General features: G+C 44.5%; 1 protein-coding gene across 1 annotated transcript; it reads right to left on the bottom strand.

The window, feature by feature from the left end:
* Window positions 1-52093: 52093 nt before the first annotated feature.
* On the bottom strand, window positions 52094-65861 carry LOC137511046 (ectoderm-neural cortex protein 1-like). The gene is made up of 4 exons (XM_068233949.1): window positions 65793-65861; window positions 65102-65196; window positions 59522-61334; window positions 52094-54401 (listed from the first exon to the last, which is right to left on the bottom strand). The coding sequence occupies exon 3, from the start codon at window positions 61294-61296 to the stop codon at window positions 59530-59532; it is 1767 nt and encodes a 588-aa protein (XP_068090050.1). The 5' UTR covers window positions 61297-61334; window positions 65102-65196; window positions 65793-65861; the 3' UTR covers window positions 52094-54401; window positions 59522-59529.
* Between the last annotated feature and the right edge of the window lie 6228 nt (window positions 65862-72089).

Here is a 72089-nt window from a genome sequence, read left to right as displayed (position 1 = left end):
GATTTACCTGCCAGATCGATTTCCAGCATGTCCGATCTGAGGATCGATCGTCTTTTTGAGCAATTTTCTGATCGATTTCCACAGAAGCGAACAGAAATCAATCAGAAAATCGCTCAAAAAAGTTCGATCCTCAGATTGGACATGCTGGAAATAATCGATCTGGCAAGTAAATCTGCCCAAAAATTGTATGGTGTGGATCCAGCATAAGGTTTGCCGAGGCAAGAGATGAACCAGTAATGTAGCTCAAATTCACCAAGCATGGAGATATGGACAGCAACCCCTAACTTGACAATGAGCGTAAATAAAAACTGCAAGTGGCGGGGGCTCAATTAAGGTCTTAGGGCTTGTTCACACTATGGGCTTGATTCACTAAACCGTGATAACTCATAACATTAGCTGAGCGTTTAGGGAAATCGCTAGCGTTTTGAAGTATCAGACACAGAGATATGCAATCGTTCAAACACAATACAGTGATAACAGAGGCACTGGAGTACTACTCTGTTTGTGTCTAATGTGACTCGCAATTATAGTGGACACTAGGCACAGCTCTGGGTGGGTGCCTGTGGGCTGTGGAGTGTCACAAAAAAAAAAAACAGCAGAAGGATTGAGTAGCCCTCAGAAGGGCTGTTTGGGGTGCTGTAGCAGTTAGTCAGTCAGCGAGGAACAAAATAAACAGGCCTAACTAACGCTTTCCCTATCTCAGCAATGTGTCTCTCCCTTCCCTTCACTATTGCAGCCGAAGACAGACTGGAACATGGCCAGCGCGAGTGCAATTTTATAGGGGGCAAGGGGGTCCGTGAGGGAGTGCAGGATAATTGGCTGCCATGTGCCTGCTCACTGTGATGTAAGGGGTCAAAGTTTTGCCCAATGATGATGTATGGGGGGCGGGTCAAATATCGCCGGCAAGCACGAATACCTGATCTTCGCCGTAAAAAGCTTGCTGGAGAACTGTTTGGGCCATCTCTGCTTAGTGGCAAATTGGACTAATATATTTGTCCAGCGGTGTTGCGGCAGGTGCATGCATGTAGTGGTTGGGTATACGCTCGTTCCCGCCGCTATTACAAGGGATTGATTGCGGAAGGGGAACAAATGTTCCCCCGAGGTAAGCGATCCCCTGTGAATGAATCAACATGCCACAATCAGGAGTCATGTTGATTCATAAAAGCAGAACGTCACAAAATGTAAAAAAAAAAAATGATCGAGTACTTACTGATAACTAGCAGGAGAGTGTTTAGCTCCACCTAGTAGCCAAAAAGTGAAGTAAAGTAAAAATAAATAAATACTTATACATTTAATAAAGTTTTATCAACCCCCCCCCCCCCCCCACACACACACACACACACACACACACACACACACACACACTCTCCCCCGTAGCTACAAAAAAAAACTTTAAAAATAATAATAATAACACTTAAAAATAATATATATAAATAGTCACCATGGGGACTGAACTTTTTTAAATATGTATTTTGTGAAAGTATATTACTTTTATATTTTGCCTATATGGGCTTGTAATTAGTGATGGACGCAAAACTGAAAAAAAATGCAATAACCCGGGACAAATGGCCAAATAAAATGTGTGGGTTTTATGCACAGAAGATCGTTTTATTTTAAAACTATAATGGCCGAAAACTGAGAAATAATGGTTTTTTCCCCCATTTTTTTTCTTATTATTACCATTAAAATGCATTTAGAATAAAATAACTCTTAGCAAAATGTACCACCCAAAGAAAGCCTAATTGGTGGCAAAAAAAAAATAAAAAAAAAGATAAACATCTTTTTTCTGTGATAAGTAGTAATAAAGTTATTGGTGAATGAATGGAAAATTGACGGTAAAAATTGCTTCTGTCCTAGAGGTGAAAACACCTGCGGGCTGAAGTGATTAAAGTGCTTAGCTCCAGTCCATGTGTTCAGTTCAATGAGTACCTGTGAACAATATGTAAACACACATAAAAGTGTGATCCAAATGTAAATGAAATGCTATTCAAAGGCAAACTAAATTTCTATTCAAAAAAAGGGATGAGCAAAAAATTTGCCCTGTATTTCAACTTGCATCCATCAAGAAAAAGAAAAGTGCAGAAGATAACGAGAATCTGGCAGTCAGTTAACTGACAGCTGATACATTAACAGAGTTGCCAGTTAAAGGATAACTGAATTAAGAGGGATATGGAGGCTGCCATACCAGTTGCCTGGCTGTCCTGCTGCTTTCTCTGGCTGCAGTAGTGTCTGAATCACACACCTGAAACAAGCATGCAGCTAATCTAGGCACACCTTAGTCAGAAACATCTGTTCTGAATGCTTCTTCTGGGTCTATAGCTAAGGCCTGGTGCACACCAAAACCGCTAGCGGATCTGCTAGAGGTTTTTGGAGCAGATTTTAGAGCGATTCTAGGCATGTTTAGAAAGGTTTTCTAAACATGCCTAGCGTTTTTTGGAGCGTTTATGTGTAGCAGAAACGCTTAATGCAAACCGCAAAAGGATCCACGTTTGCGGTTTGCTAAAAATCGCAAACCGCTGGTGTGCACCATCCCATGGAAATACATTAGCCAAGCGTTTTCACAGGCCGATGCGGTTTGGAAAACGCTACAAAAACCGCTCAGTGTGCACCAGGCCCAAGAGTTTTTGTTAGAGGCAGATGATCAGCAGCACAGCAAGGAATTTTGCATTGTTTGAAGGGAAATAAATATGGCAGCCTCCAAATTCCTCTTACTTTAGGTGTCCCTTAACTGATTTGGGTTTCTGATTTGCCTGACCCCTGTACAATTCTGTTTTTAAGCCAATAAACTATTGCATACGGGTATTTTTCCCCTCTATATTTTCTTAATGTAAATAAATGCAATCCCCAAACTAGCACTGTAGCTACATCACCACCAGGTGGCGCCTCAGCTGTTTGAATTCTTGGAAACCACACAGCGCTGCTCAGTATATTTAATAAAGTCAAGAGTACAGAGCAAAGAAGTGAATCCAATATAAAGGCAAAATAGCTTATAACATAAAGCTGGTTAGCAATTGAAGCCGGAGGACATTTTCCAAGGGAAAAAATGCTGCAAATAATTTTTTAATTCAGAATCTGTCCCAGTAAATAAGCGAAACCTGCCCACTATATAATTATGTATACTAAGTCTAAATCTACACTTTACTAACACATTGGTGCCCGATGGTCAGAGACAGGGCCGGATTTGTACTTTTTACCGACCAAGGCCAACTATCACCAGACCCGGTCCGTTCGCAGCCACTCTGCATTAGAGTTTGCAGATAGCAATGGGTCTGGCTGCATCTGTGCCTCATGTGCAGTGTGTTTACTGGTGGAGCTGGAGGAGCAGAGGACTCGTCTTGGAGCCACAAGACAGTGCAGGCTGCAGCCAGAGCCGGCCTTAGGTTTCACTGCGCCCTGAGCGAAACCACATTTTGTTCCTCCCCCCTTACCATTCATCCTTTTTGCGCACACACACAGGCCCTTATGCAATTCACCTTTTCTTTTTTTGAGTTATCTCCTAGGAGATAATTTTCATCTTCGCTTTAAAATAACTTTTCAGCATTTTATAATTGAAAAAGTACATCAAAGTTGGAGAAAAAATGCTATCAAGATCCCCCTTTTTAGTGTATATAGTGAGATCCCCATTTTAGTATATAAAGGTAGATCCCCACCCTTAAGTGTATATAGGCAGATCCTATCCCCCCATTTAATGAATATAGGCAGATACCATACCCCCATTTAGTGTATATAGGCAGATCCCCCTTTAGTGCATATAGTCAGATCCCTTTTAGTGTACTGTATATAGGCAGATCCCCCCTTTAGTATATATAGGCAGATCCACCTTTAGTGTATATAAGCAGATCCCCTTTAGTGCATATAGTCAGATCCCTTTTACTGTACTGTATATAGGCAGATCCCCCCTTTAGTATATATAGGCAGATCCACCTTTAGTGTATATAAGCAGATCCCCTTTAGTGCATATAGTCAGATCCCTTTTACTGTATTGTATATAGGCAGATCCCCCCTTTAGTATTTAGGCAGATCCACCTTTAGTGTATATAAGCAGATTCCCTTTAGTGCATATAGTCAGATCCCTTTTAGTGTATATAGGCAGATCCCCCCCCCCACCCCCACCCTTTAGTGTATATAGGCAGATCCTATCCCCCCATTTAGTGAATATAGGCAGATCCCCCTTTAGTGCATATAGTCATATCCCCTTTAGTGTATATAGGCAGATCCCCCTTTAGTGCATATAGTCATATCCCCTTTAGTGTATATAGGCAGATCCCCCTTTAGTGTATGTAGGCAGATCCCCCTTTTTGTGTATATAGGCTAGGCATATAAATAGTCTATATAGTCAGATCACCCTTTAGTGTATATAGGCAGTTCCTGCCTCCGTTAGTGTATATAGGCATATTCCCCCCTATCCTTTAGTGTATATAGGCATATTCCCCCCTATCCGTTAGTGTATATAGGCATACCCCCCCCTATCCTTTAGTGTATATAGGCAGATCCCTCTTTAGTGTATATAAAGGCACCTTGACTGCCTCCCCCCTCCCCCCTTTCCCCAACCAGGAGGCAGTAGCGGAACATTACTTTTCTTCTTGACTTGTCCACTGTGTAGCTGGGGACAAAAAATGGCCAGGACTCAGGAGTGACAAGTCTCTGATTTGAGGCAGAGCAGCTCCAGAGCAGCCTGCATCCCTGGAGTAGCCTGCATCCCTCATTGAAGCAGGCTGAGCCATCTAATCAGACATCGCCTCTGAGCGAGGGGCGGCACTACTGGTAGGCATGGCTCACACATGCTCCACAAGAGGCAGCAGCAGGTTCCTGGAGTCTTCGCCCCCATCACCCTTAGCGGGTACTGAGGGGGTAGAGGTGGAGCTACTTGCAGCAGCCACCAATGGACTCGGAGCCCGCAGCCAGGTGGAAATGCGGCCAGGGCCAGTCCAGAGTAGATGAATGCTGAGATGGATTAAGATATAAGGGAGCCTTAGGTAAGGTACTAGGTTTCGTGGCCCCTTGTGGTCTTTTCGGTAAGCTGAAGTGGAGAGAGGTCAGAGAAGGTGGCTTGTGGGCCGCTTGACACCCACTAGGCCCCAAGCACTTGTGCACTTGCACCCCCTGGAAGCCAGCGCCCTGAGCGACCGATCCAGTTGCTCAGGTCAAAGGCCGGCCATGGCTGCAGCGGGCGGCATGATTGATAGCTCCCTGTGTGCTCCTTGTCTGCCTCCACTTTACTGCCTCCCCACTCAGCCACCCCTAAACAAGGCTGAATTTCTGGTGCCCTAGGTCATGGCCTATGTGGCCTTGCCAGAAATCCAGCCCTGGTCAGATACAGGCCAGAGAGTGTGAAGGGCAGCAGAGTGGGGGCTGAAAGATCGGTGGGTTGGCTAAAAATACTGACGATGATTAGATGGAGGGAGGTAAAAAGTCTGGGTGGATTAAACCAGCTACACTATAATTTTTTGTTTGTTTGTTTGTTTGTATGTGAATATTACATTTTAGATTTGATAAAATAATTAAAAATAACATAAGTATTACGTAGTGACGTCCAATTAATCGATTTCTGTTTTTGTCTTTTTGTTTGTTTGTTTTTTAATCAATCAAACATTGAAGCATTCAGGCTGTTAGAGTGTAAATGAAGCACAGCAGTGGAGGACTGGTCCAAACTAAGTTGGGTTATATGATTGATGGCTGCATAGGTTTGTAGTTAATCGAGCAGTAGGATGATAGTGATGGTGACATTCTGAACAATTAGGCTTTGTTCACATCTAAAATTGCGATTTCGATTTTTTGCACGTTTTCTTTTTCTCCTCCTGGCACTTAGCTGCATGCTGTGATTTTGTATAAAGCGCTTTTCTAAGCGCTTTTGCAGAGCGATTTGTTTTTTCACTTCCTGACTCAAGTCAAGAAGTGAACTCTTTCTCCCGGGAAAGAATAAATACAACATATTTATTCTTAAAAGCGCTGGGGAAATCGCTATACAAATTGCTTTTTCAAGCGCTTTGCGATTTCCCTATACCTTCCATTGAGCAAAAAACCCTCAGAAAATGGTACAGGCAGTGCTTTGCTGAGGGGATCGGAAACAAACTGCTCATATGTGAACACTCTCATAGGAAATCAGTGCACAAGCTTTTTAGGGCGATTTTCAAAATCACCGGCGCTTGAAAAAAGGGCAAAAACACCGTGTGTGTGAATGAGCCCTGGCTGTAGATCTTTGCTGGTATTATTAACAACCTATATTGGCAGGCTATACATAGAAACTGCTAGTAAAGTAGAAAGATATGAAACTTGATCATAAAACAAAGAGCTGACAAAGCAATTTATACGTATTACCACTATTCTGAAGCAGCACCCTTGTTAAAAAAAGATGTCCTGGCATTTTTTTTTTCAAGGAGGTATTTCATAAAAGGAATTCAGGGGAAAAGAAGTCAGCTAGTGGACAAAACTAACCAGTCAATGCAAAACAACAAAAGCCCAAAACACTTGATTACCCGGGTTATAGCAGAAGTGTATAACGAGTATGTTTGGTACCAGTGACTTGCTCAGCTTTGGACCTTACAGAGAAATACAACATTTAAGCCTGGTACACACATTAAATCATAATTTCCATGTAGTATGAGAGCTTAAAGGGAACCTGAAGCGAGTAAAATTATTTAAAATAAACACATGATGTAGCTACAAATGAATATTACATACTTACTTCACCGTCAGTTCCTCTCAGATGCTCACCATTTTCTTCTTACAGTGATCCCTTCCAGTTATGACAATACTTTGTCAGAACTGAAATATACCAGTTGCTGTCAGTTATATATCAGCAGCTGTCAGTTACAACTGAATATGCAAGGTAATGTCCATGTTTCCCTATGGCTCAAGTGGGTGATATTACAGTTTAACAGTACTGACCAGGAAGCTGTTATGGGGTAATGGCCATTTTTAAAATGGAGGGCAGAGAATTCCACTGATCACAGTGGACAAATGGGAGGCAGGAGAGGAGAAAGAGATTGAGGAGTAGACTACACAGGAGGTAAGTATGACCTGTGTATGGTTATTTTTACTTTTTATTTTCAGTTCAGGTTCTTTTTACTTACACAATCTGTCCGTGGTATAAAACAATCTGTTGGGCCTCATACAACATGGAGGAGGCAAAATTGGCCAGTCAGTGGCCAATCAAAATTGAACGTGTATACACCTTTTCAGTACTAGCTTCAGCTAGATTACTAACCCTGTAGTCACAGAGTAAAAAATTACTGTATATCATACAAAGTATTGATGGCATACTAGTAAAGTCAAATAGGGTCAAAGTCAATCATGCAGTTATTAACTACAGACTTATTGATCAGGGCCACAATAAAATATATTGTAGAGACACTCAAGTGTAGGTACACTAACACTCAAAAATGTTGCAGCCTCTGAGATGTATCTGCTGTGTTTATGTCAGTAATAGTATCAAAGTGGGCATATAAATTACTTTTTTCTTATCACATACCAGAACATACTATATGCCGCCTTTGACATTTATCAATCTTTATCTTGGCCTTTCATGTTCTCAGATTATTCTAACCAACAGAAAGTCCATTGTCCATATTTTTCTTTCTATTGCCAACATACCTGGTACTTCATAAAGATGAGAGGATATGTAAAGATAATGCAAAGCTTTATTGCGCACATTCAGAGTTGATGTGCTATTTATTGCACTCGTAAACATGGCCATTAAAATTGCAAATTGTATAATGTGTTTTTCTGCTATTTTATGATAAGCAGCAAAGTGAAGGACAAGATATGCCATTATTATTACAGGAAAAGCCCTACAATTATCCATTCACTTGGGAAAAGGAAAAATAAACGCACAGATCTCAGCAACATCCAGGCTATGAGAACCTGCTACTGTCAAAGGTACCCCATACATAAACAGCATGCCTTTCTGGAAGTTGAACAAATAGCACACTAACCCCCAAAAGGGCGCTGTAGGTGGATGATTAACTGTTTAACACCTGGCATTTGGTCTGTGAGGGGCAGTACACAGATCAGGGTAGATGGAGCACAATATGTAATTAGGTGCAGTGAGGGGAAAGTAAGAGACTGGGTGAGGGTGCACACACCAAATTACATTTACAGGCAGCAACAGAGTGATAAGTACAGGTTTCATCCAGTAGCAGAGACTAGTATACCCGCACGGCTATACAGTTTGCAGCACATTAGTCGTTATTAGCCTAAGACTCCAGAAGTGTTTCTCTGAGAAGATGAGGCATCCTCTGTTGCTCTGGCTTCCAAAACTAATGGGGGATTACAGAGGGTGGTGCAATGAATGACAATCTGCACCTGCCCCATGCTGGTGAAGTGAATCCAAAACTGTGGCATCAACAGTGAGATTTCTGCAATGGTCTGTGCTTGGCTCAGGAAAACAACGTACATGTGGAATTTACCACAATGCATCACACATCTGTGTAATATTTTTATTGATGGCAAATACATAAACTATTTAAAAGGTTAACAAATTATTATTATTGATTTATAAAGCGCCAACATATCCCCTGGCGCTGTACAAAGTAAGAAACAAACATGGGGTACATAATAATACAGACAATGGTGTACACTAATATACAAGATGCATAATTGGTGACAAAATACAAAAATGATACAAAAGACAGAATTGGTAATGACAGTGATAAAAGTAACATGATAAATAAAATATATAATCATTTTCAAGACACAAAAGGGGGAGAGAGCCCTGCTCTTGCAAGCTTACAATCTAAAGGATTACAATCTAAAATGAAAAGGGTTGTTGTTGTTTGTAACAGAATTGTTGGGATAGAATGAAATTAACCATGCTTCAGAGGCCCAAGCAATTGGAAAGTTTATGCTTACCTTGTCACAAAACTTATCAGCAAAGTTGGCTGCAATGAGGCTGTCAGTGCCACACTGCATAATCTGAAGAATTACCAGCTCTCAACTTGAAAAAAACAAGCCACTTTGCCTACATAGATTGTTCACTGATTTAGTCAGCTGGAAAAGCAACTTTTCAGTACAGTCACATCTGCCAGAGAGACTTGAAAGATGTATAACATACTGGGCCCATATTATTATTTAGTATTTACAGTTTTTTTGGACTATAAGATTCACTTTTTCTCCCCCAAAAGTGGGTGAGAAAGTCACTGCGTCTTATAGCCCAAATGCAGGGAGTTCCTGACTTGAATGCCTGCCAATACAAACCTCCAACTCACCGCAATGTTGGGGACTCCCTGTACTGTGCCCATACACAGGGGGAGAAACTGAGGACACAGGAGGAAACAAAGGGGCATAGGGGAGGACACAAGGAGGACAGAGGCGGACACAGGAAGACTTGAGGTAAAAGGGGGCATGAGATACAAAGGGGGCATAATCCACAAGATGCCCCTTCACCATGGATGCACCAGGTTTAGTATAGATATTTTTTCCCCTGATTTTTTGTCCTCTAAACCTAAGTGCGTCTTATGGTCAGGAGCGTTTTATAATCTGAAAAATACAGTATATAGCGCCGACATCTTACGCAGCGATGTACAGTATTTATATATTCTTGTCCCTAACTGTCCATCGGAGGAGCTCACAATCTAATCTCTACCACAGTCATATATCTATGTCTGTATTGTGTAGTGTATGTATTGTAGTCTAGGACCAATTTAGGGGGGAGCCAATTAACTTATCTGTAACCACCAGCAAGCAAGAAAATACACACAATAATTTTGATAATTTTTCACCAACTTGCCTGGGCATTCTAATATTCCTAACAACATCACCACTATGGCTAGGTTTCAAAGTGGCCTGTAACAATCAAAATTATGAGTCACTGTTACTGTTAATGTGCACGTTTTGTGCATTACCATACCGCAATATACCTGCCGGGCTGTGAATGTGACACAGGTGGTGCATTGCAGTGTGGCAAGCCATGTTACAAGGCGGCCATTACGCCACACCGCAAAGCACCACTATGAATGTAGCCTACATGGGGGAATTCTAAATATAAGCAATTATACAGCATTGAAGAGGCTAAACACTTGGTGACATTAGATTTTACTCAATTTCTTTACATTGTCACAAACTATGAGCTCCTTTTAGGGGCACTAAGCAACTGGTTAATAGTTATAGGTATAACGCTGCAAAAACTATTTAGTACTGGATAAAATATATGGTAATATAAATAATACCTAGGTTTATTTTCATTAACACAATTAATGCAATCTAATTGGCACCTATTTTTATAAATATATTAATATATATATATATATATATATATATATATATATATATATATATATATATATACAATTATGATGGACATATTGCCTCCAAATACATACAGGGTCTAAAATGACTATTCAACACTCTGTAGCATAATATACATTATTGCAAAAGTACTTTTATTATGAAGCAAAAAACTCTTCTTTTGTCACACAGTTATGCCCACAAGAAGCTTCTGGCTTAGATGCATGCTTTGCTATGGCTCTTTTATACTACATGAGATTCCGAGTCCAGTTTTGATGCAATTTTGTATGCAAATCCGATTTTAGTTGCGATTGAAATAAGTCCAGCATACTGCGATTTTCTTCTTGTGTTGCTAGCATCCAGTGAAAATTGCAAATCGGAATTACGATTTGCAGTGTAAAAGGAGCCTCAAAGTGGGATTACAGTCTGACTGAAACTACAAAAATTCAAACCCTACATGTTTAAATGATTACAGGCCTGTTGCCCTGACATAATTGGTCATGAAAGCATTCGAAAAACTGTTAATGGCTTATCTGAAATCTATCACAGATCCCCTGCTGGACTCTCTGCAATTTGCCTACAGGCCTAATAGATCCGCAGACGATGCCGTGAACATGTGTATGCATTATGTATTACAGCATCTAGACACCCCAGGAACCTACACCAGGATTTTATTTATAGATTACAGCTCTGCATTTAATACCATAATGCTATCTCTGCTACACAGCAAGCTCTCCCAGCTACACATACCTGAATCCATCTGCAAATGGATAACCGATTTCCTAACCGACAGGAGACAGCATGTTAGACTTGGTAAACACACATCAAGCTCTCTGGCAGTCAGTACTGGTGCACCCCAGGGATGTGTGCTTTCCCCACTGCTCTACTCACTTTACACCAATGACTGCATCTCCACAGATCCATCTGTTAAGGTTCTGAAGTTTGCAAATGACACAACAGTAGTTGGTCTCATAGAAAACGGGGACGAGTCTGCATACAGGCATGTGGTGGGACAGTTTTCCTCCTGGTGCAGCAGCAACAACTTGGAACTAAATACTCTCGAAACCATGGAGATGATAATAGACTTTAGGAGATCTCCCCCCCAGCACCTCCCCTTAACCATAAATGGATCCACAATAACCCAGGTAGAGTCATTCAAGTTTCTTGGGTCCACAATCTCACACAACCTAAAATGGGACAACAACACTGCCACTATTGTCAAGAAAGCGCAACAGAGGATGTACCATCTACGGCAGCTGAAAAAGTTTGGCCTACCTCAAAATTTAATGGTGCAGTTCTACACTGCAATTATCGAATCTACCATAACATCATCTATGACTGTATGGTTCGGCTCCTGCTCAGCATTAGAAAAGGGGAGGCTGCAGCGCATCATCCGAACAGCGGAAAGGATAATTGGCTGTAGCTTACATTCCCTGCAGGATCTTTACGCTAGCAGGTGCAGAAAGAGAGCAACCAAAATTTCCTCCGACCCCTCTCACCCAGCTCACTCCATCTTCCAGCGAATGCCTTCAGGAGTAAGATTCCGGTCAATCGCTACCAAAACCTCCAGACACAGGAACAGCTTTTTTAGTCAAGCGATAGCCATACTTAATGCTGAACCACGTTAGAGCTGCCAGAACTTGATAGTAATCAGCACAGAACTGTAAATGAACAATTCTCACATTGCTTACTGCCACTATACTTGCATAAATGTCCTTGACTTGTAATATACACACTGTCTGTCTGTGAGGAAACGCGGAAAAGCCGCCGCTAGCACTCAGAGGGAGGCGGCTGTTTCCGCGTCTGACATGGCGGCACAACGCGAAGAAACCGCCGCATGCCGCATGGGCAGAGCGGTGGGGTCCGCATTGGACGCGGAAGATTGTCCGCATGGCAATACTACTAGCGCGTCTCAACGCGGAAAAACCGCCGCAAGCCGTCCAGGCAGAGCGGCGGAATCCGCATTGGTAACGGCGGAATCCGCATCAGAGGCGGCCCCCGCATTAGATACATTGCATGACAGTACTGGTGTGGCTGGGACTGGTAGTCCACCAAGACTCAGACTTACACGCGCGCGAGCACAGAGGCAGAGTTTAAATAGCAGTTAGAAGGGTGTCGGCTGACCAGCTGGGTCAGCTGACAAATTCCACTGCTCCCATTGGACCAGCAATTAGGGAGGTCCTGGAAAGGTCCTAGAGTATATATACTGCTGGTTGTTCACTTGCTCTTTGTCTGGCGTGCGATCACACATGTGGGAGCACCCAGATCCGTAGTCAGATCCGTTAGTGTGCCGGGACCAGCTGGAGCTGTAATCCTACACTAAGCTAGATTTCGTTGATAGCTTAAAGTACTAGTTTGATTGTGATTATCTGTTATGACTTCTTGCCTGCCTTGACTACTCTTCTGAACTTTGATCTTGTACCTCGTTATTTCTGATACTCCGTTGCCGAACCCCGGCTCGCTCCTAGACTCTGTTTCTGCCTCCTGATTCTGTACCCCGATATATCTGATACCCCGTTGCCGAACCCTGCCTGTACTTTGACTCTGCCTTTTGTCTGCTGATCTTGTACCTTATCTGTCTGTGTGTTTACGACTTGGCTTGCCCGACCTCGAGAACCGACCTCACGATTGGAGGCGGTTCCTTGTCCCGTTAGTGACACTTGCGTCTGAGTGTCACTTTCAGACTTTCCTTCCCACTGTTAGTCTGACTCCTCCCGTTTTGGAGAGCTCAGACCTGTGGACAGGGCCGGATTTAGGCCAAGGCCACCTAGGCCATGGCCTAGGGCACCACAGGAGCAAGGGCACCAAAGCAGCAGGATAAATGACACTGATGACATGTGGAGATGAGCTGGCTACCTATACTGAAAGGGAGGGTGGGAAAAGGAGGGATTAAGGTTGTCATCTGATTGCTTATACTGGTGGGAAAGTGGGGTGGGATCATCTGGCTACCTATACTGGAGGGAAGGGGGGGGGGTCATCTCACTACCTATACTGAAGGGGGACGGCTGGTGACAGTGGCCTTGGGCGGTAAAGATTACAAATCCGACCCTGCCTGTGGAAGGTATCTGTGCAGTACTCCTTGCTGCACTGAGGCTTGTCCTCTGTATTACTGTTGCACCAAACACAACGCTCTACTCGGGTGAACAGAGGTTAGTTTGTATATCGGATTATCGGTGAGACTGCAGATCACTTATAATCTGGTATATATCTGTATTTCCGGTGATACTGCAGATCACCGGTAATCAGATACTCTCTGCACCCACCGATCGTTACAGAACGCCAGACCAAAAATGCAAATGGACGCACACACTGACCGTCTGGGCGCACTTGCCACTTCGGTGGAAAACATCAACCAAGTGCTGGGTAGCCACAAGACTATGATTAATGTCCTGTCAGGCTCTGTGCAAACCCTCCAGACGTCAGTTGATTCAGTGCGATCCTCTCCTAGTACTGATATACGTATGCCTGTACCTGATAAGTTTTCCGGCCACAAGTCTGACTTCCGGAATTTCAGGAGTAGAGTGTTGTCGTATTTTGACTTGAGACCCCGATCCTCGGGGACGGAGACCCAACGGGTCATCTTTATTAAAACTTTGCTGACTGGGGACTCCCAGTCTTGGGCATACAACCTGCCTCCTACCAATATTGCCCTGACCTCGGTGGAGGAATTCTTTAAGGCCATGGCCATAATTTATGACGACCCTGACCTCGCCGCGTCCTCTGAGCGGAAGCTCAAACTTTTGCGGCAAGGCAGAGGCTCGGTCGAGGATTATGCGGCAGAGTTCCGTAGGTGGTCAGTCACCGCTAGATTCGATAACTTTGCTCTGATGGATTACTTCCTGTCTGGGTTGTCGGAGGAAGTCTCTGATCTAATGTTGACTATACCCGAGCCCGAGACAGTCGATGAGGCCATATCATCGGCCATTCGAGTTGATCGTAGGTTACGCCATCAGAAGCAGGTTAGGGGTACTCACCACGACAGGGTGACATCTTACGCGGCACCGTCCGCTACACCCCTAGTGACACCTTCTCCGCCTGTCTCACCCTCTCCGGTCTTGCCTCCGCCCGAACCAATGCAGATTGGTCGTTCGAGGTTGACCCAGGTGGAGCGACGGCGGAGAATGACGGAACAGCTGTGCCTGTATTGCGCAGCAGCAGGGCATAGGGTGCGAAACTGCCCTACCAAGTCGGGAAAACGACTTTGTCTAGGAGTAGTGGAGAGTGACACCCTAGGCACACAATTTTCACCTCTTAAAGAGAAAAAATTGCTTCTCCCCTGTACTATCACATGGGAGAATAAGTCTGTAGCCACTGAAGCGTTTGTTGATTCTGGCTCGGCGGCTAATTTTATGGATCTTGAATTCGCTCAGGAGTTGGGTATTCCCCTCACTCCAGTGAGTCCCCCCATTCAGGTCACGGCAGTGGACGATTCCCCTCTGCAACGGGATCGCCCCCTGTCACAGACCCCGGAGGTGAAGGTCGTCATAGGGGTACTGCATGGGGAGCAGTTACGATTTTTTGTGTTACGCATGTCTACCTCGACTATTATCCTAGGCATGCCGTGGCTGCAAATCCATTCTCCGCACATAGACTGGGCTACGGGTCAGGTAACCAGATGGTCCGATCATTGTCACCAACGGTGTTTAGGGAAGGTGACATTGGGTCGGACCAAGATTCTTGTGGAGGGGGTTCCCGAAGAGTATGCAGAATTCTCTGATGTATTTTGTCCTAAGTCTGCTGATCAGTTACCCCCTCATCGCCCGTTCGATTGCCCCATTGATCTCCGTGCTGGTTGTATGCCTCCTAGGGGTCATCTGTATAACTTGTCCGGTCCAGAGAAGATAGCTATGCAGGAATACATTCGTGATAACTTAGCCAGGGGGTTCATCCGGCCCTCCCGGTCGCCTGCTGGGGCCGGTTTCTTTTTCGTTAAAAAGAAAGACGGGGGTCTCCGACCTTGCATTGATTATCGGGGCCTCAATAAGATCACGATAAAAAATCGCTATCCGTTACCCTTGATAGATGATTTATTTACGCAAATCACAGCCGCAAAGATCTTCTCTAAATTGGATCTGAGGGGGGCGTACAATCTAATCCGCATCAGAGAGGGTGATGAGTGGAAGACGGCCTTCAACACACCCGACGGGCATTACGAGTACCTAGTGATGCCCTTCGGGTTGTGCAATGCGCCAGCCGTCTTCCAAGAATTAATCAATGAGGTATTCCGGGAGGTTTTGGGTAGATTCGTATTGATATACCTCGATGACATACTGATTTATTCCAATAACCTCGCCGAACACAGGGTTCATGTAAAATTTGTCCTAAACAAATTAAGACAGAACAGGCTCTACGCGAAGGTGGAAAAATGTATATTTGAAGTGACCACGGTCACGTTTCTGGGATACGTAATTTCCACCTCGGGCCTCTCAATGGATCCTGCCAAGGTCACAGCCGTGTTGGAGTGGCCACAGCCAGTGGGGTTGAAGGCCTGCAGAGGTTTTTGGGGTTCGCGAACTATTACAGGAGGTTCATCAAGGGATACTCCACTTTAGTCGCCCCCCTTACCAGTCTCACAAAAAAAGGGGCGGATACCAACCACTGGTCTCCTGAAGCCGTGACGGCATTTGCTTTATTGAAGAGATTATTTTGCTCAGCACCAATTTTGAGGCATGTTGACACGTCCTTTCCCTTCATTGTGGAAGTTGATGCCTCAGAAGTTGGGGTGGGGGCAGTGCTGTCGCAACGGTCTGGGTTGCAGGGCAGATTACACCCATGTGCTTATTTTTCCCGCAGGTTTTCACCTGCAGAGAAAAATTATGATATAGGCAATCGGGAACTTCTGGCTATTAAGTTGGCATTTGAGGAGTGGCGCCACTGGTTAGAGGGGGCAGAACACACAATCACAGTTTACACCGACCATAAGAACTTGGAATACATCGAGGGGGCGAAGAGATTGAGTCCCCGTCAGGCCCGATGGTCTTTGTTTTTTACAAGGTTTAGATTTATAATCACGTACACCCCAGGCAGCAAAAACGTCAAGGCAGATGCCCTCTCCAGGTGTTTTGAACCAGAAACGGCACAGCCACCCGCTCCTGAGTCTATCATCCCGCGGGAACTAGTGTTAGCCGCAACAGAGACTTGGGAGGATTGGACGGAGGTTTTGGGTCCATTTCAGCAGGACGTTCCTGAGGGAAAACCCGAAGGGGTTATGTTCATCCCTTTGCCCTTTCGTTTACAAATCCTGCACCTCTTTCACGCCCATAAGAATGCTGGTCATCCGGGAGCGGCTAGAACACAGGATCTGATTGCCAGGTGTGCTTGGTGGCCTTCTTTGGCAACAGATTGCAAAGAGTACGTCAGGGAGTGTGCGGTCTGTGCCAGGAGTAAACCCTCCCGGCTGGCATCTGTAGGTAAGCTGCAGCCTTTGCCCACCCCGAGTGAGCCATGGACCCACTTGTCCATGGATTTTGTGGGAGAATTGCCCAGGTCTGAAGGAATGTCGGTCATTTGGGTGGTAGTCGACCGTTTTAGCAAGATGGCCCATTTTGTGCCCCTGAAAGGACTCCCCTCGGCTCAGGAACTGGCCGAGTTGTTCATCCTTCACGTCTTCCGGTTGCATGGCATTCCGGAAGACATTGTGTCGGATAGGGGAGTCCAATTTGTCTCTGGTTTCTGGAGGGCATTTTGTCGCCAGATGGGCATGAAGTTGTCTTTTTCGTCGGGCTACCACCCACAGACCAATGGGCAGACGGAACGTATCAATCAGTCTTTGGAACAATTCCTAAGATGTTACGTTGCGGAAGCACAGACTGACTGGGTGAGGTTTTTGCCCTTCGCGGAATTTGCACAGAATAATTTGAAGAATTCCTCATCTGGGTTCTCTCCATTCCAGATTGTGACAGGGAGATCACCCAAATTTTCCCCTTTTCCAGTCGTGTCATCCCCATTTCCAGCACTGGAGGATTGGCAAAGATCACTTAGGGACAATTGGGGAATTGTTAAGGGGAATTTGCAGAAGGCGTTCCAGAGTCAGAAGGGTCAGGCAGACAAAAGACGATCCGTGGAATGGAAGTTTCAGCCAGGGGAGTTAGTCTGGGTGTCTACACGTCACTTGACCCTGAAGCAGCCTTCTACCAAACTGGGTCCCAGGTTTGTGGGTCCATTCCCAGTAACCAAAAGAATCAATAACGTGACTTACGCCATTGATCTTCCTGCCAGCATGCGGGGCGTAAGGTCGTTTCATGTGTCCCTACTCAAACCTGCGGTCCAGGTGGGTTCCGCTCCTCCTCCCCCTGTGTTGGTAGATGATCAACCTGAATATGAGGTGGAAAAGATTTTAGATTCACGTGTTGTGCAAAATTCAGTACAATATCTCGTACACTGGAAAGGGTACGGCATTGAGGAAAGGCAATGGGTACCAGGGACGCGCATGCATGCAGACGAATTAAGGAGAGAATTTCATGCCTCACATCCCGAGAAACCTGGTGGGAGTTGTCCAGAGTCCACTCCTCGGGGGGGGGGTACTGTGAGGAAACGCGGAAAAGCCGCCGCTAGCACTCAGAGGGAGGCGGCTGTTTCCGCGTCTGACATGGCGGCACAACGCGAAGAAACCGCCGCATGCCGCATGGGCAGAGCGGTGGGGTCCGCATTGGACGCGGAAGATTGTCCGCATGGCAATACTACTAGCGCGTCTCAACGCGGAAAAAACGCCGCAAGCCGTCCAGGCAGAGCGGCGGAATCCGCATTGGTAACGGCGGAATCCGCATCAGAGGCGGCCCCCGCATTAGATACATTGCATGACAGTACTGGTGTGGCTGGGACTGGTAGTCCACCAAGACTCAGACTTACACGCGCGCGAGCACAGAGGCAGAGTTTAAATAGCAGTTAGAAGGGTGTCGGCTGACCAGCTGGGTCAGCTGACAAATTCCACTGCTCCCATTGGACCAGCAATTAGGGAGGTCCTGGAAAGGTCCTAGAGTATATATACTGCTGGTTGTTCACTTGCTCTTTGTCTGGCGTGCGATCACACATGTGGGAGCACCCAGATCCGTAGTCAGATCCGTTAGTGTGCCGGGACCAGCTGGAGCTGTAATCCTACACTAAGCTAGATTTCGTTGATAGCTTAAAGTACTAGTTTGATTGTGATTATCTGTTATGACTTCTTGCCTGCCTTGACTACTCTTCTGAACTTTGATCTTGTACCTCGTTATTTCTGATACTCCGTTGCCGAACCCCGGCTCGCTCCTAGACTCTGTTTCTGCCTCCTGATTCTGTACCCCGATATATCTGATACCCCGTTGCCGAACCCTGCCTGTACTTTGACTCTGCCTTTTGTCTGCTGATCTTGTACCTTATCTGTCTGTGTGTTTACGACTTGGCTTGCCCGACCTCGAGAACCGACCTCACGATTGGAGGCGGTTCCTTGTCCCGTTAGTGACACTTGCGTCTGAGTGTCACTTTCAGACTTTCCTTCCCACTGTTAGTCTGACTCCTCCCGTTTTGGAGAGCTCAGACCTGTGGAAGGTATCTGTGCAGTACTCCTTGCTGCACTGAGGCTTGTCCTCTGTATTACTGTTGCACCAAACACAACGCTCTACTCGGGTGAACAGAGGTTAGTTTGTATATCGGATTATCGGTGAGACTGCAGATCACTTATAATCTGGTATATATCTGTATTTCCGGTGATACTGCAGATCACCGGTAATCAGATACTCTCTGCGCCCACCGATCGTTACACTGTCCTTGTATTGTTTTTGTTTGCGTTTGTTAAGCAACTGCCAAGACAAATTCCTTGTAGGTGCAAACTTACTTGGCGAAATAAAATTGATTCTGATTCTGATTCTGAACAGCAAAAGGAAATTTTGACTTCTTCTGCAGGGATTCCAAACTGGATTTCTCTCCCAGCATGCATCTGAACTGGCTATCACAAAAAAAGTTATATATAAAAGTGAGTGCACATTTTTGAAACTATTTTATTGCATCTTTTCATGGAACAACACTGAAGATATGACACATTGATACAATGTAAAGTAGTCAGCGTAAAGCTTGTATAACAGTGTACATTTGCTGTCCCATCAAAATAACTGAACACACAGCCATTAATGACTAAACCACTGGAAACAAAAACATACCTCCCTATTTTTGGAGCCAGGGAAAAGGGACACTAAGCCATGCCACAAATTTAGCCATGCCCGGTGTTACATGCAATGCCCCCCCCCCCCCCATGAATTTCCCTGATACCTAGTGGTTTCCCCCTTCCCAAATAAAGTTTTCCTCATGGTCTAGTAGTTTCACCCTCCCTCTCCAGCAAAGCTTCCCAGGTGTCCAGTGGTTTCCTCCCTCCCCAATAGTTTCCCTGGTGGTCCAATAATTTCCACCATCCATCCCCAATAGAGTTTCCCTGGTGATCTGGTGGTTCCCCCCTCCCACTCTATTAAAGCTTCCCTGGTGCTAGTGTTTACCTCCTCCCTACCCAATTAAGCTTCCCTGGTGTCTAGTGGTTTCTCCCTGCTCAAAAAAGTTTCCCTGGTGGTCTAGTGGTTTAAACTGACAATTTTCAACTATCATTTTCTAACTGTTGTTTTTTAACTGCCATTTTCCAATTGCCATTTTCCAACTGCCACTATTTATTCCCCATCCCCCACCCCATATAAAATTAGGTCTCCCAGTTCTCCCAAGTAAATATCGGTCCCACTGTAGAGTACTTGCAACAGGGCGAACTCACCTTTCCGACCAATGGACTCCCTCCTTTGGTAAGTGTCCTTCTGTTTTCATCCCTGCAGTGTCTTTGTCCCCATGACCTGGCAGAATATTTTGTGACAACAAAAAACGAGTGACCGCCACTCAATGAATTATAAAAATACAAAACTTTATTGGTCAATAGCTCTTCCAAACCCCAGCTATTCCCCACAATCCAAACCTCCCCCCCATAAAAAACTGCATAGGTTATTCTTCTAGGAGCGCTCCCAACCTCACATCCATCACCAGTTACACCACACACACACAATCCAGATCGGCCGATCTTAAGACTGACATTCTGTGGAAACTGAGATTTTGCAAAGGGTTGCCCACTTCCATTGGACTGGAACCATCAACTCATCTGGTACCTGGATCTTCAACAATTCACCAAAACCCCCAGGTAAACTTTTGCAACACATGTGCAACACATCCATGAATACTCCCTCACTTTGAAGCAACAAGGTAAAAGCTTTTGTTAGACGTTTGGTGGCCGTGGTGAAGAGGATTCCCTGCTTTGAATGACTGTTACTGTCACACGCTGACTGGGCTTGGCTGTTATTTGATCTTACAACCGCAGGCTGTCAGTAAGGCGGAATCCGGCCATGAAGGCGGCGTAAAGAGAAGGACTTTGTTATGCTTACGAAAGTTTACCTGGGGGTTTTGGTGAATTGTTGAAGATCCAGGTACCAGATGAGTTGATGGTTCCAGTCCAATGGAAGTGGGCAACCCTTTGCAAAATCTCAGTTTCCACAGAATGTCAGTCTTAAGATCGGCCGATCTGGATTGTGTGTGTGTGGTGTAACTGGTGATGGATGTGAGGTTGGGAGCGCTCCTAGAAGAATAACCTATGCAGTTTTTTATGGGGGGGAGGTTTGGATTGTGGGGAATAGCTGGGGTTTGGAAGAGCTATTGACCAATAAAGTTTTGTACTTTTATAATTCATTGAGTGGCGGTCACTCGTTTTTTGTTGTTGCTAATTAAGTTTAGTGACCTGCCTTCCCCTTAATTGGGTGAATTAATTATTTAAGGACCTGTGCACCAGATTATCATCCATTTTTTGTAGAATATTTTGTGAGCTTATAAATATTAAAGGATCAGTGTGCTACCTAATATACAACCTAAATAAAATCTGGTACTGTTCACTGTTTAGGTTTAAATAGAGATAATGCACAGTTTAGTCATCCCTTTTTGTTGCAGTTTATTGTACTACATTTTGATGTCCTGTGGGTAAGACAGACACTTACAGGGGCGTAGCAAAAGGGGTTGCAGAGGTATTCATCGGGGCCCTTGGGCCAGAGGGGCCCCAAAGGGCCCTCCCTAAACTGCAGTATTAGCTCTCTATTGGTCCTGTGCTCATAATAATCTATTCTATAGATACCCGGAATTGTGTTTGGCACGTACAGGGTTCAAGTAACAGGATAGGACACGCATGAAAGGAATAGAACATTTTGCATGCAAAGAAAAACATAATTCCCAAAACATCAGTTTATAAAAACATAATTCACAAAAACACCTCAGTTCATAAAAACACATCAATTGGCATAATACACAAAAGTCAATTTAAGCATTCGAACTTGAGCGCCACTATGTACATTGTGCAACAGTGCAAGCATGATATTGTTTGTCCTAAGGTGGGGGGTGAGGCAGCTCTGAAGGGGCTGGCAGTGCATGGAGAGAGATTCAGAAGGTTGACAGCTGAGGGAAAGAAGCTGTTCCTGTGTCTTGAGATCTTGGTGGAGATGGACCTATACCTCCGGCCCAAAGTGAGACAGCTTAAAGAGAACCTGTACTGAGTAAAATTATTTAAAATAAACACATGAGGTAACTTCAAATGAACATTACATAGTTACCTTGCCATCAGTTCCTCTCAGAAGCTCACCATTTTATTCTTACAGTGATCCCTTCCAGTTCTGACAACATTTTGTCAGAACTAAAATATATCAGTTGCTGTCAGTTACATATCAGTTGCTGTCAGTTACAGCTGAGAGGAGAACTGATGTGTCCATGTTTCCCTATGGCTCAAGTGGGCGATGTTACAGTTTAACAGTGTGCTGACCAGGAAGCTGTTAGGGGGTAATAGCCATTTTCAAAATGGAGGACGGGGAATTCCATTGATCACAGTGGACAAACAGGACGCAGGAGAGGAAAAATAGATTGAGGAGTAGACTACACAGGAGGTAAGTATGACTTGTGTATGTGTATTTTGACTTTTAATTTTCAGTTCAGGTTTTCTTTAAGAAGCAGTGGCCTGGGTGTGAGGGATCGTTGGCAATCCTCAATGCTCTGGAGCTCAGCCTGGAGTAGTAAAAGAGGTCCAGAGTGGGAATTGGTTTCCCAATGATCCTCTCCGCAGATCTAATGGCCCTTGGCCCTCTGTAATTTATGTCTGTCGCTGGCGGAGGAGCCGACAAACCAGACCAGGGTGGAAGAGGTGAGGACAGATTTGATTGTGGCGGAGTAGAATCTCGTCAGAAGTTTCATGGCCATACCAGACTTCTTCAGCTGTCGGAGGAAGAATAGGCTCTGCTGGGCTTTTCTCTGTGTGGAGGCGGTGTTGATCTTCCATCTCAGGTCATTGGACATGGTTGTTCCCAGAAGGCGGACACGGGACTCTTTCAACTTCCTTGTCATCAATACATATTGGAGGTGGGGTGGAATCATGCTTCCTAAAATCGACGATCATTTCGATAGTTTTTGCATTGTTTAGGACCAGCCCATTTTCCCTACACCAGTGGTAGATTTTCTCGAATTAAAGTCAGTATGCATGCTCGTCTTTTTGGTGATGTCATCATCTGCAAATTTGATTACTTTGACAGAGTCAGCTGTGGATCTGCAGTTGTTCGTGTATAGAGAAAACAGAAATGGCGACAGGAAGCATCCTTGTGGATGGTGATCTGTGTTGGTGATCCTGGGTTGTGAGGAGATAGCGCCTAGCTTGACGACCTGGGATCTGTTAGTGAGGAAGTCAATGATCCACAAGCGTAGGGTAGGGTGGACCCCGAGCGTGGCAAGGTTCTCCTGAAGTAATTTGGGGCTGATGGTATTAAACGCTGAGCTGAAGTCCAGTAGGAGGATCCTGGCGTATGAGTCTGGCCTGTCAAGGTGGTTGTTGATGAGCTCCAGGCAGATGTTAATGGCATCACAGGTGGACCTGTTTGCTCTGTACGCAAACTGGTGTGGGTCCACAGGGCTTCTGTGGAGAACGGTAGGAGGGGAAGCACCATGCTTTCAAAAGCTTTCATGATGACAGGCGTGAGTGCCACTGGCCTAAAGTTGTTGAGGTCGGAGGCTCACTGCTTTTTGGGGACAGGGATAATGGTGGACCTCTTGAAGCACACAGGAACTTTGCCTATCTGAAGGGACTTGGTGAAGATGGACTAGAGGATTGGAGCAAGCCACTGGGCGCAGGTTTTCAAGCAGGCTGGTGACCCTCCTTCTGGGCCTGAGGCTTTCCTGACATTTAGTCTTAACAGATGATGCAGAACATCGGTCTCTTTCACCACTGAAAGTGGTGAATCTGGGCTCAGGGCATATAAGGCAGAGGAGGGGGTAGGTGGCCATGAGGGTCCTGCAGGTGCTACCTGGTTCTCGAATCTGCAGTTGAACTCACTGAGAGACTCGGCAAGCTTAGTGCTGGGTGTTGCGTGCTGTTGGGAAGGGGGGGGAGGCTTATAGTTGGTGGCTGCCTTCAGCCCTTTCCAAACAACTCGAGAGTCGTTCAAGGAGAGGTTCTGTTCCAGCTTTTCCGCATAGCTGTTCTTGGTAGCCCTTAGTTCTCTGTTTAATAAAGTACTTGCTTATTGAACTGATGCTCTCACTCTTGCAGTAAGTTTATCTAACCTTTTAAACTGTTTTTATTTTTTGGCCTCCCAGTTTGTTCTATTAGCATCCGCACATGACAAATTTTCAGGCAGTTGTGATTAGAGATGTTGCGAACATCAAATTTTGGGTTCACGAACCACCATAGACTTCAATGTACAGGCAAATTTAGAAACCTACAGAGACTCTTTCTGGCCACAAAAGTGATGGGAAAGTTGTTTCAAGAGGTCCAACACCTGGACTATGGCATGCAGAAGGGGAGCCATGCCAAAAGTCCCACCAAAAATTACAGAGTTAACGCAGAGTCATGTTTTAATCCCTAAAGGGCAGAAATCACAGTACATTCCTACACTGGCGGTATAAAGGACTGCTTTAAAATGTCTGGAGTGTGTACACGTGGTGGTAGTGTAAGAGTTATGCCCACTTCACACAGACAGACCAAACTCGGCGTTTAACGCACTGCAAACAACCACAAAGAGTTGTTAACAGTTGACACTCTCAGGACTTAAATGTTAGTCTTCTCGGCAGCAATCTTTGTGTAGTGGTCGCCGTGCTAATGTGCGCACGTTGGAGAGAGTGCAGGCGATTGCGGTTTTCCAGCCCCTATGGAAGTAGTTCAATGACAGTAAAGTGATCAGAAAAACACTGGTTCTGCAGTGTTATCCCAGTGTTGGCCTAGTATCGCCTGAGGTGACCATAAAAAAAGGTTTTGCCAAAACTTATCCAGCCGATCGAATATGGTCTGTCCACAATGAAGCAACGACCTTATCATCTTGGGTGTGCCCCCAACACACTCATATGGCTCATTGTTTCAGTGTGATACGCGAGCCCCTTCACCCAGACAAGGTAATGATTACGAAGGGGAATTGACATCATGTACATGCCTTTTTTTAATTGTGTTAACTGTGTAGCACCAGAGGCCAGACACATTGGGCCTCTACAGTCAGTCACATACCAGAAAAATGAGGTTTTGTAGCAGCCGCTGCTATAGTAGTGGCCTTAAAAATTCTAAATTAACCTGGACCCTTGTTGGTGGTGGTGGAGAAGTCACGCAGCATGCAGAGAGGATATACAGCTGTATGGAGACTGATTTACAAGTCTTCTGGCAGGCAGTAACCCTCCGGGATCCATGTCTCATTAACTTTAATAAAGGCAGGTAGTGAACACTTTTTTTGACCTTGGCGACTTCTTTTCTCAGTGACAATCCCTCCTGCTGCACTAAAGGTCCTTTCTGACAGGACGCTTGAGGCAGGGCAAGACAGAAGTTTAATGGCAAATTGTGAGAGCTCAGGCCACAGGTCAAGCCTGTGCACCCAGTAGTCCAGGGGTTCATCGCTCCTCAGAGTGTCAATATCCACAGTTAAGACCAGGTAGTCCTCTACCTGTTGGTGGAGGCGTTCTTGGAGGGTGGAGCCCGAAGGGCTGTGGCGATACGTTGGACTAAAAAAACTTTGAATGTCCAACATGGAATAGGCCCTGGAAAGCTGGGAGGGGGAGGGGGTGCAGTTGTTGTTGTTGTAGTAGAGAAAGCCACAGCAGCAGAACAGGAGGACTCTGCCGAGGAGGATTGTGAAGAGGATGGAGGAGGAGGAGAAGAGGAGGTGGCAGCAGGCCTGCCTGCAAGTCGTGGCGGAGCAGAACTCCACTGCAGAACCACGCATTCCTTGCTTTGCAGCCGTCAACAGGTTTACCCATTGCACAGTGTACGTGCTATACCTGCCATGACCGTGCTTTGCAGACCAGGTATCAGTGGTCAGATGGACCCTTGCTCCAATACTGTGTGTCAGAGATGCCACGACTTGTCTTTCCACATGACGGTACAGGTTGGGGATTGCCTTTTTGGAAAAGTACCTTCCACTGTGGTGTCCCAATCGCAAACATTTTTTTAAAGGCCTCAGACTCCACCAGCTTGTATAGTAAATGCTGGGAGGCTAACAGTTCTGACAAGCCAGCTGTCAGACACCAGGCAAGGGGGTGACTCTGAGACATTGGCTTCTTCTGCTCCAAAACTTCCTTGACAGAAAGCTGACTGTGGGCAGATGAGCAGGAACTGCTCAAGGTCAGAGGCGGCAGAGTGGATTGTGGTTGAGAGGGGGCAAAGACAGCAGAGGTTGACATGGCTGAAGATGCTGGACCAGGAAGAGTAGTGTGGCTTTGAGTTTGTGTGCTGCTTTTCCTCATGTGTTCATCGCATAGGTGTTTGTGATGTGAGATCATGTGCCTTTGCAAAGCAGTTGTCCCTAGGTGGGTGTTCGTGACTTCCCACGACTCCTTTGGCAGAGGTTACAAATGGCATCGTTTTTATCAGAGGCAGACACACCACAAAAAATGCCACAATGGTGAGCTTTGGAATGACGGCATTCTGTTGGTGGCCACAGCAGTAGTTGAAGGCCATGTTAGCTGGCTAACCCAGGTGCCAATACATGCTGTCTGACAGTGCCACTAGCTCCTTTTTGATGAGCTCCCCCTGCTAGTTACAACTCGTCTCCTCCTCCTCTCTGTCTCCCCATCTGAACTGTCCCTTGTTCTTCATCTTTTCTTGCAGGCACACACGTGACATCCATGGACACATCGTCATCATCATCAACTGCTTCACTTGTGTCAGACACCTCAAAAAAGGCACCAACAACAGGTACTACATCATCATCATCCTCACACCTTATGTCCATGTGTGTACTGACGCTTGACTGAGACATATCAGGTGGTGTAACATCCTTATCGTCTTCATCTTCTGCCAATAATGGTTGTGCATCACTAAATTCATCACACGAATGTGTGAATAACTCCTCTGGCATATCAAGTGGAGTGACTTTGGTACTAGTGGTGGTTTTGGCTGCAGGGCGAGTGGTAAGTTGTTATGGGGTGCCCGAATCAGAGCAGGAGGAGGATGGTGCATCAAGGTTCCATGCGGAAGCTGTAGAAGATGGGGTGTGTTGTGTGAGCCAGTCAACTACGTCCTCTGAATTTTGGTTGTTTATGGTATGTGCCCTCTGAATGCTGGGCATTCTTCCAGGGCCACAGGAAATCACAGCAGCACGATCTCGAGGACCCCTGCTGGGTGGCCTGCCTCTGCCTGTCATTTTTTTTTATATGAGGTACTGTGCCTGCAACAAGTGAAAATAATGCACTGGAGGTGCTACTGTGCCTGCAACTGAATGGGCCAAAAATGGCAGTAGTACTGTGCACACCTGTGGGTATCAGTGGGCTGTGTAGTGTCACACACAGAGAAATGCAATAGTACTATCAGAATACAGGCTAAACTTATGCACTGGAGCGCTACTGTGCCTGCAACTGAATGGGCCAACAGCAGTAGTACTGTGCACAGCTGTGGGTATCAGTGGGCTGTGTAGTGTCACACACACAGAAATGCAATAGTACTATCATAATACAGTCTAACCTTATGCACTGGAGGTGCTACTGTGCCTGCAACTGAATAGGCCAACAATAGCAGTAGTACTGTGCACAGCTGTGGGTATCAGTGGGCTGTGTGGTGTCACACACAGAGAAATGCAATAGTACTATCATAATACAGGGTAAACGTATGCACTGGAGTGCTACTGTGCCTGCAACTGAATGGGCCAACAGCAGTAGTACTGTGCACAGCTGGGGTTATCAGTGGGCTGTGTGGTGTCACACACAGAGAAATGCAATAATAGTATCAGAATACAGTCTAAAGTAATGTACTGGAGGTGCTACTGTGCCTGCAACTTAATGGGGCAACGACAGCAGTAAGCAGCAATACTGTGCACAGCTCTGGGAGGGTGCCAGTGGGCTGTGGAGTGTCACACACACAAAAAAAAAAAAAAACAGCAGAAAGATGTAGTAGGCACTGGCAGCCCTCAAAGGGGTTATTTGGGGTGCTTACACAGCAAGTCAGTCAGCGAGGAACAACAAAACAGGCCTAGCTAACTTTACCTATGTCACCAATGTCTCCCTTCCTCTCACTACAGCAGCCAGAGACAGAATGAATCATGGCCGGCGCAACTGTGTTTTTATGGGGGGGGGGGGGGGGGTCCGTGAGGGAGTGCAGGCTGACTGTGAGGTAAGAGGTCAAAGTTTAGATCAATTATGATGTATAGGGGGCGAGTCGAACACGCCATGTGCTTGCCGCCCTCCGTGGGCCCGGACAGCTGATATATGCCGGGAACTGTCCGCCGGCGAACTGCTCGGGCCATCTCTAGTTGTAATGTTTTTAAATTATGTCAACTGAAGACAATCAGACTGTAATGAAATTAAATTACACACACATTAACTGGGCAAAAGATATCAAAAGTTTTCTGTTCCAATCATTTATATTTGGACAATGTGTGATAACAAAATATGCTGAAAAACAGAAACAATCGTAATTACAATCGTAACGTTCAGTTTTCAGTCCGTTAAACTCGACTAGGAAATTAATGTTCAGATTTCCAAATGCGTAGGTGTTATAAACATAGTGGTTGATAGAAAGAAGATAGGAATCATCCCACCGTACACCCAGGGCCGGATTTGTACTCTTTACTGCCCTAGGCCACTGTCACCAACTGTCACAGAACAGCCGTGAGAAACGACAACGCAATCGGTTTATTCACTGCTGCTCCAGTCCCCCGCTGGCAGCTTGCCGACCTTAGAGGTCGGCGGTCTGAATTGCGTACATTTTTTTACGCATTCCCGCCAGTGCAGGAACATTAACACATACATTTTTACAGGTTAATGGTTCAATGCGTAAATTTGTACGCATTGAACTAGTAATGCGTAAAAATGTATGTGTTAATGTTCCTGCAGTAGCGGGAATGCATAAAAATGTACGCGATGCGGTCCGCCGACCTCCGAGGTCGGCAAGCTGCCACCGGGGGACTGGAGCAGCATTGAGTGACTATGAGGGCACAGGATGGCTGCATGGGGCTGGTAGAAGGTTCCTATACTGTCCTGGCATTTTAGGGGCCCTAAACCGTGAGGCGTAGTCTTGAAACAAAATTTCTCAAAATGACCTGTGAAATCCTAAAGGTACTCATTGGACTTTGGGCCCCTTAGCGCAGTTAGGGTGCAAAAAAGTGCCACACATGTGGTATCGCCGTACTCGGGAGAAGTAGTACAATGTGTTTTGGGGTGTATTTTTACACATACCCATGCTGGGTGGGAGAAATAACTCTGCAAATGGACAATTGTGTGTAAAAAAATCAAAAGATTGTCATTTACAGAGGTATTTCTCCCACCCAGCATGGGTATGTGTAAAAATACACCCCAAAACACATTATACTACTTCTCCCGAGTACGGCAATACCACATGTGTGGCACTTTTTTGCACCCTAACTGCGCTAAGGGGCCCAAAGTCCAATGAGTACCTTTAGGATTTCACAGGTCATTTTTGTTTCAAGACTACTCCTCACGGTTTAGGGCCCCTAAAATGCCAGGGCAGTATAGGAACCCCACAAATGACCCCATTTTAGAAAGAAGACACCCCAAGGTATTCCGTTAGGAGTATGGTGAGTTCATAGAAGTTTTTATTTTTTTTGTCACAAGTTAGCAGAAATTGATTTTAATTGTTTTTTTCACAAAGTGTCATTTTCCGCTAACTTGTGACAAAAAATAAAATCTTCTATGAACTCGCCATACTCCTAACGGAATACCTTTGGGTGTCTTCTCTCTAGAATGTAGTCATTTGTGGGGTTCCTATACTGCCCTGGCATTTTAGGGGCCCTAAACCGTGAGGAGTAGTCTTGAAACCAAATGTCGCAAAATGACCTGTGAAACCCTAAAGGTACTCATTGGACTTTGGGCCCCTTAGCATTAAAAAGCAGTAAAAAAGTGCCACACATGTGGTACCGTCGTACTCAGGAGAAGTAGTATAATGTGTTTTGGGGTGTATTTTTACACATACCCATGCTGGGTGGGAGAAATATCTCTGTAAATGACAATTGTTTGATTTTGTTTACACACAATTGTCCATTTACAGAGAGAATTCTCCCACCCAGCATGGGTATGTGTAAAAATACACCCCAAAACACATTATACTACTTCTCCTGAGTACGGCGGTACCACATGTGTGACACTTTTTTGCAGCCTAGGTGCGCTAAGGGGCCCAACGTCCTATTCACAGGTCATTTTGAGGCATTTGTTTTCTAGACTACTCCTCACGGTTTAGGGCCCCTAAAATGCCAGGGCAGTATAGGAACCCCACAAATGACCCCATTTTAGAAAGAAGACACCCCAAGGTATTCCGTTAGGAGTATGGTGAGTTCATAGAAGTTTTTATTTTTTTGTCACAAGTTAGCAGAAATTGATTTTAATTGTTTTTTTTCACAAAGTGTCATTTTCCGCTAACTTGTGACAAAAAATAAAATCTTCTATGAACTCGCCATACTCCTAACGGAATACCTTTGGGTGTCTTCTCTCTAGAATGTAGTCATTTGTGGGGTTCCTATACTGCCCTGGCATTTTAGGGGCCCTAAACCGTGAGGAGTAGTCTTGAAACCAAATGTGGCAAAATGACCTGTGAAACCCTAAAGGTACTCATTGGACTTTGGGCCCCTTAGCATACTTAGGGTGTAAAAAAGTGCCACACATGTGGTACCGTCGTACTCAGGAGAAGTAGTATAATGTGTTTTGGGGTGTATTTTTACACATACCCATGCTGGGTGGGAGAAATATCTCTGTAAATGACAATTGTTTGATTTTGTTTACACACAATTGTCCATTTACAGAGAGAATTCTCCCACCCAGCATGGGTATGTGTAAAAATACACCCCAAAACACATTATACTACTTCTTCTGAGTACGGCGGTACCACATGTGTGACACTTTTTTGCAGCCTAGGTGCGCTAAGGGGCCCAACGTCCTATTCACAGGTCATTTTGAGGCATTTGTTTTCTAGACTACTCCTCGCGGTTTAGGGCCCCTAAAATGCCAGGGCAGTATAGGAACCCCACAAGTGACCCCATTTTAGAAAGAAGACACCCCAAGGTATTCCGTTTGGTGTATGGCGAGTTCATAGAAGATTTTATTTTTTGTCACAAGTTAGTAAAAAATGACACTTTGTGAAAAAAAAACAATAAAAATCAATTTCCGCTAACTTTTGACAAAAAATAAAATCTTCTATGAACTCGTCATACACCTAACAGAATACCTTGGGGTGTCTTTTTTTCTAAAATGGGGTCACTTGCGGGGTTCCTATACCGCCCTGGCATTTTACGGGCCCAAAACCGTGAGTAGTCTGGAAACCAAATGTCTCAAAATGACTGTTCAGGGGTATAAGCATCTGCAAATTTTGATGACAGGTGGTCTATGAGGGGGCGAATTTTGTGGAACCGGTCATAAGCAGGGTGGCCTTTTAGATGACAGGTTGTATTGGGCCTGATCTGATGGATAGGAGTGCTAGGGGGGTGACAGGAGGTGACTGATGGGTGTCTCAGGGGGTGGTTAGAGGGGAAAATAGATGCAATCAATGCACTGGGGAGGTGATCGGAAGGGGGTCTGAGGGGGATCTGAGGGTTTGGCCGAGTGATCAGGAGCCCACACGGGGCAAATTAGGGCCTGATCTGATGGGTAGGTGTGCTAGGGGGTGACAGGAGGTGATTGATGGGTGTCTCAAGGTGTGATTAGAGGGGGGAATAGATGCAAGCAATGCACTGGCGAGGTGATCAGGACTGGGGTCTGAGGGCATTCTGAGGGTGTGGGCGGGTGAATGAGTGCCCTAGGGGCAGATAGGGGTCTAATCTGATAGGTAGCAGTGACAGGGGGTGATTGATAGGTAATTAGTGGGTGTTTAGGGTGGAGAACAGATGTAAACACTGCACTTGGGAGGTGATCGGACGTCGGATCTGCGGGCGATCTATTGGTGTGGGTGGGTGATCATATTGCCCGCAAGGGGCAGGTTAGGGGCTGATTGATGGGTGGCAGTGACAGGGGGTGATTGATGGGTGGCAGTGACAGGGGGTGATTGATGGGTGATTGACAGGTGATTAGTGGGTTATTACAGGGAAGCACAGATGTAAATATTGCACTGGCGAATTGATAAGGGGGGGTCTGAGGGCAATCTGAGCGTGTAGGCGGGTGATTGGGTGCCCGCAAGGGGCAGATTAGGGTCTGATCTGATGGGTAACAGTGACAGGTGGTGATAGGGGGTGATTGATGCATGATTGATGGGTAATTAGTGGGTGTTTAGGGTGGAGAACAGATGTAAACACTGCACTTGGGAGGTGATCGGACGTCGGATCTGCAGGCGATCTATTGGTGTGGGTGGGTGATCAGATTGCCCGCAAGGGGCAGGTTAGGGGCTGATTGATGGGTGGCAGTGACAGGGGGTGATTGATGGGTGGCAGTGACAGGGGGTGATTGATGGGTGATTGATAGGTGATTGACAGGAAATTAGTGGGTTATTACAGGGGAGAACAGATGTAAATATTGCACTGGCGAATTGATAAGGGGGGTCTAAGGGCAATCTGAGCGTGTAGGCGGGTGATTGGGTGCCCGCAAGAGGCAGATTAGGGTCTGATCTGATGGGTAACAGTGACAGGTGGTGATAGGGGGTGATTGATGGGTAATTAGTGGGTGTTTAGGGTAGAGAATAGATGTAAACACTGCACTTGGGAGGTGATCGGACGTCGGATCTGCGGGCGATCTATTGGTGTGGGTGGGTGATCAGATTGCCCGCAAGGGGCAGGTTAGGGGCTGATTGATGGGTGGCAGTGACAGGGGGTGATTGATGGGTGGCAGTGACAGGGGGTGATTGATGGGTGATTGATAGGTGATTGACAGGTAATTAGTGGGTTATTACAGGGGAGAACAGATGTAAATATTGCACTGGCGAATTGATAAGGGGGGGTCTAAGGGCAATCTGAGCGTGTAGGCGGGTGATTGGGTGCCCGCAAGAGGCAGATTAGGGTCTGATCTGATGGGTAACAGTGACAGGTGGTGATAGGGGGTGATTGATGGGTAATTAGAGGGTGTTTAGGGTAGAGAATAGATGTAAACACTGCACTTGGGAGGTGATCGGACGTCGGATCTGCGGGCGATCTATTGGTGTGGGTGGGTGATCAGATTGCCCGCAAGGGGCAGGTTAGGGGCTGATTGATGGGTGGCAGTGACAGGGGGTGATTGATGGGTGGCAGTGACAGGGGGTGATTGATGAGTGATTGACAGGTGATTGACAGGTGATCAGTGGGTTATTACAGGGAAGAACAGATGTAAGTAATGCGCTGGCGAATTGATAAGGGGGGGTCTGAGGGCAATCTGAGCGTGTGGGCGGGTGATTGGGTGCCCGCAAGGGGCAGATTAGGGTCTAATCTGATGGGTAACAGTGACAGGTGGTGATAGGCGGTGATTGATGGGTGATTGATGGGTAATTAGTGGGTGTTTAGGGTAGAGAATAGATGTAAACACTGCACTTGGGAGGTGATCGGACGTCGGATCTGCGGGCGATCTATTGGTGTGGGTGGGTGATCAGATTGCCCGCAAGGGGCAGGTTAGGGGCTGATTGATGGGTGGCAGTGACAGGGGGTGATTGATGGGTGGCAGTGACAGGGGGTGATTGATGGGTGATTGATAGGTGATTGACAGGTAATTAGTGGGTTATTACAGGGGAGAACAGATGTAAATATTGCACTGGCGAATTGATAAGGGGGGGTCTAAGGGCAATCTGAGCGTGTAGGCGGGTGATTGGGTGCCCGCAAGAGGCAGATTAGGGTCTGATCTGATGGGTAACAGTGACAGGTGGTGATAGGGGGTGATTGATGGGTAATTAGAGGGTGTTTAGGGTAGAGAATAGATGTAAACACTGCACTTGGGAGGTGATCGGACGTAGGATCTGCGGGCGATCTATTGGTGTGGGTGGGTGATCAGATTGCCCGCAAGGGGCAGGTTAGGGGCTGATTGATGGGTGGCAGTGACAGGGGGTGATTGATGGGTGGCAGTGACAGGGGGTGATTGATGGGTGATTGACAGGTGATTGAAAGGTGATCAGTGGGTTATTACAGGGAAGAACAGATGTAAGTAATGCGCTGGCGAATTGATAAGGGGGGGTCTGAGGGCAATCTGAGCGTGTGGGCGGGTGATTGGGTGCCCGCAAGGGGCAGATTAGGGTCTAATCTGATGGGTAACAGTGACAGGTGGTGATAGGCGGTGATTGATGGGTGATTGATGGGTAATTAGTGGGTGTTTAGGGTAGAGAATAGATGTAAACACTGCGCTTGGGTGGTGATCTGATGTCGGATCTGCGGGCGATTTATTGGTGTGGGTGGGTGATCAGATTGCCCGCAAGGGGCAGGTTAGGGGCTGATTGATGGGTGGCAGTGACAGGGGGTGATTGATGGGTGATTGATGGGTGATTGACGGGTGATTGACAGGTGATCAGGGGGATAGATGCATACAGTACACAGGGGGGGGGGGTCTGGGGAGAATCTGAGGGGTGGGGGGGGGGGTGATCAGGAGGGGGCAGGGGGGAGGGGGGGATAAAAAAAAATAGCGTTGACAGATAGTGACAGGGAGTGATTGATGGGTGATTAGGGGGGTGATTGGGTGCAAACAGGGGTCTGGGGGGTGGGCAGGGGGGGTCCTGATGGGTGCTGTGGGCGATCTGGAGCGGGGGGGGGAAATCAGTGTGCTTGGGTGCAGACTAGGGTGGCTGCAGCCTGCCCTGGTGGTCCCTCGGACACTGGGACCACCAGGGCAGGAGGCAGCCTGTATAATACACTTTGTAAACATTACAAAGTGTATTATACACTTTGTATGCGGCGATCGCGGACTTAACATCCCGCCGGTGCTTCCGTATGGCCGGCGGGATGTTGCGGCGGGTGCGCGGCGCCAGGCGGAGGATCGTGTCACGGATGACGCGATCGCTCCGCCCATGCCCTTACAAGGACCGCCGCCTTTGGGCATGAGCTGGTCCTTGTGGGGTCCACTTCCCGGCCGCCTCTGTGCGTTAGGCGGTCGGGAAGTGGTTAAAAAGGCAGTTTCCCCCCCCCCTTTACCAGCTGGCAGGAAACCTGGCCCTGTGACTTGCTAATTAAGCCAGTGGTGTAACACTCAGATGTTAATTAACAAACCAGGAGTCTTTTCAGAGCCAAGGAAGCTAATCACAGCAGGGGACTATTCAAAACCTGCTTTCACTCCAGACTATCCGGCACCGACCACGGGCCATCTGAATGCATATGATGTATGGTTTCTTGTCAATTATATGGCAACCATACATCGCACAGCTATGAAATTCATATAGTCTTATTCGGTAAAATCTGGCCATCGTGCTGATATGAAATTCATTGTGATAGCCCGTTCGGTTATTGAGGTATGACCCTTCTCAAGAACTGGGTCCGCTGCACTAGCCATGTCTGATGTCATATTAATCTGTATTTTCCGACAAGTATGAATCTGTTATCCACCTAAATATGACTTGTATCGTTTGTGAGTTACGGCAGTTTATAAGTTTGAAACCTAAAATCTCTCAGAGGAAATGAACTGTCATTGGTTGGTAATTCAGAGGGGGCCGGCACTGCCACACCCCCAAACTAGCTTCATCAAAAGAATCTGTGAGGGGCTCTTCCCTTAGTCTTCCAAATTCCATCTGTATTAGAACGATCTGCTGCCAGCCAGAGGACACATTGTTGGCGGCCATCTTGCTGAACTTTGAATTTTGCTCGGAAACAAAGAACTTTGCGGAACTTGAAACCATTTTGCTTGGATTTTAAATTAAGGTGAAACAAAGGACTTTACCAAGGACTTTATGATTCTTCCCACAAAAGGACATTCTTCCATGTAACTAAGTATTTTTTTCCTTTTCTTTTCATACTGCGCTATTATTGTCTCAATAATTGTTGATTTTAATGATTGTATATATTAATTATTTATATTGCCCGTGAATAAAAGACTTTATCAAAGTCATTCACTGTTCCGCTACCCTGCTTCTCAGCCGCACAAACTGAACCAGACTTCTGGAGAGACGCTACTATTGTATTGTTGTTACTAGCCAGACAGAATAAAGTGTGTTTAACCGTTTTTATTTGCAGGACTAGCCAGTCAGTCGGGTCCACTGGCCCATACCAGTGGTGGTGGCAGATACCCTGAAATAGTGTGTAAGTTGGAATTACCGTACCTCACAGGCTCCCTTCTGGTCGGGCTGCTGCCCAAATTTCTGTCGGTTTCTGCGCAAAGATCGCGACCAAAGCTTGCATGGTCTGTGTGCTGAAACCGATTGAAAGGCAATTTGCGGTCTGACCACTAGGGCTTCTGTGACACCAACCACCCCCCTTCAGTACAGATAGCCAGATGACCCCTCCCCTTCCCTCCAGTATAGGTAGCCAGATGACCCCTCCCCCTTCCCTCTAATATATGTAGCCAGATGACTCCCTTAATCCCTCCTTTTCTCATCCCCGAACCTTTCAGTATAAGCAGCCAGCTCGCCTTCACACCGCAGCAGCCATCAGTGTCACTCATTTCTCATCTCTAGTGCAGAAGCTTCCTCTTCCTTTCCATCTCCAATGTTGCCCAAGTCCATAGCTGCCGGCCACAATGCAAAGGTACACAGAGAGCAAGGTGGCTGCTGCACAGGCAGCTAGCAGCAGAGTACTGCGGTCAGGTACTAGCCTGATCTCCCTGCATTGCAGCATTTGCAAGCTTGCAAATGCTGCACCAGTTTAGCCTGCGGCTTTGGTGCCCCTGCTCCTGTGGTGCCCTAGGCCATGGCCTAGGGGGCCTTGGCCTAAATCCGGCCCTGCTTACACTCTTTTAACACTTGTGCTGTGTGTCGTCCAAACAAGAGCTTAAAATATGGCATCTATATAATAATATAGTCAAGCTACGCCCTAACAAATAAATAATGTAATAAGAAATGGCTTTCAAACGCTTGCTTGTTTTTCTGGCATTAGAAATACAATTCATTTCCATCGAGCATATATCACCCCAGTTAAGCTACATGGCATTGACCCGTCCAAACCTAACTTATGTTTTAAAAACTGTGGGAGGGTGGGGGACATTGCGCATATTTGGTGGTTTTGTCCAAGGGTGCAAACTTTCTGGGTTGAGATCACTTGGGTAATAAACACTGCGTTGGGAACTTCTCTGGGTCCAGACCCTTGCCTACTCCTTTTTGGGGACAGGCCCCCGAAATGGAGACATCCTTCTCATCGCCTGGCACAGCATATTGCCAGGGCCGCCAGATCACACATTGCTAGACAATGGCTACAACCTATGCTTTCAATCCAGCTAGCTGATAATATTCTTCTAGATATTATGATTTCTGAAAGGCTGCTCGCAATTATCAATGACACCTTTGATTCTTTCATTAAAACATGGCAACCCTGGCTGAATGCCTAAAATCTTATAGGCCTTTTCTCATGTTCATTTACTCTCTGAACCTGTATTAACTATTATTCTATTAGCTTACCCATGCTCACCTCCTGTTCAACTGCTTTTGACAACTCGTTTACCTGTATTGGATATGACTACATATGTGGTACCTGTTACTTTTGTTCTATGTTATCTCTTGCTTGTATTTAACACAGTCCCATTTAGGGCAAAATAATTATTGCTGTACTGTTGATTTGGTTTTCTTTAACCTAATAAAATCTTTGAAACTAGAAATACAATTCATGTGGCTGCCAGAAGATCTACACTTTACAATAAATTCTAGATGGGGGCTCCATATTGGAAGTTAGGAGGAGAAAAATACCATATAAATGATTTATTACTCATACATGGATGTGAGTAGCAAAGAAAACACATCTCTGAATGGCGGCAGAATAGCTTATCACAGAATACACACATAATCTATTTGGCAGTGATTTTGTCTAATTGTACAAACATAAACTATCCACTGTATTCCATGGTAGAATCAGGATAAACACCCTTTCCTGAAGAACTGTAGGAAGAAAAATCACTTCTACAGGATGCTTGACAGATCTTATCGACTGCCAGGGAGACACTCTGGCATACTTCTTCTATGTCTGCTAGGTAAGCATGACATTTATTCTACAGTTTTCTATGTAAATGGCACTAGCTTGTATAAAAGATGAGCATAACACTGAGATTATAGTTCTTAAACTGGCCACACATGAACAACCTGATCTTTTGATTTGTCAAGTGATCATATGCATCAGACACATACACACTCTTAAGCTAGGTACACATGCAGCAAGACACTCAGATGAGAATCTAGCCTATGTACAGGTGTCCTCAAATATCACCTAAAGATATGGGGATGCCCTACCTCATTGTTCCACTTCCCACAGCCTGCCCACCAAAGTCATTCCATCATATGTACATATTGTCTCTCCAACCCCTCTATAGCAAGATGGCAGGCTAGCGATGCATCTGTACAGCATTTGGCCCCAAACTGTTCCCCAAGGGATCGAGTCCCAACTTATTATATTTAACACCAGTACTGGTTATTCTTTTATCAAAATATGAACTTTTTATTGGCAAACACATTTCATTTTATGGATACCTCAAGCTAAGTACCCACGTTGCGATTTCCCAACAATTTTACCGCCGACCTGACCAACAATTTTTAGAGCGTCGAGCAGTCGTTTTAGCAATTTGGCGACGTGGGTACAGGCGAACAACCACATAATGTTGCTTAGCCTCACGTCCCAATAACAACCATCACGGCGTATCAGATTGCTAAGATTCCCGGCGACTCTTGCGCAAAGTACCACGATCACTTGAAGTCTCATTCGCTCCTGGCGTGTAGCATCGTGTGACGTCGTGCGCAGCCGCCGACAGGAAGAGGTGTTGATGACGATCGTTGTCAAGGGGACATCTCGCAAGACCCGTCAGGCGGTGAGTACGCAGCTTAAGACAGGCACTATAGAGCATGGACTACACTGTGTATTTATGTTATATGAGCTACTTGGCACTCCAAGCAGTGTTTAACTTACTCCAAGACACTGTGTGCTGACCTGAAGAAGAGGCGTTGGCTTGCAAAACGTGTCATCAAATGTTGTGTCTTAACCACTTGAGGACCCACCCTTTACCCCCCCTTAAGGACCAGCGCTGTTTGTTGTGATCTGTGCTGGGTGGGCTCTGCAGCCCCCAGCACAGATCAGGGTGCACGCAGAGCGATCAGATCGCCCCCCTTTTTTCCCCCCTATGGGGATGATGTGCAGGGGGGGTCTGATCGCTCCTGCGTGCAGGCTAGTTGCGGGGGGGGCACCTCAAAGCCCCCCTCCGCGGCGACATTCACCCCCCTCCCTCTCCTACCTCTCCCCCCGGTGAGCCGGGCTGCACAGGACGCTATCCGTCCTGTGCAGCCAGTGACAGGACGTCCCCGTCACATGGCGGCGATCCCCGGCCGCTGATTGGCCGGGGATCGCCGATCTGCCTTACGGCGCTGCTGCGCAGCAGCGCCGTACAATGTAAACAAAGCGGATTATTTCCGCTTGTGTTTACATTTAGCCTGCGAGCCGCCATCGGCGGCCCGCAGGCTATTCACGGAGCCCCCCGCCATGAATTGACAGGAAGCAGCCGCTCGCGCGAGCGGCTGCTTCCTGATTAATCAGCCTGCAGCTGGCGACGCAGTACTGCGTCGCTGGTCCTGCAGCTGCCACTTTGCCGACGCACGGTATAAGCGTTCGGTCGGCAAGTGGTTAATAAAGTTCTTGCTTGTTGAACTGTGATTTGCTACAACAACGAGCCATGCCAGGGCATTCAGTGTAAGGTAATCTAGCCCATCTTGGGCTTTATTTCACACTTTTAACAAAGTTCAATGGTACTTTAAGGGGCCAGAGCCGTCCGGTAAGTTGTTAAAATTTGCATAATTTTGTAAATGGCAAATCACTCTTTTCCTCAGTGTTTATATGGCATCATAACAGATAATGGAGGTGATCTACTAAAGCAGAAATAGGAATTTATCTGCACATGAATGTAAATATTGTATGCTTTGATTTTAACAGATGTGATCCAAGCAAAGCAATCCATCCAATCAGTTTGAATTTGCATGACTGAGAGATTAAAACTGCCATGGATCTATAGGGTAAACAATTCTCCTCCATTTGTTCAATCGGTCAAAAGCGTTATTAAAATTGTCTTACAAAACACATACCAACAGTAATATTTATCTTTTTCAGTTACAAACAGTTATTAGCAGTGTCTCTTTAAACTGGAAAAAGGTTGCTATCAAACAATTTGATAGTCCCAAGCAATGATCAAGTTCAATTTTATGAACTGAAAATATTACTATCTAACTTATACAATCCACTGGATAAAAAAAATACAAATAAATAAACATTGTGTATTTAATAAAAACCTTTATAGAAAAGAGGAAATCTGGGGAAAAAACAGAAACATTATTTTTCTTTAAACTCTAGAACCATGAACGTTTCTAAATATGTTTTTACATGTAGCTTTCATCTGAAAACACATAAACACATAACTAGCTTGTACATGTTGTCAGAGTTAGAATCAGACTACTGACTCACAATATATTTAAAAAAGAAGGGGTTAATGCTCAGCAGGACTACTCCTGAGTAAGGATTAGCTGTCCCTCTTGTTTCCTAGTGGGGGCGGGGAGTTTCTTCAAATATCTAGAGTTGCCTTGGTGCCACAATTGTGTGTGGCATAAAGCAGGGATCCTGTCAATTGTTTGCTCCTTGAAGAAGGGGCCCTGTGCCTGAACATAGCAATGTTGGCTGCAGCTGCACCGTACAGTTAGTGTTATAGCACCAATATACCAAATAGTGTTCTAGAAAAAATGCTGGAAAACCTATGTCTCACCTATGCTGTATTACTCAAAGGTCACTTAAGATGTCTATTGCTCATCTAGCATACTGTAGCTAGTCCACTATGTCATGGATGCTAGCCCACTATGTCACTGAATCAGTAAATGTGCTTTGAGTTGTTTCTGATCTATCTATATTAATGTCTTGCAGTTTAATGAAACTGTCAGAAATAACTGCAGATGAGTGTTTTACAATCGGCGGTGGAGCCTGTGCACTGATAAGATGAAAACTTATATTATCAGGCTTTGAAAGTCTAATGTGCTGCTTTTTCATCTGTCTGTGTTTTAACAAGACCAGCATAAAAACTGTTTTTTTCAGTAGTTAAAATACCAGCTCTGCAATTTGGCATTGGACCCTAACAGCATTGCTTTTTCATGTCAGTCTGCTACTGCGTGACAATCATATACATGCAAATGCAGCTGAACACATGTAATCCACAAACCTGATCAATTCAATCAGGTCTGGCCTTCCATATGTTTATAACCTATCAGGAGATACTATTCAATCAGGTATGTTTTCGTTTTGTTATTTTTTATACTGTAAATAGTAAACTGCCATTTGCCACAACCTCTAAGGGCCCTTTTCCACCTGCAATCGCTAGCGTTCACGCTGAACGCTAGCGATTGCTGAATCGCAAAACCGGCGATTCCCCCGACGTTTGCGGCCGCGATTTTGCTATGCTATGCACTGCATAGCAAAATCGCGGCAATTATCGCTCCGCCGCGCGTTCGCGTTCCCGACAAAAGCGAATCGCGGTAGTGGAAATGACCTACCGCCATTCCTATGTTAAAAAGCAAACCGTAGCGATTGTAAAATCGCTAGCGGTTTGCGGTTTTGCGATTCAGCCAGCGCAAACGCGCTGGTGGAAAAGGGCCCTAAAACTGTAGATTCAGTAAACAAAAAGACATGGCAACAGAGGTATTGCAAATGCCATTGATATGCTAATATATGTAATAATATGTGCTTGCTTGCCTTTCCATGGGATTTTATAACCACTGCCCCACATCAATTATTTTGTTGGATGGGTTGTTAGTTTTCGCAATATGTGCTCTGTGTTTTCAATGTCATTTTGGCACAATCTTCCCATATTAATGTTCAGACTATAAAAAATGAAGGAGGCAGGTTACAAAGCTAGGATAAATGCAGACAGATCTGCTTGTGTGAATTTTTCCATATTCACCCCGATCTTCAGACAACATTCCCTAACATGACAGTGGAGGCATAGGAAGGCATTGGGCTGATGTACTTGGTTGGAGATAGATGGAGAATAGGATTTATCTTGCAAGACTACCGGTAATTTGGATCTATCACAAAGCATCTAACAAACTACTAACAGATGGTGAGATAATACAACTTCTTGAGCAATAGCAAATGACAGCAATGACATTTTGTGCATTCTACAAGGCTTTTCTGCTCACCGCAGTTGTAAAGAGTGATTATTTGAGTTACCGTAGCCTTTCTGGGAGCTCAAACTAGTCTGGCCATTCTCATCTCTTGTCTCTTACCAGAGGGAATCTCTGTTCACAGGATGTGTGTTTATCGTTCTGTGTGAACTCCAGAGAATACATTTTCCCTTATACTAGTACGATATATGGGCAGATCGACCAAGAGACAAATTGCTCTCTGATCAAATTCTGATCGGAGATAGGTCTGTTGGCTGCCCATACATCGCAGGCTGATTCCACATTGATTTCAGCATGAATCGTCCGCAGTTCACCCTGGAAAGTCCTCCATTTTGGGGCGTTCTGTGTATGCACCCCCCTCATGTAGGAGTGGCTCCATGCTACTGCACAGACGTGGCCCCAATGTTCTGGAGGGTCCTAGGCAGGGTCAGAGGACAGCATGGGAAGCATAATTTATACAAAGTTTAAGCAATCCATGGTCTAAGACAAATGCACAATGCACAAAGATGTGATAAAGTACAAATGATATTTATTAAAGGACGTATCCCAAACAAAACAATAAAAACAAATACACCACCAGAGTGGCCAAGGGGAGGTGTCAAAATACCAAAATGTTCATACAACAATGCAAACAGCTAAGTGCAGGCGAGGGGTATAAATAAATATGCCAAATTCGTCCTGTCTCTAATAACTGCACATAATGGTCTCCCTGATCAAGCAATGCAATAGGCAGTCATGACATGTAAAATGCAGGAATAAGAGAGAAGGTGATGGTGAATGAACGCTACCTTACCTCACTATAGCACTGTTCCCCCTTGGTCCACAAGGCAGTGTCAGGTAAGGTAGCTTTCATTCACCATCACCTTCTCTCTTATTCCTGCATTTTACATGTCATGACTGCCTATTGCATTGCTTGATCAGGGAGACCATTATGTGCAGTTATTAGAGACAGGACGAATTTGGCATATTTATTTATACCCCTCGCCTGCACTTAGCTGTTTGCATTGTTGTATGAACATTTTGGTATTTTGACACCTCCCCTTGGCCACTCTGGTGGTGTATTTGTTTTTATTGTTTTGTTTGGGATACGTCCTTTAATAAATTTCATTTGTACTTTATCACATCTTTGTGCATTTGTCTTAGACCATGGATTGCTTTAGCTTTGTATAAATTATGCTCTTACTCTTTCCATGGATATGGATTGTTTGCTATTGCTCTGTTTTTTTGTGGTACATTGACAGCATGGGAAGCCTCTGGAGGATTCTTAGGTAAGAAATCTTTCACCCAAGGTTCCCCTCAAGTTTGCTTTCAGCAAAGAACGATAATTAAATATGTCTCAACTCCTCGGTATGCAAAGCTGAGTAACTGTGATAATCTGTATCTACAAGCTACAAAAAGTTAAAAAATATGTCACACTTTACTGTGAGAATTGCATTTGTTAACTGACGTTTAGGCTCTGTTTTCTTATGTTGAACTTGTTGATGTATTTGCTAATGCCAAATCATCATGTAAGATCCTTGGTTTTCAGACCGCCGAGATCCGGGCTGCAGCGCGGACATCCAGGTCTCGGCGAGCCGCTGACTTCACTGGAGCGCAGAGCGGCGCTCAGACCCCATTGGATAAGTGGAGGACGCGGTCCCTGGATGAGCTCCACAGATGTAAACATTAGCTCATGTGTACCGGTGTGTGACTAGCTGACACGCTGTTCAGCGATTGGTTTGGTTTCAATTCTGCTTTGTGTTGATTGGTTGGTCCTTGTATTTAAACTCAGAGAGCGCCCCCAGTCATTGCCGATGATAGCATTAGCTGTGGCTTGTTGCTAGGTATGTGCTCTCTTCCTGATTGATTCCTGTTGCTGACTATTGCCTTGTATCCTGACCACATTAACCTCTGATTGATTCCTGTTGCCGATTACTGCTTGTATCCTGACCACACTATTCTCTGATTGTTTCCTGTTGCTGACTACTGCCTGATACTTGGACTATGGATGCTGGCTGGCTGCCTGGATTGACCTCTGCTTGGAAACGGACTTGCATGAACGCTGCCTGCACTGACTTCAGCTTACCCTGACTACGCTATCTCTGGAAAGTATATCTGGACTGCCTTGCCATTCTGGAACATCTGTCTCTGCAGTCATCTGACACATTCGTCTGTCTCATCATCTAGGCCTCAGGTGACTATAAACATACTGTATATACTTGTGAATGTTATCGGGTTCTGTTGGTGAATTACTATCTGTCAGTCTGTATGCTACATTTACCCTGCAGAGTGTGTTGTAGTATTGTGTTAGGTAGGAGTTTGCGCAGGTGTTACGGGCTGGGCTATAGGTCAGTCATATGGGCATACAGCCTGACCTATAGTCATTGACCAGACAAGCCTGACACTTCACTTGTAAACTACCTGGCAAGGAGCTGGACACTAGCCACTTACTGCACCACTGACTGCCTGTGCTGTAGGCGGCAATCTTCTCAGACAGACTCAGACTGTGCTGACCTCCTTCCAGCTACACAGTGGAAATGATGTAGTCTAGATACTAAGAGCAAAGAAACCCACAGAGCCTGGAAACTAACTCTTTCTTCACAGCAGCATCTGGTCACATGATCACAATTTCAAAACAGGATCGAGAACACTCTGATACTAAACTAATATATAGTTTTGTGATCCTTGCCTCAAGATGGGCTTCAGAACATATTTTAATTTCTATTACATTGGATGGAATATACTTTTATTACCTTTCATCTGAGGGGTAATAACATACCCTCTATAGCACAAACATGAAATTGGTAATAGCTTTCTTGGTGACAGAGGCTTTTTAAATGATTTATTGCACAATATTATTCCCTGCTATGTGTTCATTCCTTGCTGGAATTTGATTTCACTTTCTTATTCATCCGTGAAATTGGGAAATCCTATTTCTTAAGATGATGACCCTCTGGGAAAGAACAGAAGAGATCTTAAACTCTATAGTGCTGAAAGGGATTTCACGGTTTTGAGTTCGGATTAAATGTATAACTTTGCTTACTTGACAAGGTGTCAGTTACAGTGCCGATACCTTGCAAGGCCTAGGATCACAACACGTGGTACACACACAGTGTACCTATTTTGGATTTAGGGCTCGTTCACACTGTAGGCGTTTTCGGGTTTTTTTTTACACGTGGACAATTTTTTAAATCGCCCACCATACGCTTGTGGAATGAATGTCTATGAGAAGGTTCATATCAGCTCGGGTCGTGCGCTGTCTTTTCAGTAAAGCAGTGTGTGGACCATTTTTGAGGTGATTCTGCCTCAATGGAAAGTATAGGAGAAACGCAAAACACTCCCAAAATTGCTTTGTGTAGCGATTGCGTTCGCGTTTTTAAGAATAAATACATTGTACTTATTCTTTTCCGGGTCAGAGTTCTTGACTTACATCAGGGAGTGAATTACAAAACCGCTCGGAAAAAACGCTAAGAAAACTGCTAAGCACAAAAAAGAAACGCCCACCCAAGCGCCAGGAATCTGAAAAAAAAAAGACGCCTCAAAAACAGCCCAACGCGGACGAACACGCAAGCCGAACGCAAGGTGAACAAGGTCTCAGTGAGTACTTGGATTTGTCACAGACATTTCTTTATGTTAAAAAAAACGTGTGAAAAATTAACAGCGAAAGATAATATTGGAAAAACATTCCTACACAACTACAGTATGGAGTACTCCTAACAAATATATGTGAATTAGTAAAATAATTACCGTAGATGGTGCTTCCTACAACTGGGGACCATTTTCCACTCAGTGCTGCGATGTGAGCACTGTCATTGCTAAAAGATTATATATAGCGTAATGTTGAGAAAAGGGAGCATTGTATAGATGCATATCAGTAATTCTGCTCACATTATGCATCCAAGAAAGTACCTCTATATGAGCAGAGGCTTATCTACCCCCCCACCCCATAGCACAAGTGACTAGAGAAATTGAGTTAAGCCAGGAGCTATGTAGTCTTAATAAATATGAGGATTCTGCAGAATGGATAAAGATGGGAAAAGCCCTGTGTACCATGGATGCATCTTGACAGAAACATTATCAATAGCTAAGTATACAATTTTCCTTTTCCTGTTGACTCCATGGCAGTATAACTATACTAGCAGAAAGAAAATGGTGAGACGCAAAGGCATGCTGGTGCAAAAGAAGACATCATAAGTGATTTAATATAATCATGTAGAATTAGCAGTACACATGAAAATCACTATATATTATAAAGGTACTTGATCTTAAACTCGTAAAAATAACAAGCGATAGAACCCGTGGTAGAACTATTTGCCCTCCTCCTCCTCCCGCCCCCACCCTACTGCAAATTGTTCGCACTTCAGTCCTTTTCTCCCATGCTCCGGACTGCCCCTCTCTGCCCGGGCAGCCAATCAAGAGATGTGGCGGCTCCAGAGCCTGAAAGAGCTGCCGTACTGTGCATGCTCGTGCCGCGCATGTGCAGAACCTCACTGACACGTACGCAGGCTGCATACACAGGACGCAGCAACCTACAGGTTACAGATAAGTTAATTGGCATCCCCCTAAAATCGGACCAAGACTACAAAAGACATATGACTATGGTAGGGATTAGATTGTGAGCTCCTCTTAGGGACAGTTAGTGACAAGACTATATATACTCTGTAAAGCGCTGCAGAAAAGGTCAGCGCTATATAAATAATAATGGTAAAAGGCTACCCACATTTCCCTTGTTGCATTTTCTAACATGCTTCTTCTGCAGCATATTGCACAGAATGAGCAAGGAGAGACAGTAGCCAGATAACTAAAAGTGTATGTACAGTATTTGCACTTCTGTAAAAAAAAAAAAAAAAGCAAATAGGAAGGCAAAACTTTTTGTCTGAAAAAAAATCTGTTGATAACATTTAAGTGCTGAAAAAAAGTTTACAGTGTACACAAGTGTAAAAAAAATTTTAAAGTCACATACTTACCTAAGAAGGGGGAGCCTCTAGATCAGTGATGGCTAACCTTGGCACTCCAGCTGTGGTAGAACTACAAGTCCCATGAGGAATTGCAATACTCTGACAGCTCTAGGCATAACTTGGGGAGGCAGAGGTATGATAAGATTTGTAGTTTTGCCACAGCTGGAGTGCCAAGGTTAGCCATCACTGCTCTAGATCCTAATGTACACAGGCTTGCCTGCGCAGTAACCTGGAGCCGCAGCTGCACCACAGTTGCGCTTGTGCCAGAAGAGGAGTGCGGCTCCGATCAGCTGGAGGGACCCGGGCAGAGGACAGCGAGGGAAGCCTCACTAGGATCCAGAGGCTTCCCTCTCCTTAAGTATCTGTTTCTGAACCCGAGATTTGGCTCAGGTTATTACTTATGTTTGTTTTGCTGCTGAATGAAGCAGATTTGATATCCGTCATGGCTTCTGTCTAGAACTCAGTCTTAAAAATGCAGTCAACTTTATTTCAAGCACATCTGGCGACAAATAACAAATAAATAAAACTTGCAGCAGGAAATAATTTAATTATTTTTATTGAAACATGACAAATATCAGCTCCAGGCTGAAAACAACATACAAAGACATTTCTTTACTCAAAGACACAATGATGAGCATCCAAGTACTTTTCTTTCTAATTATTGGTAGTCTGTTAATCAGTTTGACAGCCACAATATTTCAGCATGAAAAATAGTTACAAACTGTACAGTGGAGAGTTTTTTTTACTGGTTGGAAGCCAGTGTGTACAAGCAAAATTTAGGTTCTATTTAAAACTGAAGACATTAAAGAGAATCTGTACTCTAAAATTCTTACAACAAAAAGCATACCATTCTATTCATTATGTTCTCCTGGGCCCCTCTGTGCTGTTTCTGCCACTCCCTGCTGCAAACCTGGCTTGTAATTGCCAGTTTTAGGCAGTGTTTACAAACAAACTAACCAGCTTGTGATAGGCTCACATAAGCAGAGTGTGTGAGTCATACAGAGCCTGCAGGGGGCCTGGAGAGGGTGTGTATAGCTTATATACAATCACAAGCAGCCCTGCACATTCCAGTCTGACTGCCTCAGCCCGACAGACTCGACAGAGGAGAGAAGATTAGATCATATAACAGAGATAATGCAGTCACTGTGCAAGTAGGAAAGGCTGCAGTAAGCCAGACCACATTAGGACAGGCATTGGAACTTATAGGATAGAACAAATAAGGATGAACATTTTGTTACAGAGTCTCTTTAAGTAAAAACATTTACAGACAAGCCTGCATTATAAAGAACCAATCATAAGCTGACAGCGCAAAGTAATTGTATTTCACTTATTCACTCCCAAAAAGTAGTTCCAACATTAAGGACCATTTCCACAGAGCCAGAATCGCTCAGTTTTCCTGCACCTGAATTTGGATCTAAAACGACAGCCTATTGAAATCAATAGGCTGCCTCTGATTACCGTGTGGCAACAAAAATTTGAGCCTGCTGCATTTTTTCAGACATCACATCCAAATCCCAATTGCTGTACAATGGCACAGCAGGAGTATTTGGATGTGAAATGGGCATTGAACCGGGGCTTAAGTGCTCTTTTATACTGCAAATGGCAAACAAAATCATAAACACATTTCCATTTCCTTGCAGTTTTTGTAATGCAATTTTGCTGCGATTATGCATTGCACTATTTTCAGGCTGCTAGGAACACAAGGAAAAAAGCAGAATGCAGGACGTTTGCGATCGGATTGCAGTAGTATAAAAGGGTTCCCACGATTTTCTTTACTTTGAAAATACCCTTGTGTTTTGCAAGTGATTGGAAACAAATCGCAAAACACACCACATGCTGCGTACCATTAGCTTTAACTCGTTAGCAGCTTCAATAGAGCCATGACATTTGAGATAAATGCACGGGTTTTGACCTCAGTCAGCAGAACTAGTTGTGCTATAAATTCTTGGGATGCTTTGATGTCGCTCTGCTAGCAGAAAATATAGAAACCATTGGCCCCTTGTAAGTAACAAGCATGAGAAGAATTGTTTCATCATGCCTTAGGTGTGCGGTGCATACATTTAGTAAAGCATACAGAACATAAAAAGTATGCTTCACAGCAACAGTAAATGTGCATATCCAAGTAACCCAAAACATTGCTCACGTTATTCCAACACATTCCGTTACACCACGCTCCTAATGTGACCATTGTCGTACTAGGAGGTAAAGCTCAGGAAAACAACTTGCTGGTCAAGCAGCAGTAATCATGTGTTGCTGCTCACAGTAAAGTCTTGCTACCGGTTTGTATTTGGAGCGTTAACACATTGGCTTCTGCTGCTATTATGTGTTGCTGCTCACAGTGAAGACTTGCTACAGGTTTGTATTGGGAGCGATAACACATTGGCTTCTGCTGCTATAATGTGTTGCTGCTCACAGTGAAAACTTGCTACAGGTTTGTATTGGGAGCGATAACACATTGGCTTCTGCTGCTATTATGTGTTGCTGCTCACAGTGAAGACTTGCTACAGGTTTGTATTGGGAGCGATAACACATTGGCTTCTGCTGCTATTATGTGTTGCTCCTCACAGTAAAGTCTTGCTACCGGTTTGTATTTGGAGCGATAACACATTGGCTTCTGCAGCTATAATGTGTTGCTGCTCACAGTGAAGACTTGCTACAGGTTTGTATTGGGAGCGATAACACATTGGCTTCTGCTGCTATTATGTGTTGCTGCTCACAGTGAAGACTTGCTACAGGTTTGTATTGGGAGCGATAACACATTGGCTTCTGCTGCTATTATGTGTTGCTGCTCACAGTGAAGACTTGCTACAGGTTTGTATTGGGAGCGATAACACATTGGCTTTTGCTGCTTGGCCAGCAGGTGGATTTTCTCCTCCCATTTTAACACTGAACGTCTCAATGTAAAAGTATCATTACAATATAATTGCATCACTTTGCTATGCGATTATATTGTCCGATGCAATGTAACGTGTCAGTGTGAAAGTAGCCAAAAATCTAAAGTCAAACAAAGTAAGCAGCCAAGCATGCACCACATTTACTCAAATTGCAGTGTCTAAAATGGCAACAAAATGAGATCCATAACTATAACTCTCAACTTCAAATACAACCTTTCAGCACAGGACTATTACTGCAATGGGCACAGCTCCAAGCTTTGCTATATGGTAGATTTCTTTCTTTGCCTAAGTTTATGATGATTTGAATAGTTTAACTGTTTTTTGCCTGAAGGCTTTTAATCTTACCTGCCTACACAAACAGATAAAAATTTTAAGAGAACTTTACAACATCACTGCTGTGACTGCGCCAAGAAGAAGTCTTCAGTTGACTTAGCCATTTCAAACACTGTGAAAAGTTATATTGCAACACAGACAACGAAATACCTGTCCAAAGTCACACATTTTATCAAGACATGAAAACAAAGATCTGATTGGTGGTTACTGGGCACAATTGTAAGTGGAATCTGTGGTTAATGTGATTTATCTGTAAAAGCTTTCAATGGTTCAGAGCTACATTCCACTAGTCATCTGTGGTTTCCAAAATGTAGAAGTGCATCATTTCACTTGAGCTTATCTATTAAGAACAAAATAAACGGGCTGTTCACATGGTAACCACAGTTAACAATCACTGAAATGGTAGACTTAGTACTAGAAACAAGTATTTTCTATCTGAGATGGTTTCCCTGGCATATAAGGATGAGTTGGAAAATGTTAAAGCTACTTCCACAAAATGTTTTAATATAGAGACAACTCGGTAATGCAAATGTACTGAATTAATTAATGATTGAATTAATGATTTTGTTCCTATCACAAGGTTTCTCAAGTCCTCAGCTTCCTGTTCTTCCTGTTTGTTTTCACATGCTGCCTTTCCCAAGTGAACTCTGATTATAGATCATGTCTGCAGTCTTGCTTCTTGTGCTGCTATACAAATGATTCTAACTGTAGCCCTAGCAGTAAACAGAGTTCAACTAAATTACAAATAAAAGGAAACACTCCTGCTCTTTCCACATCCAGTCCCAATACAAGAACGCCCAAGCAAGCAATTGCAGTAACTGGTGAAGAAGTAGGGTAGAAAATAGATACAAACAGAAGGAGAGAGCTTTGGGACCATCTATATAACATGTTATTTAAAGGGTATTACTTTATTGTTAGTGTAGTGTTGTATTAGCAGACAGGTTTGTATAACTACATTTTCTATGTGTTTTGAGCCATGGTCCTCTTACATTTTGCTCAGTCATTTATTGGGAATGTCTTTTCCTTGTAAGAACACTAAGGAGGGTACAGTGGTACAAAAGTGACATTCTCATAGCTCTGTCCAGCACTATTAAATACAAAACTAGCAGGATGTGGTGCAGTTACACTATTTCTGCTGAAATCTTGTGTAATGTCTAGTCTATTAGTGCTAGGTCGTTGATGCTGGTATCAATAAGCTATTGATGATTAGGTGTCCTTTTCCACTGAAAATCACAATTTTTCAATTTTATACGTAAACTACGATAATCGGGGAAAGACCGGCACCATCCACTTGTATTATGCTCCTTTATTCAATAATCATATTGCCATAATGGCAATATGACTATTGAATAAAAGAGCATAATACAAGTGGATGGTGCCGGTCTTTGTAGTAAATACGAAGGAGGCACTCAATTGGCTTCAAACTTGCGTTTTATCAAATCCCAGTAATACACGACATGTTTCGGGGCATATCCCCTTCATCAGGTGTACATACATTGAATGGCACACAGTGAATAAATACATACTTCTAACCACCACACCCTAAATTGGACCACCTCCATCTTGTCAGCTGACAAGTCAGCTGATCACTGACATCACACAGTCCAAAGTTTTGTTAACCCCTTAGGGCACTGATGAGAGGCATCACTATATCCGTCTACCTCGGTAAACCTGATTAACAAATCAAATTACTGCATCTTAGGTAAACCTAATACAGACAATACTGCGAAAAACTTCTGTTGCAACAGAAGTTTTTCGCAGTATTGTCTGTATTAGGTTTACCTAAGATGCAGTAATTTGATTTGTTAATCAGGTTTACCGAGGTAGACGGATATAGTAATGCCTCTGATCAGTGCCCTAAGGGGTTAACAAGACTTTGGACTGTGTGATGTCAGTGATCAGCTGACTTGTCAGCTGACAAGATGGAGGTGGTCCAATTTAGGGTGTGGTGGTTAGAAGTATGTATTTATTCACTGTGTGCCATTCAATGTATGTACACCTGATGAAGGGGATATGCCCCGAAACATGTCGTGTATTACTGGGATTTGATAAAACGCAAGTTTGAAGCCAATTGAGTGCCCCCTTTGTATTTACTACATTGAACCGTGTGTGGAGTGGTGACCCACAGAGGGATTGTGCACCGGCAACATAGACCTGACTAGGCCTATTCCACAGGGACTCGCTGCAGTTTGCTTGTGGTGCCGGTCTTTCCCTGATTCAAGGTTACATGGTCTGTTGTGCTGACAGACGGACCTGGGCACACCATACCTTGAAGCTAAGAAGGAGAGCTCCACTGCAGATTTCATACGTAAACTACGTGACATTTTCTGAAAATTTGTTATAAAAACAGAAAAAATTAAAACAAGGAATATCGTAAGAAAAATCACACAGAATCGCATTTCGTGCGTGATTTACTTGTACTCCCATTGACTTTGATGCGTTCAGTGGTAAATAGTCCTTCCTTGATTTGATACAGATTGAGCAGTGTATGTTTATCTCAAAAGAGACTTGTTCCCAGATATACGGAGTGCATGTGAACATTCCTCAACCGTTTCAAAATCATATACAGTATCATAATGTGAAGGTAGGAAACAGCAGATCTTTTGTACTTCGCTACCGGATAATTTAAGGGCTCGCTTCCACTAGGGGTGATCCTACGCACAAATCTGGAAGGGGAATCACAGCCTATAGAAATCAATAGGCAGCATTTTGGGGGAAAAACGAGCACTTTCACAGCTTTTCAGAGAACGCATCCAAATCCCACAAGCATGGGGCAGTTAGAGGGATTCCGATGCGTAATCACAGAGCACAAGTGATGGCGTCGGAGACGGATGCTCGACATGTAGAAACATGGCCTAAGTGGCCGAACGCTTGCCTCCAAAGCATGAAAACACATACTGTATCTTCTACATTTATTCATTTAGGAGTGTTTAATGAAAACAAAACAAAGACATTCAGGAGGAGAAACACCATTGTACCTAGAACCAGCTCTGAGAACAAGGTAATGTGGTTTCCATACTCAGGGTATCTGAAGGCAAAAATAAAAATCAGTTTATACATATCTACGTAGATGGAAGGCTCTGGCTATCATAGAAACTTTCCGGTCCCCACTCCGCCCCATCATTCCCATGCCACATCCATACTGACTTACATGTGCACAGTACGGATGCGCTCAGATGTACTCAGGGACATGAGCAATGCTGAATGACCTAGAAGAACAGGTAGCTTCCACCGGAGCTGGCCTGGGAACAATGGATGGATCGGGGACCGGGAAGGCTCTATGGCAGGGATCTCAAACTCGTGGCCCGCGGGCCATTTGCGGCCCTCGATACAGTATTTTGTGGCCCTCGTCGGCAAAAGCTTCCTTATAGTTTGCTTCAGTGCTCCCAAGTAATCCGCCGCTAAACGAGGGCTGCAGAGCCCCCAAATCGCCCGGGGGCAATCCGCCGGCATTTCCAGGAAGGGGCAGAGCTTTCAGCTTCAGCTCTGCCTCTCCTGACATCAATCGCCGCACGGATCGCCGCCTCTCCCCGCCCCTATCTGTGAAGGAAGAGTGATAGGGGCGGGCAGAGGCGGCGATGCGCCACGATTGTGAAATTCCTTATGCGGCCCAGCCTCATCCTGACTTTGCCTCCTGCGGCCCCCCAGGTAAATTGAGTTTGAGACCCCTGCTCTATGGTATCCAGAGAATTCCCTCTACATAGGTATGTATAAATACTGATTGTTAATTCTTCCTTCATATTTGCTTAACAATCACACTAGGAATGGTCAATGAGATGCAAATAATTATGAGTTGATGCAGAATTATGCAAATTTGAATGCAGATCTATAAAGCTTGAAAATGGACCAACTGAATGAAGCGAAGGTAGGACCATTTTCAAGCTGCATCATTGAAAACCTGCTTAATACTGCATCAACTCTGAATGACTTGCATCTCATTGACCATTCATAAATGACACATTGATGTGACAGGAGGAAAGCAGCTAAACTAAGCTACAATGGCTTGCATTGCAAACCATTTCATTATGTGTGAAAGAGTGAAAGGGTTACTGTGAGCAGCTTCTGTGTTCCAAGTCTATGAAAATTTGCACACACACACACACACACACACACAAAAAAAAATTACACAAAGTCATTTTAATATAAAATGACGAAAGTCTAATATCTACCAACTGCACAACACACTAATGCATAAAACAGTAGTGGGACAGGTTAAACCAAGTATTTTTCCTCACATTTAACACTGATAAAACACATTCACGTTTTGCCACTTCTGTTGTCTAGGCAGACATTAGCAATGCTGATTTGATGTTCAGATAACTCCCTTCACAGCAATGTCTTTTCCACCAAAGGAAGAAAGCTGGAATTCTGCAAGAGAGCATAAAACACGCATAAGTACAGAACTAATAGAAGAACAAAATGTCCACATCAATGATGGCATGCCAGATCTTTAAATGACGCTGACAAATGAGCGCATTGTTTCCATCCATCCCTCGCCCACTAGAAGCTGCTACATTGTGTGCTTTGTGGTTGTCCCTCTTCTCTCTGCACTGAACAGTATAAGGCTCAAGTCCCAAACGGTTACCCTAAAGATCAGCTCCTGAACACTACAGGTGACTGTTATTATGCGCGTATGCAGAGTTATACCCTTTTCTGCATCATCCAATAATTCCCAACTTTCATGTACAGACGCACTATTCAGTGGCTTTAAGGTGGCCATACATCAAGCGACTTGGCGGGTGACTGACTATCCAATTCGATAATTATTATCCACAAGGTTGCTGGCGTACCGTGGGTGCGTATGTGACACGTCACACACACACGCCCACTTATACACCAGCAAGCACGTGGGGCGCGTGTGAAGATGGATCCACCAGCGGACATGGACAGGCAAAGTATACAGCACCAGGTGGGAATATTTTATATTATGGGGGACAGCGTGGGGGGTGGTGAGGGGTCTTCACAAGGCTGATTTCCAAGAGATTTCACGCTGAAATCGATCAGGAATTAGCCTATGGTGTATGGGCAGGCAAAAATGAGAGATCCAGACTGCCGCCCATATTATTAGTCAGTATACTGCAAAAAATGACTATGGCTGCCAGTAACTAGTTTTTAAATTGGTCATCAGATAATTACACAGTATACATCTTCAAGCTATGCATGATTGTACTGTTCCTATTAGACTTCCAGTCAAAAGCTTTGTTCGCAATCTACTCAAGGTAGATATTCTAATTATGGTTAAATACCGTTTGTCTACATTTTTATCTGCTTTGGAAGAAAATAATAATAATATGTTATAGAGTTTAAAGATTGTAACAGAAATTATGTTTTTTGAATGCTGCAGGCAGTCTCTGCATATAATACAGCTTAGTTCACTAGTGAGTTCCTCTTCTTTAAAGTGTACCTGTTATAAAAAAGTGCCCTTACCTAAGTAGAGTCTCTGGACAATCCAGAGGCTTCTGCCATCCCCCCTCCTCCTTGCCATTCCAGTGATGGGAGCCCTGAAGCCCATCAACAAGGGCTTGCACCTGCACACTAGCATGGAGCTGAACAAGCTCAGATTTTTTCTGCAGAGCCCAAGCTGCGACTCCGTGCTACTGCACAGGCGTGAGCAGTCCTGCACCTTCACAAGGCGACCGTGCTCATTCGCATATTGGAGTGTGGCTGCAAACTTCAGTGGTCCCTGCGCTGGAACTACGGGGTGGAGGGGGATGCCTCTGGAGGTTCCACCGAGGTAAATATCTGACTTTTTTTTTCAATCTCACAGGTTTTGCCTTATATGCAATGTTCTAACTCTAGACTTGCAGTCTACCTTGGTAACCACTCTGTAGCATCCATTACAGGTACCTCTGCAGCACAGTAAATATGTCTGTAAACTACACACTATTTGATATTACATCAACGGCATAATTCAATAGTAATGAAACTGTCCCTGGTTCTCCATCAGGGCAGTAATTAAGGGAACGCTGCTGAGCAAACCTGCTAATGGATTATTCAGCGTTTTGTCACAGAGAGTGGAAACACCTTGTATGCGTTGCCATGGTGGATAAAGACGTTTCTATGAAAATATGTTAGAGGTATGTGACTTCATTTTTGACAGCATTAAATGAAAGTTATGAAATATTACAGTATGCACACTGTATGAATTTCATTTAAAAAGGCAATGCTCTCCAATATTTGGAACAATGTTCTTGCATATGCCAAGATAACAGGTGCTTTCACTTCTTGTGACTCACATTGAAGAATACCGCTGTTCAACTCTTGGTTCTGGGAAGTGGATGTATGCCATCCACAAACACCAGCACAGCATTCCTGTCTACCTTCCTGAGAGAGAAACAAGGACTTTTTCAATCAACCCTCTTACAACTACTTTACTTCCATTTTAGCTGGTGCTTTTTTTCTGCTTTACAGAAGCTGTGGTAGCCACAAGCAGAAAACAAGGCACAACCTGGACCCCAACCACCTTAGCAGAAGCCATCATGATCATCTGTTTATATGTTCTTTTTACACATATTTGACCTCGTATTTACATTTTCAGAAAGCAATTAACTGTCATGAGTGACTTAAAGTGGACCCAAGCCGAAGCACGGGTTCAAAATCAGATACTTACCCTGAAGAGAGGGAAGCCTCAGGATCCTATTGACGCTTCCCTCAGTGGTTTGAAGCCCCCATTGCTGAGTGTGGTGCCCCAATTCACATTGGGGCTGCACAGCTCCTGGATCATGGCCGCGCAGTAGTCACATGAGCAGGGCTGTGGAGTCGGAGTTGGAGCAATTTTGGTACCTGGAGTCCGAGTTGGAGCCAGTGGTTTAACCTCCCTGGCAGTACGCAGTCCTAGAGGCTGCGTCCGTGTGAGGATTTTTTAAAATGAAAGTTTCCCTATATACCTATGCTAGCACTTCGCTAGCTAATTATGTTCCCCAAGCCCCCCGGCAACCAACTAAACCCCCCAATCGCCGCCGGTAATATTTACCCGTCCGCAATCCCGCGAGAGCCGCAGCTTCCCGATCCAGCTTCACTGTCGCTATGGCGACGATCGGACATGACGTCATCGACGTCATGCGCAGTTCCGATCCTCCCCACAGCGAAGCCTGAAGCTGATTGGGAGGCTGCGCCATCGCGGGATCCCTGGGGGGTACGTATACCAGCAGTGATCGGGGGTAATCGGAGGGGATCGGAGGGACTTGGGAGACATAAGCAGCTAGCGAAATGCTAGCTGAAGAATATGGCGCAAGTTTAATTTTAAAAAATCCTCCCGGGTCCATGCGATCCCCTGCGGCGGCTTGCCCGACACTGTCGGGCATACCGCCAGGCAGGTTAATAAACTGAGGAGTCGGGAGTCAAGATGATTTTGTACCTAATCCACAACCCTGGTAAGAATTACACTAAGGAGTTGGAGTCGAGGAGTCAGAGCCATTTTGGGTACCTGGAGTCGGAGGTTTCATAAACTGAGGAGTCGGAGTTTGGATGATTTTTGTACCGACTCCACAGCCCAGCCCGTGGCTCCGGCTTACTGCGCATGCATGGGCTTGCTCAGTTACTGTGTGGCGCTGATCCAGGAAGAGGAGCTATAATAATAATCTATTATTAGCAAGATAATCTATATGATTATCGACAATGCCTAATCTTTGGGGGGGCACACTCAGCAACAGGGGACAACAGAGTAGCGAGGGAAGCCTCAATAGGATCCTGAGGCTTCCCTCTCTTAAAGGGGAACTGAAGAGAGAGGTATATGGAGGCTGCCATGTTTATTTCCTTTTAAGCAATACCAGTTGCCTGGCAGCCCTGCTGATCTTCTGCCTCTAATACTATTAGCCATAGCCCCTGAACAAGCATGCAGCCGATCAGGTGTTTCAGACTTTAAAGTCAGATCTGACAAGACTAGCTGCATGCTTGTTTCTGGTGTTATTCCGATACTACTGCAGAGAAATAGACCAGCAAGGCTGCCAGGCAACTGGTATTGATTAAAAGGAAATAAATATGGCAGCCTTCGTATACCCCTTACTTCAGTTCCCATTTAAGGTAAGTATCTGGTTTTGTACCTGAGCTTCAGCACATTCTAAGAAAATCATACTATTTTCATCTTATTATTATAACAAAAATGTACTTTTCTTACATATGTAACTAGCTCTCTCTCTATTATTTACTGTACAGTGCTTTGAAACCTTATAGTACATTTTCCATACTAGAAAAGCCTTGCTGCTCTTATTCTGGGTCAAAGAGCAGAGAGGAGGTTAACAGAAAAAGGAAATATGTGCCCAAGGCCAAATTTTTACAGAAGGTCTCAAATTACTCAGCACAACCCAACACATCTAAAGTTCTCAAATTGTTTGGCTGCATTTTCTACTGCAGATTTGTTGTCAGACAAGCTGAACATGAAAATATATAAGTTCTCTCTCACACAATGATTTGCTTAGTAGGAAACGTGGATTTGTCTTTGAACTTTGATGCTTAAACATTCCCCAGCCTGGAGGCATTTCACATGTTGTTGCAGGATCTCAAGCCTTGCACATCCCCTTAGCAAAGATCATCCAACATTTCCCAGTCAATTAACATACTTGATTTTAAGGGAGGCAGCCAAACACAATAAAAAAGAGGAATCTTTTAACTGAGAGGTATTTTATACTAAACAATGTACTATACTCAAAAGTTGATGAACTCAACAGTATTAAAGAGGAACTATGAGCAACAGACCCACGCACAGTCTACCCCATCCCTGTAACATTCTATTTTATAAGAGGCCACAAGTGTCTGTAACATTCTCTAGAAGCAGCGGTCATGTGAAAATGAGCCAAACTGCTATTTACAGAAACCCTTCCAGGGGAAATTGACTTCAGGAAGGTCCTGTTTGAATTTAAGAGATGTAGAGGTCATGTAAGAAGAAAACCAAATAGTTGCCATGGATAAAGAATCATACTATTAGGACTGGGACCCCTTAAGGCAAGTCTGTAATGTGTTGTTTGTTACTGTGCCATGTTTTATATGGAAAAAGATGTAGCCATTCTTGCTGGAGAGGATATGAGTTTAGATCAGGCATGGGCAAACTTGGCCCTCCAGCTGTTAAGGAACTACAAGTCCCACAATGCATTGCAGGAGTCTGACAGCCACAGTCATGACTCATAAAGGCAAATGCATTGTGGGACTTGTAGTTCCGTAACAGCTGGAGGGCCGAGTTTGCCCATGCCTGGTTTAGATGCACCACTTAGCACTGCAAATCTACTGATCCAGCCACTATGCAGTAGCTCTGTTCTCTATGCTGCTAAGACAGCAACATTTTCCTTTTCTCCCTTTCCCTAGAAATCAACCAATGCCAATTTGTTTTCATGCAAAAGCAGAAGATTACAGACAGATTTAATCAAAATCATAACATTTTCCTGCCTTCTCTGGGGACATTCACTTTGTGCATATGGATAACTTTGTTACAATTGTATAAATCAATAATAATACTATAGTACAAGTAGGACATAAAGTTAGAAATAATGAATTACCTTCTAGCTCAGGCAGAGAGGTATTTCCATGTACTGACAAATGCTGTTGGGATCAGAGAGTAAGGTACTGTGGTCACGCTGCTCCACGTATCACTTGAAGGGTCATAGCAGTCCAATGTCTTCCCTCTCTGGGATCCACAGTATCCACCCACAACATATAGTCTATTACCAGAGGCAACTGCACGGCAGCTAATTCTCTTTGAAGAAACATCTCCAAATTTGCACCACTGATAAGTCTCACTATTGAAACGGTAGGCTGAACTAGCAGAGAACTCAGTGTCCCCTCCTACCACAATGACATGATTTCCTAATACAGCAGCCCCTGTGTAACGCCAGGGCTGTGGGCAGGTGGCAGGTACTGTCCATCTGTTTTGGACTGGGTCAAAACATTGAACTTTTGGGAGTTTTTCCCGGTTGACACTGGTACCTCCAAAAACAAAAAGTTTCATTTTTGCTCCAACAACTGCAGCGTTGCTGACTCCTTCTCGTAGGGGAGCTACCAGACTCCATTTATCAACCTGGGGATCATAATGTTCCACTTGCTTCAGGGAAACAGAAGGAGATGCTGGAAAAGCTCCTGTAATTGCAGTATGCCCTCCAACCACATACAAACAGTTTTCTAGCTCTGCTGAGCCATGGCCAAACCTAGCAACAAGCATGGGTCCCGCTTTTGACCATTCATCATGTAGTGTATCATAAACCCAGACATCTTTAGAAGCACCATTTTCTGCCCCTTTGCCTCCTGTTACATAAACTTTGCATCCAATTGCACAGGCACTGCATTCTTTGCGTGGACTGGGAATGTCAGTTTTAGGTATTATCTCTGTGGTCTTTTGGTCCATCACATAGATCTTGTCACACATGAAGGTCTGTCCACCTAAGAGCAGAAGAGCTTGGCTGACTTTTCTTGGACGAGCACAAAATCCAGTTACTAAACCATCATTCTGCAGAATCTTGTTCCTACATTGGGTTGCTTCTTCAACAATTGCCTTTGCCACCTTATTCTGAACTACTAAATTGTCTGTAGCCAAATTTCGTAAATATTGCTCTGGCAAGAGTGCTAACCTAACACAACGCAGTAGATCAGGTAGGTCATCCAAACGAAGGCAAAGATCATACTTTATCCAACCCATTACAGCTTCATAGACTAAACTTTCATCCTCCACCTCCAACTCTTCACTAAGGACGAGTTCCATTAGCTTCAGCTTTGGTAACCTTAGGAAGTCTTCTGTTTTTGACACCTCCACAAAATTTGAAAGACACATTCTCCAGGACAATTCGAACAACCTCTCACAGCAGTGAGCATCAGATATCAACATCATGTTCAAACAGTTGGCTGCATGTAGATTCTTCTCTAGGAAATCTGCAGCGGCATCTCTAATGTCATGAAACTGTAGCATGTCCCCAGCTTCCAGCAAGGATTCTGCATTCTCCTCATTGATTATAATCCTTGCAGAATAGGCATAATCCAGGAGGAGCTCCAGTACTTCAGGATGCAGAGCATCGTGGAAGTTAACTTCTCTATCTTGACTTTCTTTGAGGCCACCACTGAACATTGCCTCAAAGTAGCGGCTGCTAGATGCCAGTACAGCCCTATGACAAGGGAAAGCACGGTTCCCTGCCAGCAAAACCACATCTGTGAAAAGGCAACGCTTGCGTAGAAGGTTCAGTTGTGTGAGAAGGCTATCAGCATGGCCAGGCTTGTGAAACAGATGGATATTCATGGAACCTGTGCTGGAACGGGACTTTCGGTTCTCGTGATTGCTCACCGACATTTTTACTGTTTTATTTAATAGTCTTTCTGGAAACAATCCTGCAAAAACAAACACATTTAGATTATCTGAGGACTTTATAAAAGTAGCTTTAAGCATAACACAGACAATAAAAGCAACTGCTCCAACATTCATTTACCCAATATTTAAGTTGTCTTATACTTTATGTTCATTTTCTGGTATATACAGAAAGTAAAATGATCATCAACTTCTGAGAGCTGGAAGTACTGAATTTATTAAGTAGTCATTATGCTTTGTGTTTATAATATGTGGTTACTTAGTAAGATATTCTGCATTGTTATTGAAGACATAGATTTGGGATGTAAAACAATAATGTTCTTATATTTGCTGTCTTGTTAATACTTTCCAAATGAATCAGTAAATGCTGTGCCAGTTGTCATGAGTTTGTATGTACTTTGTATCATTCAGCACAACCAGGAAATGGAAGTGAGTGAACACACAGAGGAGCAAACAGTCACTCAGCAATTCCCATTAACTCTCCAGCTGCCAGTGAAGGACAGACTGAATAGTACCAGTTCTTTCATTTAACGAGGACATACTATGTGCGGTTTGCTTCCAGTTTCTGTGAACTGGAAATCAATAGTGTAATAAAATATGGTAAAAGTGCTGCATCAAAGCCATAATAGGCTCTTGAAGGCACAACGAAGAAAAAAAAATAAAAAACAAAATGTGGGTAGGGAAGTGCATAACAAGGAATTTCACAGATAGAAACGCCTGGGAGACTACAGTGAATTTCATCTGCAATGTGCATAATGTCCTGACACTTAAAGCTCGGGTTAGCTCTATAGCAGACAACCATAAGCCAAAGACAAATGTGCAATAAATACGTAGCCTGGATCCACTGTTGCAGCTCTACAGCGGAAAGATATCCTGCATGGGGATTCTAGCAGGCACTGTTACATCCAAGCCATGTACTATGTCTATGGACAGCATATTGACATTCATTTACTGACAGTGTTTATGTAAAATGAATGCTTCTGAACTACAGTTTTTCTAAATTAAAGGACCACTCCAGTGGAAAAAGTAAGCAGTTAAAATCTGACAGAACCAACAGGTTTTGTACTAGTCTATCTCCTCATGGGGGCTTCTCAGGGTTTTCTTTGTTTTCAAAAGCATTTCCTGAACAGCTGTTTAACTGCCAAAACAGTAAGATACCAGCCAGCCTCCCTACTCATTAGCACACTATTCTGTCAGTTAGACTTAAGGTGGCCACTAACGGTCCAATTTCTAGCGAAAAATCGTTCGAGCGATCAGAAATTTTGATCGGAAGTGAAATATTGTAATACATCTTTCACTACACCATCAACGAACTAATCTTTGCTTCCTATCTATCACAACCAACAAGAAAATCCAAATTTTGGTTCGACGAAAATTCATTTGGACGACATTTTTTTCACTCGTTCATAATCGATTGTGTCCACCAATGGAGATTATTTACAAGCAATCCGATCAGAATTTCTGATCGCTCGAACGATTTTTCGCTACAAATTGGACCGTTAGTGGCCACCTTTAGCAACTGCAGTTGAGGAAATGCTTTTGAAAACAAAGAAACCCCTGAGAATCACCCACGAGGAGATGGACTAGTCCAAAACCTGTCCGTTCTGTCAAATTTTAACTGCTTATTTTTTTCGCTGAAGTGGCCCTTTAAAAATGGCAACATCCAAACACCTATGTTAAATAAATGTTTCTAAGTGTCTTAAGAGAATGCTGCTTTGAGCAGCTAACGTGACATGGAATTCACATTTTAAATCCATAAATCACTTTCTTTTAAAAGGGGTTCTTTAAGGCTTAAAGAAACAAAAGTTTCACTTACTTTGGGCTTCTACCAGCCCCCTGCAGATGTCCTGTCCCACGCCGGTCCTAAAGGATACTCCGGTCCCCACCGCGGCTCACTTTCCGTGTCACCAACTATAGCCACTGCGCCGGTGCAGCCGTGTCCGCATGCGGCCAGGCTACCGCTCATGACACCCGAACGTCCTGCGCAAGCGCAGTATGAGAAAACTTTGTACTGCGCCTGCGCAGGACGCTACCGACGACGTGAGCAGAAGCGAGGCTGTGCGCGGCCAAGCAGGCGCAGTGGCGGTCAACTTGTAAGTCAGCCAAATGGAAAGTGAGCCGTGGCGAGGGACCGGATTCTTGAGGACAGGATGTCTGCAGGGGTCCAGTAGAAGCCCCAGATAAGTGAAACTTAAAAAAAAACAAAAACCTTAAATAACCACTTTAAAGTGACACTGAAGCGGAAAAAAGTATGATATAATGAATTGTATGTGTAGTACAGGTAATTAATAGAACATTAGTAGCAAAGAAGATAGTCTCATATTTTATTTCAGTTATATATGTTTTTTTTCATAACATTGCATCATTCTATCATATTTGCAGTTTACAAAAAACCACACTCTGTATTTTAAATTATGAAACAGAGCAGAGCTAATGACCCTTTAAACTCCCCTGCAGTAAAACCTTATCTGAAGCTGCTTCTTACTGTTTCTTTGATGAAGAGGCGCTTTAGAGAATAGGACTGTCTCTTACCCAAGTTGGGTCGGAGAGCTCAGAGAAGCTTTTTTTTGTATAGAAAACAAGTGAAGTTTCTTAACTCTTCCTGTACTGGAAACAATATGAGACTCTATTCTTTGCTACGAATGTTCTATTTCTTAGCTGTACTACACAATTCATTATATCATAAGTTTATTTTCATTTCAGATTCCCTTTAACATTTTGAACATGTATGATACATACATACTGCGTTGTTTAGAATTAGCTTCTGTTTTTTACGCTGTTCATACTTATACAATATGCCATAGGAAAAAAGCACACAATATAGTGGTTGTGAAAAGTAAGATGCAAAAACAGTTTTGTATATTAAAAATGTAATATTTCTGTAAATGGTGGCTATCTGTGCTGCCAAAGATGCAGGATTCAGCAGAACTCAAGTTAGTGGAACGCCAATGCAGATTATTTTACATCCACACAATAAAACTGCTGGGCTGTGCGACATTAACAGATGATATCTCCTAGTCCAGTATAATAGTACAGAAATCACACAGCCACTTCAAACTGAAGCTGAGGCAAAGACCTCACGGGGATTAAAGTACAGCCTTAGTTCTTTATAGAGGACAGAATCTGTACAGTTCATTAAAATGAATGGGGCGGCTTGGCTTTGAACTGCTTTAGCAGTAGTCAGGACAAAGGTCTGAACTTCATTAATTATTAAACTATGTGAAGTTAATAAACAGTCCCTAGACACTCACAATGGGCGCTGCTCAGTATCCAAACACACAGAACAGTCATTGTCATTTCCTGCTATACCCAGGCAGCACATTTAATCACAATGCAACCCACAGTTAACCCTGTCAGCCCTAAGTGCAGTCAGCTACACACAGAAGCTGGGACAGTGGGGGAATCGATAATTACAGGCTACTTATGCAAAAGCAGCCAGGCAAGTTCAGACTAATAACCCAACTTCTATTAACATGTAGGAAACGGATGTGGATATAAACGCTCAAGAGCTGAATGCCTTTCTTTTGGTTTGGCACCTAGACAACACAATTTTAAAGTTGCACAGAACATTTTAAACTTTAGACAAAGAGCAACGGATGATCCCATCTCACACAACCACTTTAGTTTTATAATCCCTGACCCTCACTCAGTAAACCCAACACATCTGGTTTAACTAACATTTTTTTTTTAGTAGCGGAAATCACTAGCTTGCCATTGTGAAACATGCAGCTTCAAAGTCAGAAGAAACTAGATGTTAGCATTAGCGTTACAGAAAAGACATACTACTTACAATGTCCTTGTCAGGTGAGAAAAGGGTCAGATCTCTAAGGCCATCTTCTTCCAAGTTCCAGCACAGTGAGCCAGGGGCAGGAGGGTCCCAGGAAGCTGAAAGAGCAAGTCATCATTCTTGTCACTAGCTTGCTAAAAGCTACAATGCAGGTGGCCGACAGACACAACAGCTATCACTAGCCTGGGAATGGGGGTTCTGCAGCTCTTTGTGTCAGATCGGCCTCAGCATTCCACACACTTTGGTAATTATATTGTATGAACTCTAAATGCTCGACACAGGAAATTCACTGGAATGCATGGAGCGCTGGAGTGTGTGTATCATTAATCCCTCCAGCTTTGCACGTCTGTCTCTCACAGTTGAAGTAATAATGACATTAAAAAATCCCCAACGTAAGCCACTTCATAAAGTACAGAACAAAACAGGGACTTCCTGTCTGTATGAAAATCCACCCAGGCTTAGCTGTCATATGCGAATTATGTATTATCAGCATAGGAGAGAGAAGCTGAGAATGCGGGTGCATCGTGTGCTGGCATGTACGAGCATGTCTCTTCACAATGTACATTCAAAGTGGCAAACACGATTCAGATCAACTAAAGCCATATTGATACGCGCAGTACTTACAGTATAATGTGATTTTAATGCTACGCTCACGCTGTAACAGTATAGTATGGTATGTGCACATTCTATTTACCTGAATACACAACTCCGTCCCCTCTCTTCCTCCGACTGAGCACACTTTGGACAAAGCCTACTTACTATTCATAAGATACGATCACGCCCACAGAAAACCAGCCAATACAAGAGGCGACAGTTTTACCATTCACAGGGCTGTCCCTTCCACCGGGTCCTACTGCCGCCAGTACTGAAACATTACTGTATGATCACTACACTTTTTGAGCAGGGTTGATTAATCTCCACTTTATACAAAAGAGATCAAAGGATTTCATTAGGGGAAAAAAATAACAGTATAATGCACTTAAAAACATCACACAAAAGTCGGTAATAAAGAGACAAGTAAATTCTAATTCCACATGTATACCTATGTAACCACTCCTTTAAAATAATGCAGCAATCATAAGGAAACAGAGTGAATAATGCCCCTATAACTTCCAGGAAATGTCAACAATTCATATTAACTTACCTGGGGCTTCCTCCAGCCCCTTGAAGCGGCCTATGTGTCCCTTGCTGCAGCTCCACTCCAAGCCAGTCTCCTGGGATCCCCTCTGTAGCAGCCGCCGACCCGGCCTCTGCGCATGGAAGAGAAAGTGGCTGCGCCGCTCGCGCTCCCATGGCCAGGAGCGTTCTGCACAGGTGCAGTACTTCTGTGCCTGCACTAAATGCTTATTGCCACAGAGCGTGATTGCGAGTGGCCAGGTCGGCTGCTGCTTCAGAGTGGACCCCGGGAGACTGTCTTGGAGCTGAGCCCCGATAAGGAACACATAGGCTTCCAGGAGCTGGAATAAGCCCCAGGCAAGTAAATCTGAATTTTTAAAATTTCCTGGATGTTTCCCTTTAAGCCTTGTACACACATTTGAGGCATGTCACCCCTCGGGGATCATTATACAATCTCTTGGGCGACATGGCGGGGCCAAGGATGTCAAAAAGGCTGCAAAATTTGGATTGGGAATGATAGTTTAGGCGCCAAAACCTGACCTTTAGGCGCCAAAACCTGACCTTGCCACAGGCGCAACTTGGTCTAGATCCGTCCCTGCCTTTACACTGAGGGAAAGAAGTATTTACTTGCCTGCTGACTTTGGTTGTTTGCCCCCTGACCAAGAAATGATCAGTCTATAATTGTAATGGTAGGCTTATTGTAGCTGTTAGAGACAGAATAGCAACAATAGTACCCTCAAAAACCCAGCGTCCCGAAGTCAGAGTTTAATATACGTTGTAATGACCTTGTTGGCAATCACAGAGGTCAGACAATTCTTGAAGTTGGCCACCAGGTTTGCACACATCTTATGAGGGATTTTGGCCCACTCCTCTTTGAAGATCCTCTCCAAGTCAGTAAGGTTTTGAGACTGATATTTGGCAATGGGAACCTTGAAGTGTACCTGAGGTGGCGAAATCAGAAATGTTTTGTTAGTTACCCGGGGCTTCCTCCAGCCCCATAAGCAAAGATGCATCCCTTGTTGTCCTTCCACGGTCCTCTATTTAGCAGTAATCATCTCTGGTAACAGGCTCAGTGATGTCAGCCGGGGTCCTCTGTGCATGCGCAGAAGGTCCGCGCATGTGCAGAAGACTCCAGCTGACTGAGCCAGTTACCGGGGCTGATTTCCTCTAAACAGAGGGCAATGGGAGGACGGCGAGGGACTCATCCATGCTTATGGGGCTGTAGGAAGTGCCGGGTAAGTAAAAAACTTTCGATTTCACAATTTCTTGTTCACTTTAAGCTTCCTCCACAAGTTTTCTATTGGAATAAGGTCTGGAGAGTGGATAGGCCACACCGCTTCTTCTTAAACCACTCCTCTGTTGCCTTGGCTGTGTGTTTTGGGTCATTGTTATGCTGCAATGCCCATTCACCACCCATTTTCAGTGCCCTGGCTAAGGGAAGGAGGTGCTTACCCAAGATTTGATGGTACATGGTCCCGTCCATTGTCCCTTTGATGCAGTAAAGGTGTCCTGCTCCCTGTAATGAAAAATCCGCAACACCGGATGGATTGCGGAAATATGGTCGCATCCAATCTGGCTAGCGGACTCTCCAACGCGGGATGCGGAAATTCGTCCGCATCCGCTGCGCAAACCCGTCCGAGCACTCTGCTCCAAACTCACCAGCATGCTGCTCACCAGGGCTCTGCCATCTTGCCTCTAGGGGGCGTGCGCACACGACAGACACGCCTTTATACTCTTAGAAAGCGTGTCAGCTGACCTGGAGGTCAGCTGACATTTTAGCCTGCTCTGATTGGTTGCTGCCTAGGGTGGAGACTTCTCTCCCAGGCAGTATATAAGGAAGTGCTTTTCAGTCACACTTCGTCTGTGTTTGCGATACCCTGTGTCAGCACTCAGACCTAGTCAGCCTTGTCTCTGATATTGTGTTATATATTGGTTTATCGCCAATATATACACATATTATACTGTTTGATTTATCGTGTATGATTCTGTGCCTGTCTTGACTACTCTTCTGCTTCCTGATTCTGTACTTCGCCAGCCCGTACCGTTATCGACTATTGGCTTAGTTTCTGACTATTCTCTTGTCTCACGTTTCTGTACTGCTGCCGCCTGATCTGTTGCCGAACCTCATTTTGTCTGACCTTTCTCCCTTCAGTGGAACGTCTCCCACTGTAGGGTTCTATCAGAGGCTTGCCTCTTTGAGACGACCGCCGCTAGCAAACCCTTGTTGCTAGAGGCCGAGATTCCTCCACTCCGTCCTTTGGAGGATCTCACACACGGGGTTCCCATTCAGAGGTAACCACACCTCTGAAGAATTACGGTGTGGTGGATATTTCCACAGACTTGAATTTACACTGTATATTATTATTGTTGTCTGCTGTTCCAGCCTGCTGGAGGTTGTATCTCTGTGCCCTATAGAGATACTCTATTGTACCAAGCACCCTCTTGCATACGATTGTATCGTGTCACGCTATACTTGCATTATTGGTGACTCTGCAGATCACCATATAATCAGGTATAGCATCTGTATTATTGGTGATACTGCAGATCACCAATAATCAGAATAGCGGTGCTTGCTGACACCAACCGTTACACTCCCTTAGCAGAAAAACACCCCCAAAGCATAATGTGTCCACCTCCATGTTTGACCATGCAGTTGGTGTTCTTGGGATCATAGGTAGCATTCCTCCTCCTCCAAACAAAGCAAGTTGAGCTGATACCAAAGAGCTTCATTTTGGTCTCATCTGACCACAACATTTTCACCCAGTTCTCTTCTGGATCATTCAGATGTGCATTGTCAAACTGCAGACGGGTCTGTATATGTGCAGTTTTGAGCAGGGGGACATTGCAAGACAAGACAAATAACATTTATATTGCACTTTTCTCTTGGCGGACTCAAAGGCCTCGATTCATAAACAGCAGTGCGATAAAAAAATCTTGTCGGGAAAATACCACACTCGGTATTTTCCCGGTCTGTGTGCTAATTCATAAAGATTTCCCCAGCTGCCCTTGGAGGTTGGTAAATTACCGCAGCCCATTGAGCGGTAGAGTAGAGCAGTGTCTCGATTCTCTCTTTGCCCTGCAGAAATGACTCACACAGACGGCTCTCTGGCTCTCCACTGATGACTCAGATGAGTCACACAGTCTTTCCCTGCCTGCTCAAATGACTCACACAGACGGCTCTCTCCACTGATGACTCAAACAGATGAGTCACACAGTCTTTCCCTGCCTGCTCAAATGATTCACACAGAGGGCTCTCTGGCTCTCTCCACTGATGACTCAAACAGACTTCGGCTCTCTGCACTTTTGCATTCATCAGAGCTGTCAGAGGTGTCGGTAACTTGTTATCGCCTCACTAGAGGTGTCGGTAACTACCCCCAGGCTTACCGCTTGTTGAAGGCTTTATGAATTGACATTTGCTGACAATTTACTGACATGTGTTGTCGGTAACTACAGCCAAGTCGGTAATTTATCTCCCTGGTCGGTAATGTCAGCTTTTCATGCGGTAACAGCCGTTATGAATTGACATTTTGCTAAGTGGTCGGTAAAGTCTGCTGTTTTCAGCATTACCGCATGAGGTAATGCTTTATGAATCGAAGCCAAAGTGTCAGAGGTGTAGCCACTAAGACGTGCTCTATAGACAGTAGCAGCAAGATTTCAGTCCTCCTCGGCTAAGTAGTGTGTTACCAATTTCTTTCTTGGTGACTATGGTCCCAGCTGCCCTACGGTCATTGACAAGTTCCCCCCATGTGGTTCTTGGCTGCTTCGTCACCGTTTACATGATCATTGCCACTCAAGGTGAGATCTTGCATGGAGCTCTAGATCCAGGGATAGATCCAGGGAGATTGACAGCTACATCGTGTTTCTTTCATTTGCAAATTATCGTGCCAACTGTTGTAACCTTCTCACCAAGCTGCTTGGCGATAGTCTTGTAGCCCAGTCCAGCCTTGTGCAGGTCTACAATCTTATCCCTGACATCCTTGAATAGCTCTTTGGTCTTGGCCAAGGTAGCTAGTTTGGAATTTAATTGACTGATTGCTTCTGTGAAAAAGACATCTGTTCACAAAAGCAATCAGTCAACTAGGTCCTGTGAAAGGTTAGGATTAGGAGCATTCCCTTAGGGCCCGTTCTCACTCGGGCATTTAGCGGGCATTTACCGCTAATCGCTGAACAGCCGCTTTAAAAAGCACTAGCACAATGTTAACTAAATGGCAGTGATCTCACTGCTGAGATCGCCGGATATTCGTGATTAGCGGTGATTACCAAATGCGATACATACAGCATTTTCACACAATTTTAGAGCGATCGCGATCACATTGCTAAAAAAGTCACGATCACTCAAAAATGCACAGTGCACAGTGATTTTACCACGTTAATCGAGATAAAATCACCAGAGCAAAACGCGAGTGCTAGTCGCTAGTGTTTTGCGTTTGCAGGTGAGAATGGGCCCTTACAGAGGGTGTTCCTAATCTCAGTTTGTTACATGCTTATAGTGAAGACGCGGGGGGGGGGGGGGGGGGCTGAAATCTTGCTGGCTGAGGGGATCAAATACTTATTTTACTCATTGGGTTTTTCAGAGTTCTGTTGCTATTCTGTCTCTCAAAGCTGCAATAAACTTTCCATTACAGTTACAGACTGGTAATTTATTGGTTAGAGGGCAAATACACAAAATCAGCAAATACCTCTTTCCCTCACTGTATCTGGATTCTGATAAATAAGAATATCAGTATCCACATCTGCCTGTCAGCTATCAGTTAGAATAACTTATAGCCAAAAGCTGCACGACTTGGAACTCCATTAATAAACACAGTGTAAAGGACTTATACTGTATGGTGCTTTAGCACTCATAAGGCTTGCACACGTCTCTCTTTCTTCAGCCGTTTCTGTTGCACCTAGTTATCCATCACTGGCACACATGAAGAATACCACGGCTGCTAGCTTCTTCCTTAGCATAACATTGTGCTTCTATGGTGAAATTCACTGTTTATGATAAGCAGAGTGTCTTCTGATGCAACATTGAGGCACTGTCTCTTTGAAATCATACAATCTACTGAGAAAATATTGAGACCAGGAGTCGGTACAAAAATCATCTGACTCAAACTCTGAGGGCTGAAACCCACTAGAGCGATTTTATGAGCGTTTAGGGAGCGATTCAAACCACTAGCGATTTCCCTAAACCCTCAGCTAATGTTAATGAATGGGCCAAGTTCCACTGGAGCAATTGCGATTACTAAATCGCAAATCGCAGGACAGGCAGCATTTTTAGCGTTTAGCGTTGGCGATTAACGTTAGTGTTTCTGCAATGTAAAGTATATAAACGCTGGCATAATCGCTCATCAAAACCTGCACAGAGCGATTTTGCTAGCATTTTGAAGTTACTGCACACTGTAACAAAATTAAAATTAATTGAAAGGACCAATCAGAATTAAAACGCTAATCGCTACACAACCGCTGGCAAATAGAATACACTTTTTAAAATCGCTCCTGAAAACGCTCATGAAATCGCTTGCAAACCGCTCATACAAAGCGCTAGCGATTGCAATTAGTGATAGCGTTTTGTAGTGGGTTCCAGGCCTGACTCCTACTACTGGCCAGGAAGTTGACACTCTACCTTGTCGGTCCTTCCTGCCTGTCATTGCCAAAGTGAATTCCCCGGTAGTCTTATTAGTGTCTGAATTGCAATTCATTTTAATTTATCTCACTCAGGCTTTGTACTTTGTAGAGGTAAGCCAAGTTATTATCTTTATAGTAGTGCTGTCTGTGACAATCCAGCCCCGCGATCCCGTCGAGATCTGCTCCCGTTAGCGTACGCAGGAAGTACGGGTGCAGACGGACAACGAGACCGGTTGCTGGATCGTCAGAGGTAAGAAGAAAAGGC

The sequence above is a fragment of the Hyperolius riggenbachi genome, chromosome 1 (genome assembly GCF_040937935.1).
Source record: "Hyperolius riggenbachi isolate aHypRig1 chromosome 1, aHypRig1.pri, whole genome shotgun sequence".
NCBI lineage: Eukaryota > Metazoa > Chordata > Amphibia > Anura > Hyperoliidae > Hyperolius > Hyperolius riggenbachi.
Note: the sequence above shows the minus strand (reverse complement) of the source record. Positions and strands in the feature narration are given on the sequence as shown.

Coding starts and splice junctions, on each gene's coding strand:
- LOC137511046 (XM_068233949.1), bottom strand. CDS start 61,296: ATGTCGGTGAGCAATCACGAGAACCGAAAGTCCCGTTCCAGCACAGGT.